Below are 72,089 nucleotides of genomic sequence, written 5' to 3'. Positions count from 1 at the left end.
TATGCTGTGTATGTTGTGGCTGCATGCTGTGTATGTTGTGGCTGCATGCTGTGTATGTTGTGGCTGTATGCTGTGTATGTTGTGGCTGTATGCTGTGTATGTTGTGGCTGTATGCTGTGTATGTTGTGGCTGTATGCTGTGTATGTTGTGGCTGTATGCGGTGGCAGTAGGGGCGTAGGTCTCAGTGGAACAGAGGAAGTGTGTGTCAAAGCCATGTGGGAACCGAAGTGCCGTGGAAACGCTTCCAGATCTTGATAGTGGTGAGAGAAGGTGGAGGGGTCGCCTGGTATCAGCCGAGGGGATCACCCTGCACAACAGTGGGAAGGGCTCTGAGTGTGCTCACTTAGAGGGCCATTGTGCTGCTCCGGCCCCAGGCCCCAGCCTCAGCCCTAGTGCCATGGCAACGGGCAACAATGATGTAGTGCAAAGCGAAGTTATGAAACGTTCAAAATGGCATGGAACACCATGAGTCAGCATATGTGAATGGGACATGCATGCTTTTCACCATAGGGTCAATGTGTCCATGAATACCTGGAGGCCTGACAGAGGCCTGGTTGGGGCATTGGGTTGGTGTCGTACAGTTCAGTGTCTATGGTGTGAAGAGTACAGTAGTAATACCATGGCCTAGTCTAGTCATTCTACAGGGGTGTTTGTGTGCTGCTGGCCTGGATTCCAGCAATGCTACGGTGTGCAGCTACTGTATCTATAGGTCGGTCAGCTGTGGAACTAATGCAGATAGAGATGTGAGAGGGCAGCTGTATCTAATAAATGATCATCTGGACCAAAGGGCATCTCATAGCCTCTCTGCTCCCCATGAGGCCAGGACATGAAAACATTGCTCTACCAAATTGAGAGGTTTGCGTAATAAAGCAATACGAATTTCTTCAAATCTCTTATGAAATCATATAAAAGATTTGCAGCGCTTAACTTGATCGTAAAGCACACATCACTGTGTATTGTACATGGTCATCACAGGAGGCAGGCGGGAGGAGTTATAGGAGGAGGGGCTCATTGTAATGGCTGGAATGGAGTAATTGGAACAGAGGCAAACGTGGTTTCCATATGTTTGATAGGTTTGATACCGTTCCATTTATTCCATTCCAGCCATTACAATGAGCCAGTCCTCCTATAGCTCCTCCCACCAGCCTCCTCTGATGGCCATGTACTGTAATAACCACCAGACAGTAAGGTATTCTGATAGCCTACACTACAGGGAGAAGGAGCAGTGTTCTCATGTACAGGGAGGGTCTGGTTCTGGTTGGGTGCCCATGGGGATGGCATTACCCGTCCCATTTGTCCCCCAGGGTCCTGGCTCAAAGGGCTTACCCTAAGATAGCGCCTGGCCGCCTCTCCACTACCCATTCACATGAACATGGGAGAATTTCACAGAATAAGAAGCCAGAAAAAACTTAATAGATAGGAAGTCAATCAAGATAGCTGGGTCTCTGATTTAGTTAATTTGGCTACATTTACTGTCATTCAGAGGCAGATTAAAAACATTTTTGAAAGATTCCCAGACGTGTTAAGGATCTGGATGGCTGGAGACACAGATTCCAATAAAAATATACTTTTTGATGAGGAGATTTTCTAAATATACTTTCTATTTTCTCATTTAGAAAAGGAGCTTACAGTGTGTGTGTGTGTGTGTGTGTTTATGTTTAAGCCAGTCTCTGTCTGCTTGCGTGTGTGTCTGTTTTTCAAAAAGCGAGAGAAAGAGAGAGTGTGTTATGGGAGAAAGCAAGTGTGTCTCCAGAGACAATGCTGTTGTTCGTGCAGGGAGCGCAGCAAGCCGTGGAGGGAGCTTCAGTGGGAATGTCACCTGATCCATGCCCCGGGGACGACCTCAGTGGGCTGCCGCTGCACCGTGTCCGAGGGGAGCGAATGCGAGTGACAGGCGTGGGCCCCTGTTACAAAAAGGCCTCTGTGATTTGGGTGGAGGGGCAGCTTAAGTCACTGACGAACGGCCCCGCTCCCTGGGAGTCTAAGGCTGGGGAGCCATGAGAATGGTCATGGGGAGAGGAGAGAGTTGGGGGAGAGGGCGTCCTGGAGGACAGCAAACACAGGCAGACTCTCTCACATGACCCCCCCCTCTCCTCCTCCTCCCAACCCATCGCACTTAACCCCTTGCCAGCTCCACACCTCTTCTCTCTCTACTCCCCCTCTTTTCTCACACTGTGCCTCCCTCTCATTCTGTTCTTCATGTTCTTCATTTCCTCCCTCTCTTCTCCTCCTCTCTTTTCTCTCTCATTCTCAAGACCTGTTCTACAGATGTCATTACATGGGAAGAGTGAGAATAGAGGACATTGAGTTTGTGGTACAATAGAAGAGGGAGACTAAAGAGGGGTAGCAAGAGAGACTATGCACAAGCCATGGTGGGAGCCAGGCTTCATTGAGGGGCCAAGGCAACACACTGTCTGGCGAGCAGTCAGAATAAACAAACAGGAGTCAGCATGCTGACTTAGTGGGCTCAAACACACTGGCTCAATATGTGTGCAAAGGGCGATTCCACTCCAGGAAGACCCCAATTTTTTTGGGGGGGGGGTATCTCAGATTTTTCTGCCAATTCTCACATAGAAACTTCATTGGGAGGAAGGATGTTTGATATGTTTTTTACATTTGTATTCACACCCCTTGACTTTTTCTGCATTTTGTTGTGTTACAGCCTGAATTTAAAATGGATTAAATGTACATTTTTCTTCTTCTACATTTTTCAAAATTATTAAAACATTTTAAAGCTGAAATGTATTGAGTCAATAAGTATTCAACCTCTTTGTGTTGGCACGCCTAAATACTGCAAGTTCAGGAGTCAAAATGTGCTGAACAAGTGGACTCAATCTGTGCACTAACTCAGTCAGTGTGAAATACTTTGTGTGCATGGGCTTACTCTGTGTGCAATAATAGTGTTGAACATGATTTTTGAATGACTACCTCATCTCTGTACCCCACACATACAATTATCTGTAAGGTCCCTCAGTCGTGCAGTGAATTTCAAACACAGATTGAACTACAAAGATCAAGGAGGTTTCCCAATGCCTCGCAAAGAAGAGCACCTATTGGTAGATGGGTAAAAAAGAGCAGACATTGAATATCCCTTTGAGCCTGGTGTTGTTATTATTTACACTTTGGATGGAGGCCAATGGTGACTTTAAAACACTTACAGAGTTTAATGGCTGTGATAGAAGAAAACTGAGGATGGATCAACAACATTGTAGTTACTCCACACTACTAACCTGATTGACAGAGTGAAAAGAAGGAAGCCTGTACAGAATAAAACATTTTCCAAAACATGCATCTTGTTTGCAACAAGGCACTAAAGTAATACTGCAAAGAATGTAGCAAAAGCAATTCACTTGTTGTCCTAAATACAGTGTTATGTTTGGGGGCAAATCCAATACAACACATTACTGAGTACCACTCTCCATATTTTCAAGCATAGTGGTCGCTGGATCATGTTATGGGTATGCTTAAAATCGTTAAGGACTGGGGAGTTTTTCAGGATAAAAAAATGAACGGAATGGAGGTAAGCACAGGCAAAAACCTGGTTCAGTCTGCATTCCACCAGACACTGGGAGATGAATTCACCTTTCAGCAGGACAATAACCTAAAACACAAGGCCAAATCTACACTGGAGTTGCTTACCAGGAAGACAATGAATGTTTCTGAGTGGCAGAGTTACAGTTTTGTCTTCAATCTACTTTAACATCTATGGCAAGACCTGAAAATGGTTGTCTAACAAGGATCAACAACCAATTTGACAGAGTTTTCATAATTTTGAAAAGAATAATGGGTAAATGTTGCACAGTCCAGGTGTGGAACACTCTTAGAGACTTACCCAGAAAGACTCACAGCTGTAATCGCACCAAAAGGTGCTTCTACAAAGTATTGAATACTTATGTCAATGAGATATTTCTGTATTTAATTTTCAATACATTTACAAAAACATGTTTTCACTATCATTATGGGGTATTGTGTGTAGATTGGTGAGATTTTTTTATTTATTCAGGCTGTAACAACAAAATGTGGATTAAGTCAAGGGGTATGAATACTCTCTGAAGGCACTGTATACACGTCTCCTGTAAAACCAGGTCTGGGCCCATTCAATTCTGCCCGTGGGAGGTTTGAGTAAAAAATATAAAACGTTGAAAAATAATTATTATTTTGGGTAAAAAAAATACTCCAGGCCAATCTTGAATGTCTAAAACTAGATAGAAAGTATTTTGAAATGACAAAGAACCTATTTATTGAAATAAATTATAATATTTTCAAATAACTGCCCTTTTTCTGGCCTGCAAATTGCTTTTAATTTTTTTACATTCAATTTCAGCCCCCCTTTTCTCCCCAATTGTTAGCAGTTACTATCTTGTCTCATCGCTACAACTCCCGTACGGGCTCGGGAGATACGAAGGTCGAAAGCCATGCGTCCTCCGATACCAAGCCACACTGCTTCCTTCTTAACACAGCGCGCATCCAACACCTGGCGACCTGGTTCGCGTGCACTGCGCCCGGCCCACCACAGGAGTCGCTAGTGCGCGATGAGACAAGGATATCTCTACCTACCCTCCCGACACTAGGCCAATTGTGCGTCGCCCCATGTCGAGTGCAAATTGCTTATGATGAACAAATAATTTCTAAAACAAATCAGTGCTGCCCACTGAATTTTGAAATCCTGATGTGGTCCTCGAGCCAAAATTATTGCCCACCCCTTTGTAAGACCCTATGATCCGTGAACCGTGATACAGGCAATATCTTGGTGTCATGATACTCCTTATTGTGTTCTCTCAAATTTGAAGTATGTCTAGATTCTGAAATACAATTTTTCACATTCATTTATTCAACATTAAAAATATTAATATGAATAGCTAACAACAATATACTCTACAAGTACATCACATTTCCAGAGTGGGTGCTCTGCTACTTTTGAAGTTATGATCTTTTAAATGAGCACCACCAACACAGTGAATGCGAAAATTGATTAAAAGGGAACTCTGCTGGTGATTTGCTGAATGTGATTGGTTAATGACCTATAATGTATATTTCTATGTATAAAATTAGTAATGTCTTCAAAAATGTAAGTATACTGAATTAAAGAGTATATTTTTCCAAACAATAAATCAAAAAGGGTACTTTGGATATATTCAAAATAATGTGGATATTTTCATTTCAGAATTTAAACATACTCCATAATTTAGAGCACACTATAATGATACCAATATGGTGTCTGTATCATGTGTGGTTCACGGATCATAGAGAGGTATGTATAGGTCTAAAAAGGGCCTAAAATGGTCACATTTCTTTCTTTCTTTCTTTTCTTTTTTTCTTTTTTGATACAAATGTAGAAAGCATATCAAGCATCCTTCCTCCCAATGAAGTTTCGATGTAAGAATTGTCAGAATAATCTGACATACCCAAAAATACTTTCAGGCCTTCCTGGCGTGGAATCACCCTCATATAAATATAGTGGATGCTACAAGTTATCATTTGTAGGAATATCCCCAAAGACACTGAGGATGTATTGTGGATTCACACTAATGTTCAGTGTGCACTGTGGGTTTGTGAGTAGTGTACATTGGTTGATATTTTGCCCAATTATTGGTCTTTTAACCAATCAGTTCAGATCTTTTGCCAATAATTGGGCAAAAGATCAGAATTGGGTTGCATTTGTAAACCCAGCCATTATGACCTGAAATGGTTTGATTTATGTTTGACAACCTGTCAACATACTGTATATTGGCAGGCTTACATTGTGAGGATTTAGCTGCACCTAATTTAGGTGCACCTATAATGTTGTCAAGCTGGCAGTAGACTAGTTGAAAGTGTGTGTGATCTAGGTATGAGTATTGTTTCTTGTGTGTGGTCTTGAGAAGGACCGGTCATATACAGTATCGGCACAAATTAGAGAAATAGCACTTGGCTTTTTCTCTACATTGTATTGACTTTGTCCATATTCTAACTGAATGATGTTTCATTATGTTTCATTGTGGCTTCAAGATAATGATGATGTTGGTTAAAGGTGGCAATGTTAGCTAAACAAGCCCAAGTAGAATCGGGAAGATCATTTATTCTCGTGGGGAAATGTTCGCGCCACTACGGCGTTGCAGTTTTACATTATAGCATCCCACCACTTTTCCTGTTGGTTTGTCAAATGAATAACTCTCTTTCATTGGGTAACGTACAATTATCCTCCTCTATCCCAACGAGCAAGGAAAGCAAGCCACAAAGATTTCTCAATGTTTTCATTGTCAGGGAAAGAGCTGCTGTAGTACTAGACGACTCGCACTACGCAGTACAGAGAGAGACTGGCGACCACACGGAGAGAGAAAATCACCATAACCTTTGGGGAACCTGGTTATCCTAACTGTAAAATGATGTATCTTATATACTGTAGAGTCAGGATTTTTCTGGTCAAACCCTGTGGTCAGGAAAAACTCATTTGGACCCATGTAATGCCTTATATAGTAAAACAGTGACATTTTTGTAAAACTTTTTTCTATTCCATGACCGATCACTTCTCAGCATGAAGGTGCGTGCCACCACTAATTAAGGGTCATAATGTTGGATATATTTTGACGGGTGGTGCCCAGATCAGACGTACAATGAATGATCTGAGTATGCCATGAGATCCATTTGTCCCCCACCCAAAAATCATAACTGCTTTCCAACATTATTTAATCTGGCAAACGTGCAGGGGAAAGGACCCAGCCCAGGCTTGATAACAGATAAGGTGAAAGAAGCAATGTGGCGGCCACTGATTAATCCACACTTTTACATTCCTGTACAGACTAGAATGGCCTTACAGCGCAGGCAGCTAGCAGACGGTTTGGCTTCCAACACGGCTGGATCCTTTGACATGTGAGGAAAAGGCCAGCTGGGTTGTTATGCTTCCTCACTGTCAGGGCCCCATTACTGCTGCAGAGCTGCTCTTTAGGAACACACTGAGCCTGATTTATGCTGCCTTTGTAATGCCAACTACCAAAGCAGTGAGGGAGAGGGTGTGTGTGTGTGTGTGTGTGTGTGTGTGTGTGTGTGTGTGTGTGTGTGTGTGTGTGTGTGTGTGTGTGTGTGTGTGTGTGTGTGTGTGTGTGTGTGTGTGTGTGCACGCACGCGGGTGTGTGTTTGAGTTTGTGCGCGCGTATGTGTATGTGTGTGTGGTCTTAAATGAGGACAGGTCATATATAGTATCAGCACAAATAATATCACTTGGCTTTGTCTCTTCAAGGATTGTTGCTTTGTCCTTTTCAAAATGGATTGCTGGTTCAAGATGTATAATTACACTAAGATGATGATGAACCTTAGCTCCTTCAGTATACAGAAAATATACCCCACATAACAAGAGTATGTCAATCTCGACAAACAGAAAATACAGCCTTCCCTACCTTGTAGGCTTACCAAATATTGAAGGCTTGGTTTGACAATCTCCAAATGTCATTCAACTTTTTGGTGTTTTGTAACAGATGTCTCTTTGCATTCATCAATTGACCGCTACACAATTTGGATTGGTTGATTTATTTTATTTGTCAGTAAAAAAAATACATACAGTACCAGTCAAAATGTTGGACACACCTACTCATTCAAGGGATTTTCTTTATTTTTTACTATTTTCTACATTCTAGAATAATAGTGAAGACATCAAAACTATGAAATAACACATGTGGAATCATGTATTAAGCAAAAAGGTTCTAAACAAAAGATTCTTCAAAGTAGCCAAAGTAGCCTTGATGACAACTTTGCACACTCTTGGCATTATCTCAACCAGCTTCATGAGGTAGTCACCTGGAATGCATTTCAATTAACAGGTGTGCCTTGTTAAAAGTAAATTTGTGGAACTTAATGCATTTGAGCCAATCAGTTGTGTTGTGACAAGGTAGTGGTGGTATCCAGAATATATTTAATTTACCTTTATTTAACTAGGCAAGTCAGTTAAGAACAAATAATTTTTTTCAATGACGGCCTAGGAACAGTGGGTTAACTGCCTTGTTCAGGGGCAGAACGACAGATTTGTACCTTGTCAGCTCGGGGATTTGATCCAACGTTCAACGCTCTAACCACTAGGCTACGCTGCCACCCACATAGCCCTATTTGGGAAAAGAACAAGTCCATATTATGTCAAGAACTGCTCAGCTATGCACAGAGAAACAACAGTCCATCATTACTTTAAGACATGAAGGTCAATCAATCTAGAGAATTTCAAGAACTTTGAAAGTTTCTTCAAGTGCAGTTGCAAAAACCAGATGAAACTGGCTCATGAGGACCGCAACAGGAAAGGAAGACCCATAGTTACCTCTGCTGCAGAGGATAAGTTCATTAGAGTTACCAGCCTCAGAAATTGCAGCCCAAATAAATGCTTCACGGAGTTCAAATAACAGACACATCTCAACATCAACTGTTCAGAGAAGATTGCGTGAATCAGGCCTTCACGGTCAAATTGCTCCAAAAAAACCACTATGAAAGGACACCAATAAGAAGAAGAGGCTTGCTTGAGCCAAGAAATACGAGCAATGGATTTTAGTGGAAATCTGCCCTTTGGTCTGATGAGTCCAATTGTGAGATTTTTGGTTCCAACCGCCTTGTCTTTCTGAGACAGAGTAGGTGAATGGATGATCTCTGCATGTGTAGTTCTCACCGTGAAGCATGGAGGAGGAGGTGTGATGTGTGGGGGTGCTTTGCTGGTGACACTATCAGTGATTTATTTAGAATTCAATGCACACTTAACCAGCATGGCTACCACCGCATTCTGCAGCGATACGCCATCCCATCTGGTTTGCGCTTAGTGGGACTATCATTTGTTTTTCATCAGGACAATGACCAATAACACACCTCCAGCCTGTGTAATAGCTATTTGACCAAAAAGGAGAGTGATGGAGTGCTGCATCAGATGACTGGCCTCCACAATCACCCGACCTCAACCCAGATGAAATTGTTTGGGATGATTTGGACCGCAGAGTGAAGGAAAAGCAGCCAACAAGTGCTCTGAATATGTGGGAACTCCTTCAAGACTGTTGGAAAAGCATTCCAGGTGAAGCTGGTTGAGAGAATGCTGAGTCTGTGCAAAGATGTCATCAGTGCAAAGGGTGGCTGCTTTGAATAATCTCAAATATTACATATTTAGATTTGTTTTACACGTTTTTGGTTACTACATGAATCCACATCTGTTATTTCATAGTTTTGATGTCTTCACTATTATTCTGCAATGTAGAATAATAATATTATTCTACAATTCGTTATTTACAAAATCAAACCCTTGAATGAGTAGGTGTGTCCAAACGTTTGACAGTGTGTGTGTATACAGTGCATTCAGAAAGCATTCAGACCCCTTTCCCTTTTCCACATTTTGTTACATTACAGCCTTATTCTAAAATGTATTAAATCATTTGTTTACAGAAACATCTTATTTACATAAGTATTCAGACCCTTTGCTATGATTGAAGTCCACCTGTGTTAAATGAAATTGATTGGACATGATTTGGGGAGGCACACACTTGTCAGTTTAAGGTCCCACAGTTGACAGTGCAGAAAATAGAATGTAGAAAATAGTAAAAATAAAGAAAAACCCTTGAATGAGTACGTGTGTCCAAACTTTTGACTGGTACTGTATATACACAAAGATTGATAGAAGTGGCCAGGATTGCACAATAATGTCGGGGACTTATTTCCATTGTGGTCCTTATTTTTACATACAGTTGAAGTCAGAAGTTTACATACACCTTAGCCATATACATTTGAACTCAGTTTTTCACAATTCCTGACATTTAATCCTAGTGAAAATGCCCTGTCTTAGGTCAGTTAGGATCACCACGTTGTTTAAGAATGTGAAATGTCAGAACAATGGTAGAGCAAATTATTTTTTTTCAGCTTTTATTTCTTTCATCACATTCCTAGTAGGTCAGAAGTTTACATATGCTCAATTTGAATTTGGTAGCATTGCCTTTAACTTGTTTAACTTGGGTCAAATGTTTCGGGTATCCTTCCACAAGCTTCCCACAATGAATTGGGTGAATTTTGTCCCATTCCTCCTGACAGAGCTGGTGTGACTGAATCAGGTTTGTAGGCCTCCTTGCTCGCACATGCTTTTTCTGTTCTGCCCACACATTTTCTATAAGATTGAGGTCAGGGCTTTGTGATGGCCACTCCAATACCGTGACTTTGGTGTCCTTAAGCCATTTTGCCACAACTTTGGAAGTATGCTTGGGGTCATTGTCCATTTGGAAGTCCCATTTGCGACCAAGATTTAACTTCATGACTGATGTCTTGAGATGTTGCTTCAATATATCCACATACTTTCCTCATGATGCCATCTATTTTGTGAAGTGCACCTGTACCTCCTGCAGCAAAGCATCCCCACAACATGATGCTGCCATCCCCGTGCTTCACGGTTGGGATGGTGTTCTTCGGCTTGCAAGCCTCCGCCTTTTTCCTCCAAACATAACGATGGTCATTATGGCAAAACAGTTATATTTTTGTTTCATCAAATTAGAGGAAATTTCTCCAAAAAGTACGATCTTTGTCCCCATGTGCAGTTGCAAACTGTAGTCTGGCTTTTTATGGCGGTTTTGGAACAGTGGCTTCTTCCTTGCTGAGCGACCTTCAGGTTATGTCGATATAGGATTCGTTTTACTGTGGATATAGATACTTTTGTACCCGTTTCCTCCAGCATCTTCACAAGGTCCGTTGGTGTTGTTCTGGGATTGATTTGCACTTTTCGCACCAAAGTACGTTCATCTCTAGGAGACAGAACACGTCTCCTTCCTGAGCGGTATGACGGCTGCGTGGTCCCATGGTGTTTAGACTTGTGCGTGCTATTGCTTGTACAGATGAAAGTGGTACCTTCAGGGGTTTGGAAATTGCTCCCAAGGATGAACCAGACTTGTGGAGGTCTTGGCTGATTTCTTTTTATTTTCCTATGATGTCAAGCAGAGAGGCACTGAGTTTGAAGGTGGGCTTTGAAATACATCCACAGGTACACCTCCAATTGACTCAAATTATGTCAAAAAATTGTAGACCTCCACAAGTCTGGTTCATCCTTGGGAGCAATTTCCAAATGCCTGAAGGTGGACTCTACGAGGTGTCGAAAGCATTCCACAGGGATGCTGGCCCATGTTGAGTCCAATGCTTGTGTCAAGTTGGCTGGGTGGTTGACCCTTATTGATACACAGGGGAAACTGTTGAGTGTGAAACTCAGCATAGTTGCAATTCTTGACACAATTTTGTGCCACTGGAACCTACTACCATACCCCACCATACCCCAACCACCCGAGTCACTGCCTGTTCACCCCGCTATCATCCAGAAGACAAGGTCCATACAGGTGCATCAAAGCTGGGACCGAGAGACTGAAAAACAGCTTCTATCTCAAGGCCATCAGACTGTTAAACAGCCATCACTAACATTGAGTGGCTGCTGCCAACATACTGACTCAAATCTCTAGCCACTTTAATAATTAAAAACTGGATGTAATAAACTTATTACTAGTCAATTTAAACAATGCCATATTATATCATGTTTAAATACCCTACATTACTCATCTCATGTATATACTGTACTCTATACCATCTACTGCATCTTGCCTATGCCGCACGGCCATCGCTAATCCATATATTTATATGTACATATTCTTATTCATTCCTTTACACTTGTGTATAAGGTAGTTGTTATGAAATTGTTAGATTACTTGTTAGATATTACTGCACGGCCGGAACTAGAAACACAAGCATTTCGCTACCCTCGCATTAATATCTGCTAACCATGTGTATGTGACCAATAAAATTTGATTTGATTTGATTTTTTATTGGTCAGTCGCAGATGTGGCTTTTTCTTTGCAACTCTGCCTAGAAGGCCAGCATCCCGGAGTCGCCTCTCCACTGTTGACGTTGAAACTGGTGTTTTGCGGGTACTATTTAATGAAGCTGCCAGTTGAGGACTTGTAAGGTGTCTGTTTCTCAAACTAGACACTCTAATGTACTTGTCCTCTTGCTCGTTTGCGCTGTTCTGTGAAGGGAGTAGTACACAGTGTTGTACAAGATCTTCAGTTTCTCTCATTTCTCCGGACAAGAAGAGACTGAAGTTTCAGAAGAAAGTGCTTTGTTTCTGGCCATTTTGAGCCTATAATTGATCCCACAAATGCTGATGCTCCAGATACTCAATTAATCTAAAGGCCAGTTTTATTTCTTCTTTAATCAGGACGTTCCAGTACTCTGCTGCCTGTGACTGGAACGAATTGCAAAAATCCCTGAAGTTGGAGACTTTTATCTCCCTCACCAACTTCAAACATGTGCTATCTGAGCAGCTAACCCGATCGCTGCAGCTGTACATAGTCTATTGGTAAATAGCCCACCCATTTTCACCTACCTCATCCCCACACTGTTTTTATTTATTTATTATTATTATTATTATTATTCTTTTGCACACCAGTATCTCTACCTGTACATGACCATCCGATCATTTATCACTCCAGTGCCAATCTGCAAAATTGTAATTATTCGCCTACCTCCTCATGCCTTTTGCACACAATGTATATAGACTCCCCTTTTTTGTACTGTGTTATTGACTTGTTAATTGTTTACTCCATGTGTAACTCTGTGTTGTCTGTTCACACTGCTAAGCTTTATCTTGGCCAGGTCGCAGTTGCAAATGAGAACTTGTTCTCAACTAGCCTACCTGGTTAAATAAAGGTGAAAAAAAAAAAAAAAAAAAGGACAACAGTTTTCAGCTGTGCCTAATAATTGCAAAAGATTTTTCTAATGATCAATTAGCCTTTTAAAATGATAAACTTGGATTAGCCAACACAACGTGCCATTGGAACACAGGAGTGACGGTTGCTGATAATGGGCCTCTGTTCGCCTATAAAAAAAATCTGCCCTTTCCAGTTACAATAGTCATTTACAACATTAACAAAGTCTACACTGCCTCCCAGGTGGCGCAGTGGTCTAGGGCACTGCATCGCAGTGCTAGCTGTGCCACCAGAGACTCTGGGTTTGCGCCCAGGCTCTTTCGCAGCCGGCCGCAACTGGGAGGTCCGTAGGGCGACGCACAATTGGCCTAGCGTCGTCCGGGTTAGGGAGGGTTTGGCCGGTAAGAATATCCTTGTCTCATCGCGCACCAGCGATGCCGACACAATGCATGGTACAGTGCGCGCTAACCAAGGTTGCCAGGTACACAGTGTTTCCTCCGACACATTGGTGCGGCTGGCTTCCGGGTTGGATGCGCTCTGTTAAGAAGCAGTGCGGCTTGGTTGGGTTGTGTTTCGGGGACGCATGACTTTCGACCTTCGTCTCTCTCGAGCCCGTATGGGAGTTGTAGCGATGAGACAAGATAGTAACTACTAATAAAAGGGGGAAAAACAAGAAAATAAAACAATGTCAACACTGTATGTCTGATCAATTTGATGTTATTTTAATGGACAAAAAACGTGCTTTTCTTTCAAAAACAAGGACATTTCTAAGTGACCCTCAACTTTTGAACGGTAAGTGTATATCACTACTGCCAGGGCTAAGATTTACAATTGTGTGTTAAAGTAGTACGCTTACATTAACTGTTCTGCTTACATTTGACCATCACTTTCACATGAATTGTGGTGCAAAAAAATCCAATATTGGTGCCAATGAATTTCTATTGTGGAAAAAAATGTCCAGAGGACTTGGCCACTGTCCACAGAACCATTGTACTGAACTCCCAGAACCCCAAAGACGAATGTCAAGATGGTAATTCAATTAAAGAGTAAACCTTGTCTCCCATACAGTGATCCAACATTGTCTGTGTGGATGAAAGTCACCAATAACCACAACTTCTCATGCTACTTATTTTTAGATGTGATGGGAATAGTGGAGATATGGCATTTATGAAGGCCTCCTTTCACAGTGAACACAGTTTCCCAGACTGTAGGACTGGGATTGGCGAAAAAGTAGCGTGTCCATCTTCCAACCTCGTCCATGACCATGTCCCAAACTCTTGAGGTCAGCTTTCAACTGAAGCGATGAAGACACTTGCGCTTTTGATTGAAATGACCTCATGCCATCAGAGCTAATTTTTTTTGACCTGCATGCTTTAGGTAGCATGCACGCACACACATACACACACATTTACGTCCTGCTCTCGCTTACTTTCTCCTGCGTCCACACTGGGAATTAGTCACGGAGCAGTGACAGCCACTTAAGCACTCCTCAGTGGGAAGAGAACAGAGCAGGTCTGAATGGCCGCAGGTGGCGTTGGCCCTCTCCACACAATGCCAGAATCAATTTGCTGGTGATGTTGAGCATGGTGCAAGAGGAGAGTGCTGCCAAACTGGCAGTGAAGGAGTGGGCAGTATAGGAAGTCAGCATGCAGACAGGGCCCAGTTCAAAGGAGACTTGCCCTGGAGGGAGACTCAGCTCTCTCTATTTTTCTTTTCTATTTGTCTGTCTCTATTTCTCTCACACACTCTCACTCTTTTCTCTCTCTCTCTCTCTCTCTCCCCCTCTTATCCCTCTCTCGCTGGTGCTTGTCTGATTTGCAGGTATACCCCTCAGCCACCTGGAGAGACGTCTCTTCCTCTGCCAAGCGTTGACATCCTCAAGTGTGCCCGGACACTGTTTGGCTGCCTGCTCTAAATACACTGCTGTGAAACTATCTCACACTCCACTCAGTCCTTTTCTCAATCTGAAAAAAAAAGAGCGTGTCTGGGACTAAAACTGACCTGGAAGTAAAAGTGCATCACAACAAAATAACTCTGGCTTTGGATAACAACCTGAAGTCCTAATTGAAATGTAAACATACAGTAGATCCAGTAGATTAATCATGAATAACCACCACGCTGCGTTTTGGTCCGCCTCTCCTTCAAGTAAAGAAAACCGTTACAGATCCATACTCAACCTTAATTTTGTTTAATTATTCTCAGACAATTAAATGACATTTGAAGGGGGGGGAATTTGGCTAAATAAATCCCTATTTCAAAATGCCATTGTACAATGTCAATGTGTAAGAAGGAGCAGCTGTCCAGTCTGTAGGGTTGATGTGAGGTCTGTGTTCAGTATGTCAGCGTTGCGCAGGGCCAGCAATACATTAGCACAGTGACTTAAACTGTGACTCCCAGGCCTCCTGAGTGATGGGATAAACATCAGGTTTAGAGTTTCATTTGAATGACCAGACAGCTCTTCCAGCAGATAACTGTGGATGAAAGTGATTAAGAGTTTATAAATAACCTGTTCTTTGTGGGGATAGTGATGTACTGTACAAATACTGCAAACAGTCTGACTAAATGTAGCTGGGGAGGTCAACTGATCAAATTAGACATGTATAACTTGGCAAATGTATAGAACTACAGGCTACATGATACATTTTAAACGGATAAATAGCCTCTAATACATTGCTTTATCTCTGTGATATTTGCAGTACTGTACTTGCAGCAATACAAGGTACTGTACAGCTGCATACTGTATTTGAGTGTAATATTTACATGCTAAAAAAAAGAATCCTGCTGATTGCACTGTGAAAACAAGGTCAGTGGTTATACCAGCATGTTGGCTGTCATCACTGGGTGGACATTTGTGTTTCCTAACTCTGCAAAGCAACACAGGGACACATTTATGTTAGAGTTCCTGGCTGCTGACTGAGACGGAGGTGGTGTGATCAACATGTAATTACCATCACTCCTATCGACCTCATCTGCTTCAGCGTGCCACCCTAATTGTGTTGTGCTGGAAATGGCGCCTTGTCCTATCCAACAACCTGCCACAACCATGTCACCAAGGAAACTGGCAGAAAACATGGGGCCCATCTCACGTTGGGCTTCCCATAGTTAAATATTCAACAGGTGGCTGAACAGATGCGTACCTGGATCCTATATAGGGCCAACATTAAGTTAGTTCCCCCGGAGGTTTGTGCTACATATTCTGTGATAGCCGACAGTCAACTCCTGATAACTGCACTTCAGATGAGTGCCAACTCTTCTGTATCAGTCATAGCAATGTAAGCAGGTTTAACTAAAGGATCATTAAAATGAATGCAATTGAATAATTCACTCTGGAGTCTGCACCACAACTATAAAATTGTTGTTTGTGTTTTTCATTTTCTTAAAACTAAGGACTTAGTGACTGACATTGAGTGTCTTAGACAGTCTCACTAAGTAATCAAATGGAATGATGTCTCCAAGATGGTAGTACAATATGATGTTGTAAAGTAAAACTTTAGTTTAAACTTCTCTTGATTTATTTTTTATTTTTTTTGTCAGTCGACAAGATCTCATTGGAAGCTCCGACCCAACTTCAATTACAAATTCATGAATACTATGCAAACGCTACCACTAATTCTGCCATTGTGAGCCAACGAAAGGAGAAACTAGAAATGAAACAAGGGGGAGAAGTTAATCAAGCCTTTTCAACCACTTCATAAGACCCATTTCAAAAGACCCTGCAGTAATGTCTCACTCTGCACGGTGGTCCCGTTTTGTGGGACCTGATTTTGAAACACGGCTCCGAGCTACAAAGGCTTTTCTATTTGCTCTGCAGCATAAATTAGAAAGAGCACAATCAGAGCAATTGCAGCCCAGAGTCTGAGCTGCGCTCTGGTCACGTTCTGAACTCTTGTCTTGGGGACTTTCCCAAAATCTTGACCCTGTATCAATGGAAACTGTATCAGTAATTCAGTAATTAAACATGGCAAAGAGGAGGGTGATGTCAGCTGATCCAGGGAGGGGCACAGCCATCAAGGTCTTTCCCACACCCCTGTCTCTTCTGGGGAATGTGCTGAAGCTCATATTCCGCACCCTGCGCCCCTCCGATGCCATCTCTGGAACGTGTGGGGTTAGGCGGCCACAATACGTGCTCTGACAAAGGTCGCACTAATAAAGGGGGGAGTCGTGTAAGTAGCTGGTTCACTTTGCATAACAGGAGCTGTGCTGACGAGCTCAGCCTATTGTGCCCATCCTCTCCTGATTCACTAAGTAGGCTGGTGTTTTGTACGTGCCTGAAAGACAGTGATGCAGTCACATGAACTGCGGTAATCAACCTTTTCTTCATTAAAACGTGACAGAATTACACACTTCTATCATTGACCATCACCGACCGTTGAAAGACGTAAACCATAAAGGTTTACATGGTAGATTTAAATATTTAGATGCAGAGAAGCGAGCCAAAAGCTTCATTCCAATGGTAATTTGTAATGAATAATTCTGATTTCATTATAATAACAAATCAGAGACAAGAGAAAACAGTCTTGCTTTGTGACTGTCTGCTGTATTGGCCCTAAGGTATAACCATATCCTGTATAACCACATAGTTGTTATACTCAAAGCAGTGTCTCACTGAATGAGAAAACATGACAGTAGCCCCCGTAGCCTTCATCAATGTTTCTATTGCCTTGCATATCTTCATATATTACATCTTTCAAATGATGGGCACCTTGTTGAACCAAGTGCAAACAAAACCATTCGAGCTCTTACTATTGCCCTATTGTGATGGAGAGTCAAAGCAAATGTTAGTGTTACCTTATTCCCAGTAGTGCCAAAGCTTGATTACAGGGTAATGTAGCATCTCTTGAGAAGTCTTTTGAAAGGTTGGTCACAGCTGTACCTTAGGGACCACAGTTGTTGTTTGTCTCTCACCACTCTCTCCCTTCTCGCTTTATAAATAGATCAGAACAATGACTCACAGAAGACGTTGTCTATTTTGTAGACCACAAAAAGGGTCACAAGCGAAAACCTCTTCACATTCAGCAACTTATGCCAAATCGACCGTAAAGTTGTTTTGAAGGCAAGGACAAAGAAAGAAACACAGACACAGACTTCAGAAATGCAGACTTCATTTCTACCTTTAAAATTAGATACAGTAAGAGATTTAGGCCACCAAACTTCTGTCAGACAGTGATGTAGAAAAAGACAGAAAGGGCATGAGAGTACAAGTCTAAAATCGGGATGGGTTCGGGGGCCTGTGGTGGGGCGGTATGCTGTTCATGGAGCAGCAGTCAGTTCAGGTGTGGACAGATGGGTAAATGCCAGCTCATAGAGTGGTGTGAACAATTGACCTTTCAGTTCGGGTGAGGAGGAACGCAGCTCGTTTTCAGTGCTGACCAGGTTTCCATTAGTACTGGCCCTGACACTGCCCCCCACACTATTAACAGCCGGTCCCCAAGGGCCCCAATCACATGTGACTGCAAGGGTGGCACGGCGGGGCCTTCAGAAGGCTGTCAGCCTGGAACGGAGGTACAAGGTGACTGATGAGGGATTGACCCAGGCATCTGACTGACCACCCTCAATGCTCCCGGCTCTACCCTTTCTCCCCTCTCTCAGTGTGGCAGGTAGCATGGCGGTTAGAGCATTGGGCCAGTAACCGACAGGGTGAAACATCTGTCGATGTGACCTTGAGCAAGGCACTTCACCCTAATTTGCTCCGGGGTCGCCGTACTACTATGGATGACCCTGTAAAACACAGGGGTCAAACTCGTTCCACGGAGGGTCAAGAGTCTGCAGGTTTTTGTCCTCCCTTGTACTTGATTGATTAATGAATGTCACTAATTAGTAAGGAACTCTCAACACCTGGTTGTCTAGAGCTTAATTGAAAGGAAAAAACAAAAACCTGCAGACACTAGGCCCTCCATGGAAATGAGTTTGACACCCCTGCTGTAAAACAACACAGTTGACTGCACCTATCCGGTGTGTGACAATAATTATGTATTCATTTATTTTACTCATACAAGCTTCACAGCTCAGCACATATTGAACACACAGGTTTACACCCATTACAATTAACCTTTGACCCCTGCCAATGCCCTCTTGAACACAGTTTGGGAAAATGTTATGTTTGAAATACACTGATATAGCAGAGATTTTTATGGCACCTGTGATGTTTTGGAAATATCCAAATCAGAGTTAAGTTCAATGCCATACATGGCAATGACAGTGTAATGGGATATATATATATATACGCACACGCACACACACACACGCTGGGACCTCTGTTGCTACTTGAAAGTCTCCTCTGACTCTGAGAAAGTGTGTCCCAGACTTTATTTAGCCCACAGAGGAATGTCTGCCTCTACCATTTGATACCACAGAGTTTCTCAGCACTCAGAATTCCCAAGGTGAGTCTAATGTTTTACGGGGTGTCTGAAAGGACGAAAGGGATTCTCTCCAACCACTGTCTCCTAAAACAGGAGCGGAATGACATTCACTGGAAGACAGCGGAGGCTTTTCCTTCAAGTGTTAGACAGTAGTTCAGAAAAACTCATAATGACATCAAAGGAAGTGCATGACTACTGGATAAATAATAGAAATGCTCATGAAATTACCAACATGGCCAGTTGTCCCCTTCTGGGATGCTTCTTTAGTTAAATCCTCCATTTCACAATATATATTATCTATTTAATATGGTAATAAACAAGTTTAAAAAATCATTATTTTGTGTAATAATTATTCCTGTAATAAGTAGTTTTGGCACAGTGTAGCCTTAACTTGTAGAGTTTTTGAGGACCAAGCTGTGAGGAGAATAATGTAGGCTCAGCTGTGGGCTACAAAATGCATAACTTCTGCAAGGAATAGGCGGCAGGCGTAGGCGGCAGGCCTGTTTCTTATAGTATCACCCTACAGAAAGACAGTTCACAGACAACCAAGGGAATGTGACAGAGGAAACCCGGATTCCTGGTGGGAAATGGCAGTATAGAAACCCAAATACCATGGCGTGTAGCAATCAATGGCATCCTTGTCAATGATCAATTAGCACGAGGTCGGCTGCGGTATCCCCGCAGGTTTCCCACTGCCCTGCTGCCGCCCACGCGCCCGCCTCTCTCCCCCCATCTGGTGTTCTCACAGGCTGCCAGCGGCTGGCCTGGGCACATCTCATTAAGGAGTTATGTGTAACACAAACAAACCAGCTCTCTGAGTGTTTATCTCATGGCACAGAGCACTGTGTGCCCGCACATCAAAGACTGTGGGAACAGACGACGCTCGGCGCAGCAGCTGCACTGGGATCCTGTCCACACCCTTCCTGTTTGCCGCGGTCTACCTCGGGGCTATTATTTTCCCAACGGCCCTGCGACGATAACCCCCTTACTGCCGTGGACACAGCTCCACTGCCACCACCACCTCCCCGCTCCATGCCTTTCCTCCCGACCGCACCACGTCTCTCCGGGGCTCAACGGCCCACTGTGATGTCTGAAGCTGGCTGGCATTGTTCTCAGGGCGCTGGGGTCATAGACAGAGGTTTGATCAAAAGTTAATGAGCAATGTCAATTGAAAATATTTGCCTCGACGCAGTGTAATGGTTATTAACTGAAAAGTACTTTGCAGAGGAAGATTTATAGAACAGATTTACAACTGTGTGTTTATACCTGTGTTCTCTGCTTGTCTGTCAGTTCGTTTTGTTCGTTCATACCTACCAGCGTTTTCCCCTTGCTCCTGTCTGTGCTTTAGTGCCTGTTTTCTAGTTTCCCGGTTTTGACCATTCCTGCCTGCCTGCCATCCTGTACCTTTGCCTCACTACTCTGGATTACCGACCTCTGCCTGACCTGACCCTGAGCCCACCTGCTGTTCCGGTGTCTTACACCCTCTCTGTATTATTGACCCCTGCATGCCTTGACCTGTCGTTTGCCTGCCCCTGTTTAAAGAATAAACTGTCGTTTCTTCAACACTGTCTGCATCTGGGTCATACCTTAAAATGTGATACCGCATATTGGTCCCATAAAAACAATAACCAAACTTGAATTTATGTTCTCTTACTTATTTCATTTTTACCCATCTCCAGTGTCTGACATCAACTGCAGGCTCCGTGGGTACCCTGAATGCAATTTGAAGAATGAGTCATAAAAAAAAGTTACAGAGCGCATAATATCCAGTATCCCACAAGTATTCCCAGTGACATAAAAATGTCACAGCTTAGAGGATGAGTTTATGTGTGTCCTGTGTTAGGTCTGTGTGACCCCTGCCCTGAACACCTCCTGGGGAGGCCATGTTTCCTGTGGGTGGCGGTGCGTGGCAGGTTGTCCCCAGTTACAGGCGGGAGGAGAGGCGTCAGAGTGTGCGGCACAGACCCAGGTGAGCCACTTCAAAGACCCGGGGTTGTGACCTCCACCCTAGAGCCCTACTACAACATCCGGGTCGCACTCACGCATGACCCCTCCTCTCCCCAGGAGCGTTGTCCTCTCTCTCAGACCTCCGCTGAGGGTCAGGAAATATTAGTCTTGGTCATGATTGGCACACACAATAAACACACACACACAACACACTACACCCACATCATGGTGACAATCCCAAAACTGAGTATAGTGTTACTGGAGAGTTATTTGACACTCAGGGATGTTAATTTGTTCATATTGGGTTTGCAGTTGAGTATTGAAAAGGTCAACTGAACACACATGTTAAATCTCATCTTTGTACAAATTCCCCAATGTTTCTTCTACAATTGTACTTTTTCACACAGTTTGTCTTCCAGTAGCTCAAACCAATCCGTTTGGTCTGTGTCTGACCCGTGTGACATGAACAAGTAGGACAGGAAATACACAGCAATTATCAAATGACCAACAAGTGTCTGTAACCTCATGTTCAGACATTTTTCTCCCACACTTCTCAACATTGCCAATGTAAAAGAGGGTCCTTTTGTCATTTTTTAGGGCCTGATCCAGTAAGTAGGTTCTCTTGCTTTGTGCACAGAAAATGAGAAACAGCAATAACACCAAAGTCCATTGGGAGAACAAATAAGTAGGCTGGGACATAAAAGTGGCATTTCAGATGAGAGGAGTGTTGTTTCATACATCAAACACTTATTTTCTAGTGTTACTTCAAATGGTACTTTTGGTCAAGGGCCCCTGATCTTAAAACATTAAAGCCATGCGCAGGCTGTGTGGGCGGTGTGTGTGTGGTGGCTACTGGCACCTGCTCTGCCAACACTACTGGCTCTCACGAAACCAGCCCTAATTTCCATCTCAAAGGGGCAAGTTGTGAGAGGAAAAACGTATTATCTGCTTTTTGGACCAGATCTTTGCTTGAAACCAAGAAGGGGCCCAGTTTTACCATTATCCCAACCATTTTGACTACAGCCTCCAAACAGAGACAAAACCAGAGCCACAACAGGAGGCTAGGTGAGAAAGAAGAAGTGTGAAGGAGAACTAGCTGAATGTGATGCAGGATATGAGGTCATGAATGTGTGGAAGCATCCACTCTGGGCCCAGTATAAACAGTCTTGTTCTGAGAAGTGCAGAAGCCATGAAACGTGTCAAGAGTCGACTTCCGTTCCCCTCCATTGTCATTCATCTCAAACTGCAGTGGGTAGATATGACAACCTTGACTAAGCCCCCCCATTCCACCCTACTGGACTCTCATCTCTGAGGGAAAGGGTTTAATTGAGGGTAAATAGCCACAAAAAAAAACTGAACACTACCCTTTTGTACTTGTGAGTACATTAGATCACATTATCATTATCGGTGCTAATATCTGTCTAAGTGAGAGCTGAGTGTTGATAGCCTCTAGTCTTTTCTCAGCCAGGTCAGTAGAGTGGTCCCATAGTGCCGGTGAAGAGAGGACCTTCTCTTAACCCTACACGGCCCATTCCCTACAGGCCTTGGCTTGAGCCTGGCCTGGACTCGGAGCACACTGAGGCCGCTCTGTGTGGTGTGCCAGCACTCTGTCACCGCCCGTTATTTACTCTGTCCCCTTGGCAGTCAGGCCCGGTCAGGTTACAGTCTGGGAGAGAGGAGGGGCAGTGGCTTCGTCTTCATCAGTGGACCTGAACCAAGACCGGCAACCAGATCCACGACAGGAAAACAAAGAGCGTGGTTACGAACAATGGCAGCGGCGGCCATTGGCTTGGCGCCGGAGGCACACAGGGCTGCAGCACACCTCTGGGTAGCCAGCTTGGGTCCCATGGACTTCTCTCTACCAGTTAACCCTCCACAGATGTTTAGTCAATAAGAAGAATAGAGTGTGCCATTATGCCTCATAGATTTGTCAGCTTATCCTGTTGCCCGGTCTAACAATGGGCAGCCACTTCCAGGTCCATTCACTGCCCAAGTTTCACTGAGATCATGTAAATAGATTATTCCATGGGGCCACTAATCTTCTGGTCCCATATCCTTTTATGAGGTAAGCATTGCTGGTCAATACATTCAACAGGAACAAATGAACAGATAAATCATTCATGCTATCTACAATCAAGCCATTATTGCGTGAGTGTTGCTCTGGGGTTAGGGTCTTTTAAATGATAAAACAGAACTAAGTCCTCTTTTAAAGCAACTTTAAAGACTTTTGAATAATCAAAAATGGCCTTGACGTCAAAGTAGTTAAACCTTAAATCATTGTTTTTCTTTCCTTTCATTTCCAGGTACTTTTCTCATACAGGGTGATACATCCTCCTAGTCCACGCACGTGATATCTATTTGCCAGCCCATTGGGAAAGAGCAGTGGCTATCTGGGAGACGTCATGGACACCTCTTCCTCTCCCTGCGTCTCTCTGCGGTGGTTAGTGTGAACAGCCTTAGATTCTTCTGGGTGATTCACAGGCCCGTTGATGACAGGTATTTTCCAAGCCTGGGCCTCTACAGCCACAGCTGGCCCTCCCAGTGTTTCCCGCGCTGAGTATGTGAAGAACTGCTGGACGTGTGGGTGATCGGGGCTTGCGAGCACCCGGCCACCCCCCAGCCGCCCCCACGCGCCCAGATAAGGGAGCTGACCCCTCTGTTGTCACATTCTCCCAGAGATTAGCCACAGTAGTTGGGTTAGATTGGACCGGGCTGCCAGGGAACAGAGAACCAGAGAGAAGGGGCAGGGGTCAAGCATGTATGGTAGTAATGTTCTTCAGCTCCTATCTCTGATAATAAGGATCCGCCCCTTTAAACAAAAATTATATACCCAAATCTAACTGCCTGTAGCTCAGGCCCTGAAGCAAGGATATGCATATTCTTGGTACCATTTGAAAGTAAACACTTTGAGGTTTGTGGAAATGTGAAAGGAATGTAGGAGAATATAACACAATAGATCTGGTAGAAGACAATACAAAGAGAAAACCAACCTTTCTTTTGTATTTTTTTGTACCATCATCTTTAAAATGCAAGAGAAAGGCCATAATGTATTATTCCAGCCCAGGTGCAATTTAGGTTTTGGCCACTAGATGGCAGCAGTGTATGTGCAAAGTTTTAGACTGCTCCAATGAACCATTGCATTTCTGTTCAAAAATGTTGTATCAGACTGCCCAAATGTGCCTAATTTGTTTATTAACAACTTTTCATGTTCAAAATTGTGCACTCTCCTCAAACAATAGCATGGTATTATTTCACTCTAATAGCTACTGTAAATTGGACAGTGCAGTTAGATTAACAAGAATTTAAGCTTTCTGACAATATCAGATATGTCTATGTCCTGGGAAATGTTCTTGTTCCTTACAACCTCATGCTAATTGCATTAGCCTACGTTAGCTCAACCGTCCCGTGGACAGAACACTGATCCCATAGAAGATAAGGTGTAGAGCTGTAGGGTCTTCCCAAAGTGATGGGGGACCGTGAAAAACTAATCTTGAGTTAGAATAGAGTTCATCTCAAATCAGGCCTGAAATAGATGGCCATTCCCATGATGCAGCTCGACTTCTAGATTTTTTGCTGTCATATGGAAACTGTTATTGCCTCTTATGATATTTACCATATTCTTGTTTTATGTTTCATAAAACATTTGTAAAAGACAACTGAAAGTATTCAGGTGTGTTTGCAGTCAATACAAAGTTTTATGTTTTTGGTTAGAATTTTCAGACCTCTTTGAGCGTTTGGCCAGTAACTGAAAGGTGAAAAATCTGTTGATGTGCCCTTGAGCAAGGCACTTAACCCTAATTTGCTCCAGGGTGCCGTACTACTATGGCTGAACCTGTAAAACATCATTTTTCACTGCACCTATCCGGTGAATTTGACAATAAAACTTTTTTTAAATTTTTGACACATCAATGCCCATCCTTATCACTAATCACAAACCCGCAGCACTCGCCAGTGTGTGAACACTAGCTTATTGTAATTTCACAGGCATCCTTCAAAGTGGAAGAAAAGACCGTGATAGAACATTGGGGACACAGCCCATAACAACAATATTTAGCATTGTTTATCAGGAGCCAGTGACCGGCTGTATCAGTGTTGTGGCTCTAGCAGGTATTGCCCTGATATCGTCTGGCTGAGAGCTCCTTCCTGGACAGCCTTGTGGCTCCTCAGGGCCAGGTCAAGAGGGCCCAGACCCACCCCAAGGAGAGATGGTCTGTCTAGGGCTGGGACTGGGCGCTGGAGGGGAGAAGTCAGGCGATTGTCTGGAGACCCTGAACACAGACAGTGTTTTCACTAGGATGCCTGTGTTATACCTCTTGCATAACAAAAGTTAGCTAATATATTCTGCACTAACAGTCGTGGTTATTTTTGACTTTCTGAAGATCAAACCAAGTGTAAGCAAAGTATGCACGTGTGTGTTTTTAGGGGGGGGGCAGTATCTGTTACTCTTACTGGTTTCTTGGTTTGTTTTCTTCTGTGAACCATAGTAGTAGACTAGAATACTATTGGGAAGGTAGTTTCATTGGCTGAAGCCACAGGTAAAAGTGTTTCTTTTGTGCCAGACAACTGCTGTATCCTGCCGCAATTTCACAGTGGTCAGGTCATTTTATGTGTGGCTGATGACTTCCTCACTCCCAGCTGATAATTGGTTTTACACATTTACCACGGGAGTCCCTCCAGTGTGTGTGTGTGTGTGTGTGTGTGTGTGTGTGTGTGTGTGTGTGTGTGTGTGTGTGTGTGTGTGTGTGTGTGTGTGTGTGTGTGTGTGTGTGTGTGTGGTGTGTGTGCGTGCGTGCGTGCGTGCGTGCGTGTGTGTGTGTGCGTGCGTGCATCCCCATTGGGCAACCTTTACCAGGATCATTGAACAGCATAGTGGGACTGGTCGTAGGTTATGTGATCAGAAATCATCAATTTGTTGTCCCTTCCCTTCTTTTAGTGGTAAAAACAACAGTCAGTTGTTTAACTGATTATTTTTTTAAGTTTGAAAGAACATCGTAAATGTTTAATTTTGGCAAGGGATGCCACTACAATTCAAAGGTGAAATGAACAATGGGGTCTGGAGACATAGTAGGGAGACCCAATACTTCCTAAAGCATGTATCCCGACAGGAAACTCAGGTCACTCGACAGGAAATAGAAACAGTGGAGTGGAGCAACCTGTCTGTAATATGTCTATAAATATGTTCTATACCACTTCTTCCACCAGGATGCCAAAGCTCTCTCACTGCTAAAAAACATTATAACACCAGATAAGTGAATGTACCCGTCCTCAAGCATTAGACTTCTCTGGGTATGAACATGCATGAAGGATGCATTCTGGACACACCTTATCTGGAGATGTCAATCTAGAATGGGGGATGATTTGTGGGCTGCTGGACAGAGTCTCTGAGCGTGTGCCTGCGAGGGGGAACTCCAGACGTGTTGCTTTTTAAAAGGCCTGACAGAAATACAGCAGCGTGACAGGGTGAATGGCAGGAAGGGACCTATTATTCTGTGCCGTTTTGTTCCAGCGTTGGCCTGTACGACGCCTGGACCCCGTCTGCCATGTTCTCGCTTCCCAGGATATCCGACTCACGGCCGCCGCTCCAGCTAAAAGCCAACTATTTCACTCCTGAGACGCACAGCGCTTCCTGATATAGGATGCACTTGCTTGTCTCTCTGTGACCTTAAACACTAATAATGGGCCTATAATATGACTCTGGAATCAAGAGGTTTGGAGTCCGCCCGCCCAGGGGATTGTCACAGTGACTGCTCGTTCCCACTCTTAGGGAAAATAAACAGAGGGCCGTTTGTCTCTGACAAATTAGACAACAATAAGGAAGAGTCTGTATTATTTGGATAGGACTGGATTGTTGTTTTAGCAAACCTGTTGTAATGATATACACTAATGTTTTGATTTGAAATGTGACCGATTCATTTATTGGTCTCAGATTGTTCTAAACACCCAGAATAAAATCCTTTAAATATTAGTAGACCATTTATGGAGCTGAATCTGTATGCCCAACCATGTTTGTACCCTGTTTTGCACTGCTGCCATGTTGTGTTGCAACTATGTTGTTGTCATGTTGTGTTGCTACCATGCTGTGTTGTGTTGCAGCCATGCAATATTGCTGTCTTAGGTCTCTCTTTATGTAGTGTTGTGTTACTCTCGTCGTGGTGTGTTTTTGTCTTATATTTATTTTTAATCCCAGCATCCAAGGCCTTTCGCCTTTTGGTAGGCCGTCATTGTAAATAAGAATTTGTTCTTAACTGACTTGCCTAGTTAAATAAAGTTTAAATACAAAAATATATAATAGTAAAGTAATGATACAGGCAAGTCAGTTCCCTTAATACGTAATGGATTTACTCAGTAGATCCAAGGTCTGTAGCCTATTGCACATTCTGTAAGAAATCCACTTGTTTTTCACTCATATTGGGAGTGGCGAGAGGGGCCGTCCTTGTCTAAGCCCAAGAAAAGAGAGCGCAGGAAGTGGAGGCCCCGGTAACGGCGTCTGTTACCATGAAGCAGTTAACTTTGTTTGAAGAAGGCAGTTCGCAGGTGACTAAGAGGCAGCCTTGTGTTAGGAGGAGGGCTTGATATTGTGGCTGTTGTTTTCATTGTGTGCTGGGGACTCTGGGAGGGTAAGAACAATAATGCATGTAATGCTGATTTTGGAACGACTCCACACAGCCTTTCCCAGGCTGGGCAGCCTTGGGAACCACTGATACCATAGCACACCGGGCCGGGACCGGGGCCCCATCGCATGGCACAGGGCAGGGGCTGGAGCATGGGGCAGGGTGGAGGATGGAGCAAGTATGTTTGGGACGACGCGAATTCTACTTCCTGCATGGGAATGGAGGACAAAAAAACACACACACACACACACACACACACACTATGCACACACTCTCTCTCACACACTGACACACACATGTACACACAGTCTCCACACACACACACACACACACACACACACACACACACACACACACACACACACACACACACACACACACACACACACACTCTCTCTCTCTTTCACACACAAACACATAGTCCCTCCCTCTCACAAACGCGCACTCACATGCACACACACAGTACATTACCAGACATACTGTTTCAAGACACCGTCAAGGAGACTCGACGATGGCAGACATATTTCAACTAATGTTTTTAAGTCATGTCCTGGGTTTTAATCAGTGGCTCTTGTTTTCTATCTCCCAAGGATGGAACGTGAAAACAAACAGATTAAGGTAGGGGAGATGGAAGTTTTATCCCCCTTTTGGCAAAGTAAATGTTCAACAATTTACCCTGTTTTGGAGGATGTGGAGGACACGTGAAATGAATTGTCTAATACTTTGCCACCTGTGTTGCAAAGTATAATATCGAAACTGCCTTTGAAATCATCTGCAAGGGTCTTTGTGACCTATTGTTATAGATTTCCTTAGATAAATGTGGTGGGTTTGATTACAACTAGTCATTAAACATGTTAAAGGAATACATTTCCAGTAACACACTGGTTTGAAATCCCTTGTACGGATAACTCTCATCATGGGAGGGATTGGTAGAGAAAGTCCCAGTAGGGACTACAGCACATGTTTTAATTACTCCTCTATTCCCTGGGTCACACCTGAGAGAGCTTGTGCAGGGCACTGGGCTATGAGAGGGTGCTGACAGGTCAATTGGCCTATCTTCAGCGGAAGGTGGGTGTGGATGAGTGAGCTGGGGGAGTAGAGACCAGCCTCTCAGACCCAGGAGGAAGAGAGAAGAGGTAAAGAGTGTGGACACCATGGTCACAGTGCAAATCCACTATAGCATTTGAATCACTGATGGCGATTGAAGGAGACAAAATACGAAGAAATAAGGGAGAAAAATGTTTTTAATAATTTTGAGTGCTATTTTACTAAGATACAGTACTTTCCCTCTAGTAGTGTGGTTTGACTTAAGTTGAAGTTATTTATTAATGTATTTCACAAACAGAAATAAAAACAACCTGTTCCCTAAAGATCCCACCAAAGAGACCACCTCTTTGTTGAAACAAAGTTGTGAAAAATAAATGAACGTGTGAAAGGTCAAAAGTTGCCCAGGTCCATTATGGAAGTGGTGCATTTATAAGCTTTTAGATCATGTGTGTTCAATTGGACAAACAACAAACACAAACAATGTGAAGAATAGGGTTAAGAGCGGCGGTGTCGGCAGTGTGGGGGGGGGGGGAAGCTTGGCAAGCGGTAACCTCCCTGTCACACCAGCCCAGCCTGTGTTCCTGGCTGCATCTCACACGACGATTGGGTTTCACTGCAGTGCGGTGAGTTGTGGGAACGAGTCATCACACTGGCAGGCTGCCTGGGAGTCTGTGCTACCCACCACCAGGGGTTAGGCACATGACGGGGAGGGGGAGGGGGGGGGGGGGTTGTGCACCAAACAATGCGCTGTCTTCACTGTTTTACCCAGGAAACTAACTACAGCTGGAGCATCCAACTGGCAGGGGACCCAATTCATTGTGTGTGTGTGTGTGTGTGTGTGTGTGTGTGTGTGTGTGTGTGTGTGTGTGTGTGTGTGTGTGTGTGTGTGTGTGTGTGTGTGTGTGTGTGTGTGTGTGTGTGTGTCCTCAATTATATTTACAATGTAATCATTTTGTTCATGTTGTGTTTTATTTGATCTTCATCCCAATCAATGTATTTTATTCAGTTCCAAACAGCACTCCCTATCTGTTGCATCTCTGCTTTGGGCCTTAGGCATAGACATAGATTTAGGCATAGATTTTTCTCACTAATTGGTCTTTTGACCAATCAGATCAACTCTGAAAAAGTTCTGATGTGAAAAGATCTGATGTGATTGGTCATAAGACCAATTAGTGGGGAAAAAAAGATCAGAATTGGGCTGCCTGTGTAAACGCAGCCATAGTGGCATATCTCTGAACAGATGATTCAGATGCGTGAAAATCTCTTTCCCCAAAGCTCACATGAGATGTTCTTGGCTCTTCCATGTCTCAATCGACTCTTTTTATAGTTCTTGATGTTGAGTAGACAATTTCAGTTCAAGACCAGGTGTAGACTCTTGACATTCTCCATGCAAGTCCATGATGTCATACACACTACAGACAGATAGACATTCCTTCCTTTCACTCCTTGGGGGCAGATTAGGATTGCTGGATGGTCTGATGTTCAGTTTCACCATTTAAATCTTTCCTATGATTATCTAACTTCTCTCAAACACACCACCCCTTTGTCAGCCATGTTCATAGACTAATGTGGTCAATTATGAAAATACATTTATTCTGGTTATTTTGGAAAACTATTCAACACATTATTCCAAAGTATATTACTATATCTTTCCATATAGGCCTCTAACTGGGGAATGACATGGTCATGGTGAATAGGTTTCAGGTGGGGAGAGGTGGGAGTAGTTTCTCAGAGGAAATCATTTCTCACTGATTATGAAGGATTTCACCAACATTAACATATTTATGAATATTATATTTTGTTTTTATTGTTATCTTTCTTTAGACGAATTACATTTTTCTCTCATTCACTATTTTTGCTTCGTTTTTTCAAGTTCATTTAACGGTTTTGCTACTGTAGCCTAATTGAATATTCCCTGCCGTACATATATGTTCTGTTATGGTTGACACCGTGCGCTATGTCCTGTGTATGTTTTGTCACAGTACGCGTTGCTGTAAACAGTTTCTCACGCTTTTCGCAGCCCGCGGGTGTTTTAAACAGTAGGCCGACTAAAATTGGGCAGAGCCAATTATCTAGGGAACTTGGTACAGCGCCGCGGCACAAACTTCTCCCTCGTCATTGCTCAGTGGCTCGGGGCGTGTTTTTCTACTGTGGGTGTTCCCAAGCAGGACGTAGGCGGCTACGCTGCCCAGCATCAGTGAATGAGGCTCCAACGGTTCGTAGGAAAGCTGTACAGAGGGAATTGTATAGGCACCAGTCATCAGTCTACCTGGCCGCGCACCGATCCACTGAGACGTTAGTAAAGACATACTCTCACCATCACCATGAAAAGGCCTTGTGATGATAGTACTTCTGACAGCGACATGGATGAAACTATTGATGTCGGCAGTGAGAATAATTATTCTGGGTAAGTTCATAAAAATGATTTGGGTTAGATTAGTCACATTTTCCGCGTGTGCGCCACATGGGAAACGTTGATGAAACTTTAAGTTGAGAAAAGTTTAGCAAAAGCGAAAACGTTTTATTCTGGTGTCAACCTTCAGGTGACAAGTGCAAATTCTCACCTTGATATGTGGTTCGTGAACACATCCAGGCAATTTTGGAGAATTCTCTCCAATGTATTTTGAATATATAGGAGACTCTTCCTTGATCAGTGCAGGCTACATGAGTGTTTTATGCATAAATTACACACAGTAAACTATGTGGTTTGGATAATTGCTCATTCGCAAAATAAAAATATTATTTTGAGTAAAACATATCGATTATGTTTGTCCCATACAGGCACAGCAATGGATCATTTATTAGATGTGGCTCCCCAACAACAACAACCCAAGTTATGGCAAGAAAAAAACGAAGAGGGGTAATTATTTATTGAGTAGTTTATTACCATCATTGTTATTATGTATTGCTTATTCTTCATTACTGTATTAATGTATTACTTATTATTTAAACATGTATTTCATTATTATCACGTTAATGTTAACATTATTTTTATTATTATTAGGCCTTGAATTGTTATATTTTCAAGTATGCAATAATATAATTGTCTATCCCAGATCATCGAGAAGAGACGGAGGGATCGAATCAATAATAGTTTATCAGAGTTACGTCGACTTGTTCCAACTGCATTTGAAAAACAAGTGAGTTTAAATTATATCCGCTCTGATTTCTAAATGGAACTTACACAAAAGTTTCATTTTCATCAAAACAATAACAGATAAGGTCATTTTGTCTGTCTTTTTCTCGTAAAAAGTTCTGAGATTTTTAAGCTTCATACATCCTGTTGCTCCTTGCAGGGATCTGCCAAATTAGAGAAAGCAGAAATATTGCAGATGACAGTGGATCACCTAAAGATGCTGCAGACCACTGGCGGTAAAGGTAAGGAGTTCATTGGCTGCTTCTAACTGCTCTCTGCCATACTGTGTAGTGAAATCCTTGCAAGCAGACCCCTTTGACAAGATTAAAGGAGTGGAAATCAATGCTAATGGCAGGGTTGAACTCGTGGGAAAGCGATGCTGGGACAAAAGGAGCACTTGACCCTACATTGTGTTTGCTTTCATAAATCCGTGGGAGGAGAGGAGGCTGCATTCACAGGCTGCCCTGTTGGTGGTTTGTTTGGAGTTTCCAGCGAGTGTAAAAACGGGTGCACTGGGGAGACAAAACAAACATACAATCATCCCAGCACAATCCCAGACTGTTAAGCTTATGCCTGGAGGCACAGCCGGAGCCCTAATGGTCAGCCTAGGGGACCAGTGTGTATCCATCCCACACCATTTAGTCTTCAATCCCATCAGCAGCTGCTGGCTACATTACAGCTCGTTAGAGGGACCAGCAGCATTTATAGTTGCTTGGCATTCATATTTTCACTGTCACTCCTCTGTCTGTTTGTCTCTCTAGGGTATTTTGATGCCCATTCCCTGGCTATGGACTTCATGAGCGTGGGCTTCAGGGAGTGTCTGACGGAGGTAGCCAGGTACCTGAGCTCTGTGGAGGGATTAGACAGCATTGACCCCCTGCGCGTGCGCCTGGTCTCCCACCTCAGCACCTGCGCGTCTCAGAGGGAGGCAGCTGCCATGACCTCATCCATGGCACACCACCAGCAGGTGCTCCCCCCTCACCACTGGGCCGCAGCCTTCCACCCCCTCCCCGCCGCCTTCCTCCAACAGAGTGGACTGCCCTCCTCAGACAGCGCCACCAGCAGACTGTCTGTGGAGGTGCCCCAGCGCGGCTCGGCCCTACTAACAGCCACCTTCGCCCACACTGACTCTTCTCACAGGGCGCCCTCTAATGGCAGCGTGGCACCCTGCGTCCCCCCACTCTCCACCTCCCTCCTGTCGCTCTCGGCAACCGTTCATGCGGCGGCCGCTGCTGCCGCGGCCCAGACTTTCCCCCTGTCCTTTCCCGGAGGATTCCCCATCTTCTCACCTCACAGTGTGAGCAGCACAGCGTCTATGGTAGCTTCAGCCGTGTGTCCCTCCATTTCCACCACATCCACTTCACAGCAGAGCAGAGACCGAGAGGGCAGCAGCAAACCATACAGACCTTGGGGAACAGAAGTGGGAGCCTTTTAAGTGTTCGACTTTTACAAGGTCTCAGTATGGCTGGAGGCCATCCACACCATACAGATAAAGGACCAATATTGTTTTATTAACTATGGCTTTTTTTTGTGTCCATGGACTTTTATTCCACCAGCTTATTTCATTTCTGGCTGTGTGCAAATTCAGAGCACATGCATGCAAGCTCTCTCATGGGAGAGAGAGAGAGAAGAGAGAGAGAGAGAGAGAGAGAGAGAGAGAGTGTGGATAATTAGATCCACTTAAAATGTACTAATGTTTTATTTTTATTAAAGAACAGCACTCAAATTAGACATCTCTAGACTCCATTTTCTCCCTCTTCAGTGTCAGTTTGTTTCCACAATTTTCTTTCACTGTCACTATTGCTTTAGAGCAAGTGTTTCCCCAACATTGGCTGTTTAATTCACGTTGTTATGAGCAATATTTTCAGAATTTGAGAAATGGAAACGAAATCCAGTAGAAGTTTTGTTTTGCTTCGATCTCCACTCTTGGTGGAAAATAGTGTGATTAACAATCACACAGCAGTGTCTTTAGTTTGGAGTTGCTCCAATCAATCAGATGAAGGACATTGGAGGAAGAACCACAGGTTTTGGATATAATAAGTCAACACATGAATCAATGTAGTGTGTATCTACTCAAATCCATGAACTAACAAGTTTGTAAATATGTATGAATATTAGATGAACTCGAAGCTATATTGAAGATGGAGGAAGACATATTTGGTATAATGCACTTCAATTTGCTGCTGGAAACACGACAGCAGCATTTTTTTTTTTTGAATGTACAAAAACAACACATCACATCCCAGTTCCAACTGGAGTTGAATGATACTAGTATAACTTGTATTTTTATATAACCGTTTCTTTGCAAACAGCCCTCTATGGATGTCACTGATTAAACATTTTTTTAAATATTTGGCCACTCACAAGTATATTCTTCTTTGTTTCACCACAGATCAATGGAACCAGTGTGTGTGCCACTGCCAATACTATAGTACCATATTAAAAGCTTTTTTTTTTTTTACAAGTCACAAATTGAAGACCACAAAGTATATGTTCAGTCTTTTGGTGAGGGAAAATATTCATCTTTCCTGTTATTTGTTTTTGAGACAAAACAAAACTCCCTAAGAGAGACACACATAAGTATAATTGCATAACTGGCACCGTCTGGCACTGTCTGGTAGCTTATACACAGAGTTGTAAATCAGTCACCAAAATGTATCTAGCCTTTCCCATCAAAAACTCACCCTCTTCTGTAATTATATCTACTACAGGGACATATAGACCTTGACATTTTAAAATATATCCATTTTATGTGTCTGTTGTGTCACTTTTAGACTGCACCTCTAGTTGATTGCATTGGTTAGCTTATGGCAATGCTTAATGGTATTCAAAGGGGGAAAAGGAGAATCTGTAAAGAGTCTGGTTCCATTTCTCCCTTGGAGAAAGAACTTGTCAACGCGAATACAGGGTATCAACAGCCCTGATAAACCGCTGGTTTGGAACAGAAGTATAAAGGCTAAACAACTTTGGTCACTCCTCCCAAGATGGATCTTTATGCTGGCCTAATCCACTCTCTTTATCCTGGGTCTGTTAGAAAGATTTACATTAGTAAATCACTGTCACACCATTCAATTCCTTAAAAGAAAAAGTATCAGCATTTCCAAGTGAATGGGGATTACGACAAACAGCGCCTGCTGCCCACCGACAATCATGGGAACAGCGTTCGGTCATAAATCCGCGGGTTATATGCTTTGCTCCGGACTGGTTCTCACGCCGGGGCGAGCGCTTTGAAGTCCTGTCATAAATCAAAGGCGCACATGAACCACAGAAACGTCAAATGGCGGATGCTGTGGGCTAGCCTGGGCTGGTCTGCACACCTTTTTAGTAGGCTTCATCATTATCGTTTAGAATGTATTACATCTAATGTTTATCGATTCAATATGATTATGGTTATTTTGCGAAATTGTTTTTATCAGTTTAATGTGTCCGACGCTACGCATCATCTCTCGGTTATCAATGTGCCCTTTTTTTGCCGCGTAGCCTAATAACAATATTTTTTACCAGTTTATGCGCCAAAAATAAAAATCACATCGATAACTCAACGGATTTCATGTTCTTACATAAATTTAAGACTGATTAAATCTCTTCAAATGAAGCCGAGGTAAGGAGGCCTAAATACCTAACTTTGTACTTCAAACCTGAATTGCCGAACACTCAACAAAATGATCTAAGTCATACAATTGTTATTATCATTTTAAACATTTGTGATCAAGTTGCAACAAGTGACTTTTCTTGAATGATTAAAATAGTCATTGTGATTATTTTCAGTGAGTATTATCACACCATATAAAGTTACCAAGCAAAAAACAATAAACCTAACCATTTGAAATGGTACACTACAGGTGACAAATAAGATTATTTAAATTACATAAAGTAGAAGATGGTTGATACGTTCAAGTGAGTGATTACAGACACCCACGGCAATGTCGCCACCTTGTGATGAAGTTAATTCAACCATTCGATATCCATTATCCAATCCATAGACATGAATTTGGACCATAGAGAACAAAGATAATAATAAAATATATGACTAGGTTCTATACAATTATTAAAGTTGTAGCCACTGTATGTGTTCAGCCGTTTGCTCATAATGGGGGGTATCGATTATGCTGAACCGTGAGGCACCAGGCAAAGACCCGTTATGTCATAGGGCGAAACACGATAGGGAGGAGCTCCCACTCAAATCGAACAGTAATCAATGCCGCTTGTTCATTTTGTCAACAAGGCAGCACGGTGCATCGTCAGCATGGTGCATCGTCCATAAACACAGTCTATATCTATCTTCCATAAAATACATGTTTGAATTGTCTAACTCGTTTTCATTGGGAAGGCAGATGAAGCTAAATAGCAATCCATTTTGCATGCGATAACAGAATCCTACTCATTACTCCACATGCTCTTACGTCACTTTGTTTTGTGCCGACTTCGCCAAGTGCTTTGAACGGGGCACCTGGCTCACGCTTGGGAGTCAGACCGGTTCCAAAATAAATACAATCAACTTTTACCCGGGAAAACATTCTTACAGGGCACCCGGGTGAGGTTAATCGAAGCCCCTTAAAAATCACACAAGGGCTGATTTGGGATCAGTAAATCAGTGCTCAAAGCCATTCGACCAATGAGGAGCTTGCAAAAAATCACTCACCAATCAGAAGGCTTGTGATCTTTGTTCTTCCGTGGTGATCTCGCAAACGAGGAAGTGTTGAGACCATACACTAGAGATTAATGTTTATTAACAATATATGTTTACGTTCCTGATTAATAAAGCTTTGTTACGGTGTAGCCTATTGTATTTCCATAAAACTATGCGCGCACACAACTATTTTGGGCAGGTTAAACATTACAACCAAGTGTTGCTCTGTTTGACGAGGCAGTGACATAGTACAACTCACCAAACAACTTGAGAGGTTATGAAGACATTCAAGTTCCCAGCTCGACACGGCTATGCAGTGGAGATATCACCGTTTATTCCAACACGGTTGGCGTGTGCGACATCCCAGTATTATGGGATTGCAGGTGAATAAACGGTGTAGACTATTTCATAAATTAATCTGTGTAGATTTCATAAATTAATCTCGCCACGACAAAATCGAAGAGCAGGGCTCAGGTGAATGTCACATTGTGATTGACGGGTTGAGAGTTTCGAGACTGCAAGTGTATATTTATTGTGGGTTACTATCGGCGATTACAATATGACATCCATTGTTTTTAGCTAGGTTCCATAGTGTTATCATGAAACCAAGAACTTGTTGCACTTTAATGCAATGCTTACTTGCATTCATTCTAATGAAGTGTGTGTGTGGGCGTGTGTTCTCAAGGATGTGGGACACTGCTTGTGCTGGAGCAGACCGAGACCGGGATCTGTCTTGTGAAAAGGTAATCAACTTTCCAACATTGAATTTCTCATACTGACACAGTTTGACAACAATGCATCACACATTCAACAGTCACTCAAACAGCTACGCTGATGCATCCTCTCCCCGTATTGCTACCTCTGTCTCATGCAGTTTTGACTGGAATGATGGTCTGTTTGACGTGACGTGGAGTGAGAGTAATGAGCATATCCTGTTGACCGGAGGAGGAGACGGGTCTCTGCAGGTCTGGGACACAGCCAACCCCCAGCCCGGGCCACTGCAGGTGCTCAAAGAGCACACACAAGAGGTGGGCTTGTTACCTTGCATGAGCTTATCATCATATTACCAATGTAACTATTATAAGCATACAATTTTAGGGTTCCATCTTACAATACGTCATTGTAATACTGTTGTAAGTACAGTATAATTACTGAAGGACAATGTTATCACTGTAGCCTACTGGTCCATGCATTATCATATGTGACACATTTTCTGCTAGTCTAGTTTTAGTTGATGGACTTCCTGTTCTCCCAGGTCTATTCTGTAGACTGGAGTCAGACCCGGGAGGAGAACCTGGTGGTGTCAGGCTCATGGGACCGCACAGCCAAAGTGGTGTGTTTCAAAATGGCGGTGGTAGTATTGGCATCACACACACACTGATCGTCAAACTGGATTGGATGAAAACAAATCGCATGGCTTTGTTTTATGAGTGGAGTTGTTGTTCCAACAGTGGGATCTCAGCCGTGGCGGCCAGTCGCTCTGCACCCTTCAGGGTCATGAAGGGGTCATCTACAGCACACTGTGGTCTCCTCACATCCCAGGGTGCTTTGCTTCAGCATCAGGTGAGTACAGTTACACTTGCCTTGGTCACTAATGCTTTGGATATTTCATTAGTTCAAGTAGAATTTAAATTCTTTAGGTCGATCAAGGTTTGTGACTTTTTCATTAACCTCGACTAACCTGTACCCCCCCGCACATTGACTCGGTACCGGTACCCCAAGTATATAGCCTCGTTATTTTATTGTTACTTTTTTATTATATTTTTATTATAGTTTATTTAGTAAATATTTAAATACACTATTTATTGAATTTCATTGTTGGTTAAAGGCTTGTAATAAGCATTTCACGGTAAGGTCTGCCTGTTGTATTCAGCGCATGTGACAAATAAAAATGGATTTGATTTGTAATCAGGTTTCTTTTACATCCAGAAATTGATAGTAATGCCTTACCTTAACCACATGGTGTCACTAAAGCTCTAGTTCTGATTCACTTGTCTATCGCGCTGCCTCTGAAGCAGTGTACAATTGCTGTTAATCAGTACAGCTGTAGCCTTTCATAGTAAGTATTTTCTTATTGTTCAATTCTGAATTATAGAGTAGAATATAGTAACTCATGCTTCTAAAAGGTTAAGGCCTACATTCATTATTATTGCTGTTTATGTTATGCTAGAGGGCCAATGAAGCACTGTCCACAGTTTCTGTGCTCCTGAAACATTCAAAGAAAATAGGTTTTGTATGTTACAACTTAACAAATTGACTTTAACAAAAGATCAATGGACTTAACCTGCATTTAGCATGAGTGCTTATCTCCATCAATTATCTGGATCATGCGACCTCCAGTGCTCTTGTGCTGCTCGTGAACATAACATTGTTTCTGTTAGAAAACAGATACATGTTGCCACACTGATCTCATCTAAACATGAGCCGTTTAGCTTCCAGCGTCCTCCCTCTCACAGTCAGTTTCCAGTCGCAGCACTCTAGGGCTGGTTGCTAACAGGGTTTGTCACCGCCGATAAGTCTTGGGCCCTGATGGGTATCAGAGCCTCTCTGTGGAGACCATATCAGAATTAACCAGGCTCTGTTTGCTCTGCCATAACTTTCGTTTATAAGGGGCTGTCTTGTCATAGCCTACAGTCTGTGTTCCAGTGTTCAGCCAGGGAAAAGTTCAGTAGTCGCAAGAGAAGATGTGAATCCATTGTACTATCCCAGCACGCAAAAAATTGTCATGGGACGTCACAAGGACATTGTTTTTGGGTGTAAGGAACATCTAAAAAAAATTAGTGGGTTCAGTGGGTTCACTTTTAGTGGGTTGAGTGGGTTCATTTTTCTGTGTGCGAAACTGAAATTGAACACACAAAACGTTAAACACCAGGGTGTTTATCGGTTTATGAATCTACTCTACTCTTTATAAATCTACTCTATTTTTACAGATGTATCAGAAAAATGTTGTTTTATAAGGGAATGCTGTACGCCTATTACTAGTCAAATACGTTTCAAAGATCCTAACAATGATTTGATAGAGGGTATATTTACCTTTGTAAGAGTTGGGGGAATTATACTGAACAAAAATATAAACGTAACATGTAATGTGTTGGTCCCATGTTTCATGAGTTGAAGTAAAAGATCCCAGGAATGTTCCATACACACAAAAAGCTTTTCATACGCACATCTCTTTTAGTGAGCATTTCTCCTTTGCCAAGATAACCTGTCAGGTATGGCATATCAAGAAGCTGATTAAACAGCATGATCATTACACAGGTGCACCTTGTGCTGGGGACAGAAGGCCACTCTAAAATGTACACTTTTGTCACACAACACAATGCAACTGATGTCTTGTGTTTTGAGGGTGCATGCAATTTGCATGCTGACTGCAGGAATGTCCACCAGAGCTGTTGCCAGACAATTGAATGTTAGTTTCTCTACCGTAAGTCACCTCCAGCATAATTTTAGTTATTTGGCAGTACGTTCCAACCGGCCTCACAACTGCAGACCATGTGTAACCATGCCAGCCCAGGACCTCCACATCCGTCTTCTTCACCTGCGGGATTGTCTGAGACCAACCATCTGGACAGCTGATGAAACTCTGGGTTTGCACAACCAAAGAATTTCTGCACAACCTGTCAGAAACTGTCTCAGGGAAGCTCTTCTGCGTGCTCGTTGTCCTCACCAAAGATCTTGACCTTTCTGCAGTTCAGCATCATAACCGACTTCAGTGGGCAAATGCACACCTTCGATGGCCACTGGCACGCTGGAGAAGTGTGCTCTTCACATATGAATCTCGGTTTCAACTGTACCAGGCAGATGGCAGACAATGTGTATGGTGTCATGTGGGCGAGGGGTTTGCTGATGTCAATGTTGTGAACACAGCCCCATGTCATAGCAATTTGTACACGATTCCTGGAAGCTGAAAATATCCCAGTTCTTCCATGTCCTGCATACTCACCAGACATGGCACCCACTGAGCATGTTTGGGATGCTCTGGATCAACGTGTACAACAGCATGTTCCAGTTCCTGCCGATATCCAGCAACTTGGCACAGCCATTGACGAGGAATGTGACAACATTTCACAGGCCACAATCAACTGTATGCAAAGCACATGTGTTGTGCTGCATGAGACAAGTAGTGGTCATACCAGATACTGACTGGTTTTCTGATCACACCCCTACCTTTTTTTAAGGTATCTATGACCAACAGATACATATCCGTATTCCCAATCATGTGCAATCCATAGATTAGGGCCTAATGAATTCATATCAATTGGTTGATTTCCTTCTACGAATTGCAACTCAGTAAACATGTTGAAATTGTTGCATGTTGCGTTTATATTTTTGTTCAGTGTATGTAAAGATTGACTGAAATCACATCATCATATCTGTTCTGGTGATCGCCGCTGGTTTGATATCAAAATATGATACATCTGGTGAAATGTACCAGATTTTTACCCCATGATGATGTTGCGTATTTCTTCCTTAATATACACTGCACATGATCCCCCAATGATCTGCCATGAAGGGGCACAGTAGAACAATATAATAATTGTGAAGACAATGGTTTTAGTGTGTGAGACATTTTTTTACCTAGCTTCAGGGGCTAGCCCCCTCACCCCACTACACACACACACACACACACACACACACACACACACACACACACACACACACACAGACCCTGGTAGGTTATCTTATCCTTCGCTCTCTGCATCTCGCTCAGTAAGGCAGCCTACCCCGAGAGCCATTAGCTATGATAACACAGCGAAGTGTTGATGGAAGGTCCCCGTTTTCCTTTTAAAGCCTTGACACTGAAGGTGTTACCAAGCAGGTAATGAGAAGTGGGTGAAAATCAATAGGAGGGCTGTGAGGCATGCACACAGATCCCACAGCACAGCTGTATTGGTCCATGGGATGCGAGAGGAGATGGGAGAGAGAGGTTTGCAGGATGCTGCCTCAGCAGGGGTACATAGTAATAGATGCGACGTGAGTGAGATCTGGTGGTAACCCTACACCCGCAGAAGCCAGAACCTGCAGTTAAGACACTTGATCCAGAACTGCGTATTGTCAAAGCTGCCTTACAGCTTTCCAAAAGCACAGTATTTAAATCCACACTCGGTTACGCAAACTCTGGATTGGCTAGGTTTTTTAGGGATATATCAGTGCCATATAAATGGATGATTGCATTTTCTATACTATATAAGCTGTGTTCCTTAAAAGCACCCACACGTGGGTAAGTGATGTGCAGTTCACGAACAATTCGTTATTTTTGAATGACTCTTTTTACTCACTCGATAGTCATGACTAGTTTTTCTGAGTGACTCGTTATTTTTTGGGTTGTTTGTTTCACCTGCTGGCTGTAATTAATTCTACAGCAGGATTAATACAGTACGCGCTCTTCCGGTGACTATGGACATGTGCTCTGACCAACAACTGTCTGTCATGTGCTCACAGGCAACATAGATCAGGCTGCAGGCAGCATATCAAGAAGACAAATACATGTTTATAACTGATAATTGATCGAATGGTGCAAGATTGAATGCAATGCCTTGATTATTGAATGTTAATATAAATACAGCTTTGTAGAACCAAAACGTACACAGCCTCTGCTCAACATCCCCGGGGAGGGGGGATGGGATGGGATGGGATGGGGGGAGGCACACAATGCTGACACTTGCTGATTAGTGCTTATCTGGAACTCCCATATTCTCTCTCTCTCGCTCCTCCAAGATGGGCCACGGCGACAAGCCCTGCCTGCTTGCAGCATCTTGGCAGGGATGAAGGAGAGCTTTACAGGCAAGTGGCTTTGTGAGGCTGCAATCTCCACCATGGATCCATTTCACTGTAATTAAAAATGTGAGTCGAGCCCTGAGCGAACCAAAAAAAAGCAAAGTTGCTATCAAACACCAGCATCTAGGTCATCCCAAACACTGAATATTGACCTAACTAATCGCTCAGAAACTCTTTAACAATTTTCATTCATCTCCTCCCTTTCGCCGTGATTCACTTTCGTAATTGGCAACGTTTTTTTTCCCCGCTGCGTCCTGAAAAGCCATCAAGGAATTCATTTCTGCAGTGGTTTCAGTCAATAGGAGTGACAGTGGGAGTTTGTCTGTGAGTTGCTGCCTCTCTTCGTTAATGGGAACGTAAAGTGGACAGATTCATTTGGAATTCAAGGCACACTTGGCTACTTCAGCATGGCGACCACAGTATTCCACAGCGATTTGCCATCCCATCTGGTTTGCGTTTAGTGGGGCTGTCATTTGTTTTTCAAGAAGACAATGACCCAACACACCTCCAGGCTGTGTAAGGGCTATTTGACCAATAAGGAGAGTGATGGAGTGCTGTGTCAGATAATCTGGCCTCCACAATCACCCAACCTCAACCCAATTGAGATGGTTTGGGATGAGTTGGACCACAGCGTGAATGAAAAAGCAGCCAACAAGTGCTCTGCATATGTGGGAACACATTCAAGACTGTTGGAAAAGCATTCCAGGTAAAGCTGGTTGAGAGAATGCCAAGAGTATGCAAAGCTGTCATCAAGGCAAAGGGTGGCTACTTTGAAGCCACCCTTTTAACACGTTTTTGGTTACTACATGATTCCATATGTGTTATTTCATAGTTTTGATGTCTTCACTATTATTCTACAATTTACAAAATCAAGAAAAACCCTTGAATGAGTAGGTGTGTCCAAACGTTTGACAGTGTGTGTGTGTATACAGTGCATTCAGAAAGCATTCACACCCCTTTCCTTTTTCCACATTTTGTTACGTTACAGCCTTATTCTAAAATGTATTCAATCATTTGCTTACAGAAATATCTTATTTACATAAGTATTCAAACCCTTTGCTATGATTGGAGTCCACCTGTGGTAAATTCAATTGATTGGACATGATTTGGGGAGGCACACACCTGTCTATTTAAGGTCTCACAGTTGACAGTGCATGTCAAAGCAAAAATTAAGCCAGAGACCGGAATATAGCTGTGCAGCGACACTCCCCATCCAACCTGAAAGAGCTTGAGAGGATCTGCAGAGAAAAATGGGAGAAACTCCCCACATCCATGTGTGCCAAGCTTGTAGCGTCATAGCAAGACTCGAGGCTGTAATCTCTGCTAAAAGGTGCTTCAACAAAGTACTGAGTAAAGGGTCTGAATACTTATGTAAATGTGATATTTCAGTTCTTTATGTTAAATACATTTGTAACAAAATGTGGAAAAAGTCAAGGGGTCTGATCATTTTCCAAATGCACTGTATGTAAGATCCCACAGTTGAAAGTGCATATCAGAGCAAAAACCAAGCCATGAGGTCGAAGGAATTGTCTGCAGAGCTTCGAGACAGGATTGTGTCGAGGCATAGATCTGGGGAAGGCTACCAAAAAAATGTGTGCAGCATTGAAGGTCCCCAAAAACACAGTGGCCTCCATGGATTTCACATGACTGGGCAGGGGCGCAGCCATGGTTGGGCCTGGGAGGGCATAGCCCGCCCACCCACTTCAGAGCCAGGTCCACCCACTGGGGAGCCAGGCCCAGCCTATCAGAATGGCTTATGGTAGTGTAATTAACATTAAATTCTCTGGCAAACGCTCTGGTGGACATTCCTGCAGTCAGCATGCAAATTGCATGCTCCCTCAACTTGAGACATCTGAGGCATTGTGTCAGGTGACAAAACTGCACATTTTAGAGTGGCATTTTATTGCCCCCAACACAAGGTGCACATATGTAATGATCATGCTGTTTGATCAGTTGTTGATATGCCACACCTGTCAGGTGGATGGATTATCTTGGCAAAGGAGAAATGCTCACTAACAGGGGTGTAAAAAACATGTGTGCAAAATTTGAGATAAATAAGCTTTTTGTGCATATGGAACATTTCTGGGATCTTTTATTTCAGCTCATGAAACATGGGACCAACACTTTACATGTTGCGTTCATATTTTTGTTCAGTTTAGTATATCTGTAGAATACGTAGGATGGAATGGTATATGTACAGCAATAGTTAAATAGGATAGGCCTCGACTAGAATACAGTATATACATATGAAGTGGGTTTGTAACCATTGAAGTGACCAGTGTTCCATGACATTGAGAGCGACATAATGTGGTTTAGCATAATGCTGTGATGCAGTGCAGACTATCACAGAGAGTAAAGCTCAGTATGCACGTATTTCACCTAGATTTGGATGACTTTTTCCAAATTTAGATGGACTTCACAGAATTAGATGGACTTCACAGAAGAGATGCCAAAGAAGTTAAGGCAATGCCTTGTGACCGGCTCCACACCGCTTTACAATGCAATGAGTTGCTCTTCCAAGTGGATGACCACAGATCAATGAGATTAATTAGTGGAAGTGTTTTGCTGCAAACAGACCAACTCTTTATTCCAGAATGACTGGACATATTTCAAACCACATTTACCCGACCTTATGTTGACTTGCAAGCTTGAGCTGGGCGATATGGACAAAAATCCATATAGCAATAAATCGCCTGAATTGATGACATAACTATAAATAGAACAATATATTTATAACATTAATATGCTCCACAGTTTTTATTTTATTATCCTTTAAACTACTACTACGAGTTTGATGGTTGTAGCCATCAAGTTATCCAGGCTTCATCACATCCAGCCGTGATTGGGAGTCCCATAGGGCGGCGCACAATTTGCCCAGCGTTGTCTGGGTTTGGCCGGGGTAGGCCGTCATTGTAAATAAGAATTTGTTCTCAACTGACTCGCCTAGTTTAAATAAAGGTTCAATTAAAAAAAATCAATTGTCACATTAACAATCACCCATATTAGCAAACGTATTTCATTTTAAACTTCACATTTCTCTAGTACGGGCTACTTATCGTACTGAACAATGTCAGCAAAATGTCTGCGATAAGTGATCGGTATGGTTGGTGTCGATAATTGAGGGTTTATTGTCCCAGCTTTACTGCAAGATATGTGTTCCATGGAAATGGCATGGGGCTGTAAAAGTGTTTTGCTTGAATAGACCACCTATTCATTATAGAATGTCTAGAGGGTTTCTTTCAAACCACATTAATCCAATGCTGATACAGTATGTAAACATATTTCCAATGGAAATGGCAGAGTTGAAAAATAAGTCTTAATTTCAAATATCACAAATGAATACACAGTAATAACATGTATTGAACACTTTATACTTTGGGGCGGCAGGGTAGCCTAGTGGTTAGAGAGTTCATATCCCCTAGCTGACAAGGTACAAATCTGTCGTTCTGCCCCTGAACAGGCAGTTAACCCACTGTTCCTAGGCCGTCATTGAAAATAAGAATTTGTTCTTAATTGACTTGCATAGTTAAATAAAGGTAAAATTTAAATTCAAATACCTGTATGTACAGGTATAAAATATTTAATCATAATATTTAAGCCTCTAGATTCATATTTAAGCTGTAGATTTAGGACTAGATGGGAAATGCAAAAAACATTGAAATGTAAACCTTGATTTTGCAGTATGCTGTGGTGTAGTATTATGCTGTAGTGTAGAATTGTATAGGGTGAAAGGGTGTGAAGTTGGCATTAGGCTTTTCAGCTGACGCAGCAGGTTTCCATTGATACTTGTAATAGACACTGAACACCCGGCCGAGGTCATTCACTGCAGACTGCAGAGGGAGTGGCCTAAAAACCCATTGTTACAATCTCACCAGGAAGCCCCTTCCAGCTTAGGTCTGAGTGTGTGTTAAAGAAAGAGGAGAGGGAGGGGGGTGGAGGGAGGGTGGATAGTGAGAGCATCTTGTCCAGACCATCTTAAAATGCTTCCATCTGGCTGTCGTTGTGCCGATGAGTGTCGCAGTCCCTTGGCAGGCAGGGCCACATTCCCATGTCCCTGGTCCTGTATCTGATCCAGGATGAGCCAGGGGGAATGGGGGCTGCTGCCTGCCTGCCTTCCTTCCTCTGTGAAGGGAGAGGTGGCCCTTGAAATGAGCGTCATGGTCCAAAACCCTGTGGTAGATTGTGGGAGGGAGGCTGAGTGTGGGTACAGTTGACTGTGGAAGTGTGAGTCATGACTAGAACAGCATGGCTGCCTGTGTCTGGGACTCTTTCAACCCTGAATCTAGTCTTGTCTTTTGTCACCAGGGGACGGGACGCTGAGAGTGTGGGATGTGAAGACAGGGAGGTGCAGGCTGGCCATCCCAGCCCACAAGGCAGAGATCCTCAGCTGTGACTGGTGCAAATACGATCAGGTACCGAGGTACTTTACTACAGTACAGCCCCCCCACTGTTAAAACCTCAACCCAAAACATTTAATTTGACGCTTGGAAGCAGGAGTTTATGAAGTGGACCTAAAGACATTTAGGTTTAAAATGCCAACGCTTCAACCATGAATAAAACCCATCCTGGAATTGAGAACAGAGATACTGTACAATCACCTCTGCCATATACTAGCCTCACTGTCGCTGTTATTAATGATATGTTGCATATTTATATGTGAGAAGACCCCTATAGGTTGTAAAAGGTCTTCAGCATTTCTTGCCATAAAGATTCATATGAATTTCCCCTAATTCTAATTACAGTTAATAACATGCCTGTGTTAGTACAGTATGTACGTTTGGGATACTTGTTTAACCCACTCTGTCTGGGCTGTCCTCAGAATGTGATAGTAACCGGAGCAGTGGACTGTAGCCTGTGTGTGTGGGACTTACGGAATGTCCGGCAGCCTCTGTCACGCCTACGAGGCCATTCCTACGCCATACGAAGAGTAAAGGTAATGAAGCATCCCTTCTCACCCATACACCATACTAGGGCTGGGTGGTAAACCGTATTTTACTATATACCGTTGTTGATGCATGGACCGGTTTAGATTTTTACTTGACCTTACATAACGGTATTTCAATATTTGGTTTGTTAGTTTCAAGTTTTAATGTCACATGCACAATGAAAAGCCTTTCTTTCAAACTCAATACCCAACAATGGGATAATCAATAACAATGTATTACTTGAAAAAAATAAATAAGAATAGGAAATATGAAATACACAAAATTATTAAGTAAGCAAGCATACTATATACAGGAAATGTTGAAAAAGTCAGATCCAATACCATATTACATGTGTAGGGATACTGGAGTGATGGAGGTAGATATGTATAGGGGTAAGGTGACCTGGCGACAAGATTTAATCCTAGTAAAAATGTCCTGTCCTAGGTCAGTTAGGATCACCACTTTATTTTAAGAATGTGAAATGTCAGAATAATAGTACAGAGAATGATTTATTTCAGCTTTTATTTCTTTCATCACATTCCCAGTGGGTCAGAAGTTTACATACACTCAATTCGTATTTGGTAGCATTGCCTTTAAATGATTTAACTTGGGTCAAACGTTTCGGCTTGCCTTCAACAAGCTTCCCACAATAAGTTAGGTGAATTTTGGCCCATTCCTCCTGACAGAGCTGGTGTGACTGAGTCAGGTTTGTAGGCCTCCTTGCTCACACACGCTTTTTCAGTTCTGCCCACACATCTTATAGGGTTGAGGTCAGGGCTTTGTGATGGCCACTCCAATACCTTTGTTGTCCTTAAGCCATTTTGCCACAACTTTGGACGTATGCTTGGGGTCATTGTCCATTTGGAAGACCCATTTGCAACCAAGCTTCAACTTCCTGACTGATCACTTGAGATGTTGCTTCAATATATCCACATAATTTTCCTACCTCATGAAGCCATCTATTTTATGAAGTGCACCAGTCCCTCCTGCAGCAAAGCACCCCCACAACATGATGCTGCCACCCCCGTGCTTCACGGTTGGAATGGGGTTCTTCGGCTTGCAGGCCTCCCCCTTTTTACTCTTAAGATAACGATGGTCATTATGGCCAAACAGTTCTATTTTTGTTTCATCAGACCAGAGAACAAAGAGTAGTCTGGCTTTTTAATGGTGGTTTTGGAGCAGTGGCTTCTTCCATGCTGAGCAACCTTTCAGGTTATGTCGATATAGGACTCGTTTTACTGTGGATATAGATACTTTTGTAACCATTTCCTCCAGCATCTTCACACGGTCCTTTGCTGCTGTTCTGGGATTGATTTGCACTTTTCACACCAAAGAACATTAATCTCTAGGAGACAGAACGCATCTCCTTCCTGAGTGGTATGACTGCTACGTGGTGCCATGGTGTTTATACTTGCGTACTATTGTTTGTACAGATGAACGTGGTACCTTCAGGCGTTTGGAAAATGCTCCCAAGGATGAACAAGACTTGTGGAGGTCTACAATTTTTTTCTGAGGTCTTGGCTGATTTATTTTGATTTTCCCATAATGTCAAGCAAAGAGGCACTGAGTTTGAAGGTAGGCCTTGGAATACATCCGCTGCTACACCTCCAATTTACTCAAATGATGTCAATTAGCCTATCAGAAGCTTCTAAAGCCATGACATGATTTTCTGAAATTTTCTGAGCTGTTTGAAGCCACAGTCAACTTAGTGTATGTAAACTTCTGACCCACTGGAATTGTGATACAGTGAATTGTAAGTGAAATAATGTGTCTGTAAACAATTGTTGGAAAAATGTATTGTGTCATTCACAAAGTAGATGGCTTAACCGACTTGCCAAAACTATAGTTTGCTAACAAGAAATTTGTGGAGTAGTTGAAAAACGAGTTTTAATGACTCCAACCTAAGTGTATGTGCATGTTATGTGTGAGTGAGTAAATGAGTGAGTGTGTCACGCCCTGGCCATAGAGGCTTTTATTCTCTATTTTGGTTAGGCTAGGGTGGGTATTCTATGATCAGTTTCTAGGTTTTGTATTTCTTTGTTGTTTGGCCCGGGTGTGGTTCTCAATCAGAGGCAGCTGTCTATCGTTGTATCTGATTAAGAACCAAACTTAGGTAGCTTTTCCCCACAGGGTTTTTGTGGGTAGGTGATTTCTGTTTAGTGTTTTTCACCTTTCGGGACTGTTTCGGTTATTCCCTTTGTTATTTTTGTATTTAGTGTTCAGTGTCAATAAACAAACATGAACTCGTACCACGCTGCGCTTTGGTCCTCACCTTCTGCCACCAACAGCCGTTACAGAGTGTGTGTGTTGGAGTGACTGTGTGGGTGTGTAGGGCCATGTGAGTGTGCATAGAGACAGTGCAAACATTGAAATCAGTTGTATTGCTTTGGGATAGAAGCTGTTCAAGAGTCTGTTGGTGTCAGACTTAGCACCGGTATCTCTTGCCGTGCGGCAGCAAAGAAAATAGTCTAAGGCTTTGACGATTTTCCTGGCCTCCTTTTCACACCTCCTGATATAGAGGTCCTGGGTGGCAGGGAGCTCGGCCCCAGTGATTCACTAGGTTGTCCTCGCAACCCTCTGTAGCGCCATGCGATCGTAGGCGGTGCTATTGCCATACCAAGCAGTGATGCAGCCAGTCAATATGCTCTCAATGGTACAGCTGTAGAACATTTTAAGGATTTGAGGGCCCATGCCAAACTTTTTCAACCTCCTGAGGGGGAAGGGGAACTGTCACACCTTCTTCACAAATGTCTGTGTATTTGTACATAATTTTTTTACCCCATTTTTGTGATATCCAATTGGTAGTTAGTCTTGTTCCATCGCTGCAACTCCCGTACGGACTTGGGAGAGGCTAAGGTCGAGAGCCGTGCATCCTCCGAGACACGTCCCTGCCAAGCCACACTGCTTCTTGACACACTCGCTTAATCCGGAAGCCAGCCGCACCAATTTGACGGAGGAAACACCGTACAACTGGCAACACGAGTCACCGGCCCGCCACAAGGAGTTGCTAGAGCGCGATGGGATAAGGACATCCCGGGCGGCCAAACACTCCTCTAACCCGGACAATGCTGGGCCAATTGTGTGCCGCCTCATGGGTCTCCCAGTCGTGGCCTGCTGCAACACAGCCCGGGATGGAACCCGGATGGATGCAGAGCCTTAGACCTCTGCGCCATTCGGGAGGCCATTGTTTGGCCCATTGTAAGTCTTTAGTTGATGCTGTTAAATTTATGAATGTAATAACAGTGATGAAACTCATAAAAAATGATAGTGGAGTGATGGATAGGCAATAGTCTGTTCTTACCGCCAGTAAGAGACCGCTAACAGACTGCTAGCCGAATGTGCGCACAATGCACTTTTATTTTGCCATGAATCTAGCTTGTGATGCAGTGCTGGTGCTGGTGTCAAAAGCACGGTAGAAATTGGCACAATGCTCCTGGTGATGAAGTAAGAAACTGCCATCGATTCCATTGAAAATACTTGGTCATAGATAGGTCGTTTGTTTAGCAACAAAACCGACAGGTTTGGCTTAGATTGTTGACAACGTGTAAACTTTATTTTGTTTCCAAATGTTTATTGAAAACAAATACATTTGCACAATTAACACTTGTTGTCTCTCAAATACGTTGTTACAGTTGTTGATTAGCTAGCTAGCAAAGTTGAGCCATATAAGCATTTACATTTACATTTACATTTAAGTCATTTAGCAGACGCTCTTATCCAGAGCGACTTACAAATTGGATTGCCATGACATCAGTCAAAACACCTCAAAACAAGACATGGTATCAATAACCAGATAAAACTAGCTGAAACGAGCCACTTACGATTCCCCACATGGCTGTTTCTTGTCATTGTTGCTAGCTTACGATTCAGAATCGTAAACAAAGCATGGCTTCCGTCCCCATCAAGGCATGCGCATCATTTTCGTGACATTGTCAGACAACTCGTGAGGACCATAATTATTATGATAAAGGAAAAGTGATTTTTTTTCCGCTAAATAGAGGCATAGAAAGAAGAAACAGATGTGGTACGGTGTGGAAACAATAACACACGAGTGAAGGAAATGCAGAAATAGATAAATGCCAAAAAAAGTATTTGTGGTTGAAGTTTGATTGAACATTGTTTTACATTCAGAAGAGAACCACTTGAAACCACTTAGAATGTATTTGTTGCCACCCCAGGGTCACTCACTACTTATGAAGTATATTTAGAACAGATAAAATACTGTCATACCGTCAAAAATGAGAAAAATATAACGATATATTTTGGCCATATCATCCAGCCCTACACCATCCTCTCAGTTCCAAGAAAAGGCTTTTCCACTGTGTTAAATTATGTTAGCTAATTGCCAGCTGTTGGAAGCAGGAAACAGCTCAGCAATACTCGACAGCACAGCTTCCCTCCCTTACCTGCCTGCCTAGCAACCTGTTCTGGAAAGATGGTTCTGGTGTGATCAAAGCACTTAGCTGAATGGAGTTAACAAGCACAGTACAGTACGGTCTGATGGGATCCTTGGCAGCTTTGCAGTACACTGGCCCTGCTCACAGGTCCTGCTGTGGTGACAGCTATAGATTTTTTTTTTTCTCTCCTCCAAGATCTTTTTAATGGATTTTGAGAGAGAGGTGGTGGGTTGGATGCTTGGATGGGTTGGTCGACGGGCCCTAGCTACCATGTCCAGTCTAGCAACCACCAATTAGTCAGATTAAACAGAATTGACTTCACCCAGCCCCCCGACAGACAGCCCAGCAGGTTTCTAGACCTCATTGGCCCCTCATCACATGATCCATGTGATTCTCACTCCTCTTAACAATGGGGAATCACGCTGCCACACACTTTAACATCACATAAGCAGCTAGAGCTAGCTACAACACCATCAGGAAGTCCAGTGTTTTCAGGACACCTTTTTAGCATGCATGGGTAATCAATAGATGCAAGGTGTTCGTAGTGGACCTCATCTTGAGATTTCCAGTGTATTTGCGAACCCTGCCATCAGGTATAGATTTTCTTAAGGCTGCAAGTCTATGTGATGTTACAAATACAGCATATCAGCAAGTCTGCGAGGACACTGAAAAGAGTGCTCAAAGTAAATGGAAAAGTGCTTGGCCAAATCCCTTGTGCTTTTCCATATTGGAAAGGTAATATACTGTAGATACGAGCAGAGATTTGATTGCTTTCATTTAACAACATCAAAGCCCAAACTTGAAAGATGTGTAAAGGTAAAAGTGTTTTGTCATGGTTGTGTGTGTGCCAGCCAATTTCCCCCTCACCAGGGTGACCACCTGTCCCGGGTTGTGTGGGACAGTTCCGCATTTTGGCCCTTTGACCCACAACCAAACAATCATGTGTTGCATTTTATCAACAAATTAAAACACTAATTTACAAAGAAAGGTCGATTTGACCCTTGTTTCAGTCAGACTCCCCATTAATTTGATGAGAATTTACTTTCCAACCTGTTTCTTTTGCAGTCATGTTGCGCTTATGACAAGATATACACTCAGTGGCCAGTTTATTAGGTATACCTATCTATTCCCGGGTCAGACCCCCCTTTGCCTCTAGAACAGCCTGAATTCTTTGGGGCATGGAAACATTGCTCAATTTGTATCAAGGGACCTAACGTGTGCCAGGAAAACATTCCCCACACCATTACACCACCACCACCAGCCTGTACCATTGACACCAGGCTGGATGGGTCCATGGATTCATGCAGCTTACGCCAAATCCTGACTCTGCCATCAGCATGACACAACAAGAACTGGGATTCGTCGTACCAGGCAGTGTCAGAGGAAGGCCCTAAAAGACTCCAGTCACCCTAGTCATAGACTGTTCCCTCTGCTACCGCACGGCAAGCGGAACCAGAGTGCCAAGTCTACATCCAAAAGACTTCTTAACAGCTTCTACTTCCAAGCCATAAGACTCCTGAACAGCTAATCAAATGTCTACCCAGACTATTTGCATTGCCCTCCTTTTTTACGCTGCTGCCACTCTCTGTTTATTATCTATGCATAGTCACTTTAACTCTACCTACATGTACATATTACCTCAATTACCTCGACTAACCGGCGCCCCCGCACATTGACTCTTTACCGGTACCACCTGTATATAGCCTCGCTACTGTTATTTTACTGCTGCTGTTCAGTTATTTGTTACTTGAATTTTTCATTTATCTATTTTTTGCGTAACACTTATTTTTCTTAACTGCATTGTTGGTTAAGGGCTTGTAAGTAAGCATTTCACTGTTAGGTCTACACCTATTGTATTCGGTGCATGTAACAAATACAATTTAGATTTTGATTTGATTTATTTTTCCACTCCTCAATTGTCCAGTGTTGGTGATCGGCTGCCCTCTGGAACCACTTATTTTTGTTTTTAGCTGATAGGAGTGGAACCCCGTGTGGTTGTCTGCTGCAAAGGAACGACGCGTTGTGCTTTCCGAGATGCGGTTCTGCATGCAACTGTTGTACTGCTGTTATTTTCCTGTTTGTGACCTGACTTAGCTTGCACAACTCTTGCCATTCTCTCCTTTGACCTCTCTCATCAACAAGCTGTTTTCGCCCACAGGACTGCCGCTGACTGGATGTTTTTTGTTTGTCGCACCATTCTCGGTAAACCTTAGACAGTCGTGCGTGAAAAGCCCAGGAGGCCGGACGTTTCTGAGATACTGGAAACAGCGCGCCTGGCACCGACGATCATTCCACGCTCAGGTCACTCGTTGGGCCATTTCTAATGTTCATTGGAACAGTAACTGAATGCTGCGATGCCCGTCTGCCTGCTTTGTGTAGCAAGCCACAGTCACGTTACTCACTGTCTGTAGGAACAAACCATTTTCATGAACAGTGTGATGTACCTAATAAACTTTATCATAAGGATGTGGTACTGGTGACGTAAAATACTTCTCCAATCGTTGTTGAGATCTGATATTCTGCACAGAGCAAGTAGAGACGTAGGCCAATGTCATATCGTCAGCCAATCACATTTGTCAAATCCTTTCGGGCTAAATTTCAGCTGAACTTGGAGAGGACAGTTACCTACTTACAAAAAGCATGCTTGTAACGAAGAGCTACAAAGGTTAGTAAATAGCTGTTTTAGACTGAAAAATATAAGGTCGTTCAGCTAAACTTGAGGCTCTCCCTGCTCCTTAGTTGCTCATTCAACACTTAATGTTGTTTTTAAACGTCTCCTTTCCTCACTGTTGTACATTCCCAGAGACCAACCAGAAATGTTTCCTTTGCCAAATATTCCCATATTTTCATAAAATCTTTTGTTTCTACATAACCAAATTTTGCGCAAGGCAGTAGAGTAGGCTAATTGTCATTAGATCAGCTTGCTCAGTGCAGCGGGAGAGGGATTTTTGTTTGTATTTTTATTAATGTAGGCTACACTGTCCGGCGAATGTACTGCAAAATCATTCCATTGTCCCGCATTTGGGTATTTTAAATGTGGTCACCCTATCCCTCAGCTGTTAATAAAGTTTAACAGTTTAAAGTTTATATTGTATTCTTGTGGCTTTTCCCACAGTTCTCTCCATTCAACCAGACCGTGTTGGCCTCCTGTTCCTATGACTTCACAGTCAGGTAAGACATTCTAATCATGACTCTGTCATTCTTGTTCAGCTTGTAATGCAAACTGAGCAATAATATCCCACTGTGCATGAACAATGTTTAAAGACAAACGCCACAAACAAGATTTCATTTGTGAAACCTTTACTAAAACCCATTGGAGTCAGTGAAGCGTGATCACTAGATGATACTGTTTCCTGGAAGAAGGGCAATCTCCTTGAATTATTTAAAAGAATTGACCTCCAGGAACACTCGTGTTTGAGAGGTCTGTATAAAGATGTGTAAAATATACATGCAAGCAATGGAAATACCAACCACAATCGTACTATGTTGAGTAGGGTCATAAAATCTGTAATTTCAAGGTAGACAGGTTTATTTTTATTTGGCAATGCGTATTCTCCATCTCAGAGTTTGAATATGTGAGCCTAATTCCCAAACAATGCCGTCAGTCAAGGGTGTGTTGTTTAGTGTCATGCATCCACCAACAGAACCCCCCCCTCACATAATCAGAGCAGCAACAACATGACCCATAAATCACTTTTGTGTACGCTGTCGTCTTTTAGAATCATTCCTTGAGACAGTATTAAAATCGTCCTATGCTATCCTGTACTGAGATCCTATTCTATTCCTCCAGTTTTTTCCTTAGATCTATTTGAATAATGTTAATGATGCCTGTTGAGGTTGATGCAGGAAGTTGGGTTTTAAGGTAATGTGTCTGTATCGGCCCTTTAAGATCTAGGTGTCGCCGGTCCTCCAAAGAGAGGGAAGGTTGTCTTGTAGTGATGGGGGAAAATAATTGATACAGTTACATATCAGGACATTTATTTTTGATGCTACATTGTATTGTTTTGCACTAGTTGGCTGTACCTGCACCAAAACCAGTATATTTCCTTCATAGCTTGTTCTCCATCTTTCTTTCTTTAAAAAAAAATATGGAGCCAATTTGTTTTCAGCACTTTTATTTCCATGACTGATCAAATCTTGTTTTCTCATGGTTCTCTCTCATCTCTCTGCAGCAGACATATGGTGAGCAATATGTTTGGAACATCAAATGGCAACAAAATCACAGTATCGGATCACAATACGTATAGAATCGTGAGAATCACAATACATATCGTATCAGCACCTAAGTATCGTGAGGTCCCTGGCAATTCCCAGCGCTATTGTCTTGTATCTCTACTAGTTCTATTGTCACATACACTGCATAGATGCAGTGAAATGTGTTGTTTTACAGGGTCACCAATCATAGTGTGACACCCCGGAGCAAAGTAGGGTTAAGTGCCTTCCTCAAGGACATTTCGACAGACCATGTCGGCTCAGGTTTTCAAACCAGCAACCTTTCGGTTACTGGCCCAACGCTCTAACTGCTTGGCTACCTGGCGCTGTTTACAGTGTAGTGTGCAATGCAGTGCAGTGTTCAGTGAGCTGGTTGGCTGCTGAGGTTTGGACCAGTGCCAACTTGACTTTTATTGATCTGGCCTGGGGCAAGACTGCCTTGGTTAATTCAGGCAGATTACTGTGGTGGTGTATTTCATTAGAAACTATCGCTGACTACACAGAGACATTTTATGCGACACCAGGCTTCTTCATGCCGCTCCAAGGCCAGCCTTATCTTGTTGTTTGAAGTCTGAAATTGAGTCAATTGCTTTCATGTGAAAAAAATAAACACAATTTTTTAAAATTTGATTCTTGGTGTTGGATAAACACAGTTTTTCTCTGACTCTGTGGGTAACCTGGTCTCTTTGTTGACGACTTGGCTGCATCTGTCTGGCAGAAAGTTATGCCATGTTACGTAAGTACCCTTAGGTAAAACATAAGTAACACACTTGCCACTGATCGGAATGAGTCATTTTTGGGAGGTTTTCTTCGGCATTGCCTTCACTGGATTACTGTCATACTGTTTGCTGAAGGCCTACCTGAACTATCTCTGTTCTAGCTGCTGTTCACTCTTCACTTCCCTTGACTTGGCTTTTTGTTTCCGATGTCACGTGAAAGTCAGTGGCTATGGGAAAGCCCCTCTCTGTATATTTTACAAGCCCTTGTCCCACACTGGTGCCTCTGTGCTCTTATAGGCCTAGACACACAGAGCAGGATCATGAGTCTCACAGAATTTCAGCCTCAAGACTTTTGAGAAGTGTAACTTGGTCAAAAAAAAGGTTGATTTTTACATTCTCCCATCTCAAGAGGTTATTAAAAAAAGTGCCTATTAAGTGCCAAATAAAGTAATAGTAACAGAGTTGACGATTTCTTCTGAAATCAGTCACGAATCCCCTTTTGACAGGGGGAATGGAAGCTTATTGTGTGCAAAGGGAAGTGGCAATTGAATGCAAGCTTCACAAAACAAATGTTTTAAGTTCCCTTAAATTTAATTTAACTTGGCAAGTCAGTTAAGAACATATTCTTATTTACAATGACGGCCTAGGAACAGTGGGTTAACTCCCTTGTTCAGGGGCAGAACGACATCATTTGACCTTGTCAGCTCGGGGATTCCATCCAGCAACCTTTCGGTTACTGGCCCAACGCTCTAACCACAAGGCTACCTGCCTCCCAATTGAGGGACGTAAATGAATCACTAATCACATAAAATAAATAATAATATTCAGAAATTACTTTGTCAAAGCAACAAAAAAACTAAGGCTTTACAATGATGAAACTTGGGGGAGACATTTTTGGATTTAAAATATTCCTAGAAGTAACACATGGTTGGGGGGAATGTCAAAATGCAGAATTTTGGCACTTTTCCAATATTTATTTATATTTATGATTTATATAATTTTCCATATGGTCTATATTAAAAGGCACTTCATTTAATATAACAGTCTTTTAAAATTCAATATTGGCGCACAATTTTTAGTTAAAATATCATAGGCACTGTTTTCATGTAACAACCCAATTATGTTGTGCTGGCCTGTACACGTTTGGGAGAAATTAGCAGTTATCATTCAGATTTATATATGATATTGGTTAGTGAACGGATATTTAACCAGAATTGTCAGTGCAACTCAAGCCCACGTTAGCCTGCAGAGCTAATAGCCTAACTCTATGTACATATGACTGGGTAAACTCATAGGTCAATACTGTTTTTGATGTGGAGCGTGTTTAGCCATGGGGTTGTGTCATATTCCGTGAAGAAACCAGGTAATTATTTCTAGCACTGCACTGCATCGATCACCTATGCTTTAAAGGTAATCAACGGAAATGATTTTCCTTAGATCGTCACGGCACTGCTGAACAAAAGGTTTGTTTTCCTATGTAATGTCCATTCATTACAGGCATGGGACTGGGTAGAGGCGATTGCACCTGTTGTAACATAGACCTCATCCCAGGCCTCTGTTTACTCACTCCAAGTTACGTTTGGGTGTCTTTAGAATTCTACCAGGTCCTGGTGTTTACATGAGATTAGGTGTCCTGTTTGATTCACAGCGCTAGTTGAGGTTGGGTTGCCATGGTGGGCTCTGTTCATTCAGGAGTGTAAACGATGCGCTGACCGCTGCCACCTGTTATTGTAGGGCTAATTAGAGCAGGATATTGCCTCACCTCAATTAGCCGGAACGCTGGCTGGGTATTGTGGGAGGAACGAGAAGGAGAGCCATCTACAGTACCTGAGCTAGAGCGCGTCGCCACTGGGCCTGGATCTGACTGTTTGTTCCCACAGAAACGTACTGAGTGTGAGTTATGGAGATGGATCGTGTTGTCTTTTGAGTCCTACTGACACTACTCTTGAAGTGAATGGGGTGGTACACCTGCTCATCAAACATTTCATTCCAAAATCATGGGCATTAATATGGAGTTGGCCCCCTACCTGCTGCTATAACAGCCTCCACTCTACTGGGAAGGCTTTCCATTAGATGTTGGAACACTGCTGCAGGGACTTGCTTCACTTTAGCCACGAGCATTAGTGAAGTCGGGCACTGATGTTGGGCGATTAGGCCTGGCTCGCAGTCGGCATTCCAATTCATCCCAAAAGTTTTTGATGGGGTTAAGGTAAGGGTTCTGTGCAGGCCAATGAAGTTACTCCACACTGATCTTGACAAACCATTTCTGTATGGATCTCGCTTTGTGCACAGGGACATTGTCATGCTGAAACAGGAAAGTGCCTTCCGCAAACTGTTGCCACAAAGTTGGAAACATAGAATCGTCTAGAATGTCTGGTATACTGTAGTGTTAAGATTTCTCTTCATTGGAATTAAGGGACCTAGCCAAACCCATGAAAAACAGCCCAGGCCATTATTCCTTCTCCACCAAACTTTACAGTTGGCACTGTGCATTCAGGCAGGTAGCTTTCTACTGGCATCCGCCAAACCCAGATTAGTCCGTCTGACTGCCAGATAGTGAAGCAGGATTCATCACTCAAGAGTCCAATGGTGGCAAGCTTTATTCCAATCCAGCCGACGCATGGTATTGTGCATAGTGATCTTAGGCTTGTGTGTGGCTGCTTGGCCATGGAAACCCATTTCATGAACAGTTCATGTGCTGACGTTGCTTCCAGAGGCAGTTTGGAATTCGGTAGTAAGTGTTGCAACTGACAGACGATTTTTACACACTACGCTCTTCAGCACTCGGCGGTCCCGTTCTTTGAGCTTGTGTGGCCTACCACTTTGTCTGAGCCGTTGTTGCTCCTAGACGTTTCCACTTTACAATAATAGCACTTACAGTTGACCGGTGCAGCTCGAGCAGGGCAGAAATTGTACAAACTGACTTGTTGGAATAGTAACATCCTATGACAGTGCCATGTTGAAAGTCACTAAGCTCTTTAGTAATGTTTTCTATGGAGATTGCATGGCTGTGCTCAATTTTATACACCTGTCAGCAACGGGTGTGGCTGAAATAGCTAAATCCACTAATTTGAAGGCATGTCCACATACTTTTGAAAATATAGTGTACATACTGTAGACACTAACAGCCTTGTTCTCTTTGTGGATTTGTTTTATTCTTCTGTTGGACACCAATGTATCATTTAGACTAGAGAACAATCAACACATATTCTATTTTTTGAGGCTAATTTCCGAGTTTTTCATCATCCGCATTGCTTTCGCAAACCTCTTATTTCCTTTTGACTCTAATGGTCTCAGTGGATTTTTTTCTTGAATCCAATCCTACCTGTTAACATCCAATGGGCTCCAGACCCACAATGCAGTTGCAGTATGGGAGAGGCCTATTGCTGATTGGCACTAACAGCTCTCTTTCTATAATAACTCTAAATGACTGACTCCCCTGGCACACATAAATAGGCCCGGAATATTTTCAAAAGAAATCATTTAATTACATTTGCTAAGTGGTTCAGTCTGGCACGCGCTGCGTCAGGGCTTTGAGCCATCGCCGGGCGTCAGAAGGGGAGAAACGGCGTTTCAATTAGTGGGATTGCCTCATGTTCGGCTGCGTCTGCTTCCACAGGCTCTGGGACTACTCCAGGACCGAGCAGCCGCTGCTGGAGACCCTGGAGCACCACTCAGAGTTCGTCTGTGGCCTGGACTTCAATCTGCAAATCCCCAACCAGGTCTGTCTCACTATTGTCTAACTATCATCGCACTGGCCCATGTATTTATCTCAGCCACAGGGCTCAGCCATTGGACCCAACTTCTGTGGGGGAAAAAACGCTTCTAGGGGTTCCGACACAGCGACATAACACAACAGTGGACACTTACCCCTGCAGGCCCAGCACGTTCACTCCATTGCATAGAGTAAATGTATCCTTAGAACAGCACTGTAGTGGACTTTATATCTATCTATCCATCTGCATTACAGTAGCCAGCATCACATTCTCCCTCACAGAGTGTTTGATATCAGTCCAGCTATCAATCTAGCTGAGGAGCCATATAATTGAAAACGTCACTCTCAGTTCTTCTTATTCCTAACCCGTACCTAGCCTCTACTGTTGGGTCTCTCATGGCTGTTTACATTGTTCAGCCTGAGAGAACTGGAAAATTGACTGATAGGATGTAATAAGCTCTATTGTAAAGGCTAGTCATTACTGGGGTTGTCATTTTTCATATGACGCTGATAGCCTTCCTGTATTATTCTCTGGAAAAAAAAAACGTCACGCACAATTTGGCATAAACACGACTGTGGGTATACAGTGTCCATGGAGCCTGTGGATCTACACACACATATACACATCGAACAAACACACCCACATTCCTGGAAACTTTCAAAGTTGACCAGTAAACTACCAGAATGTTGGTATCTTTCAAGGATTTGATGTAATCTATCACACGACATCTAGTGGCCCTTTAGGGTACTTCAGATGATCACAGGTGTCGAATAATATCTAGTCCTCTGTGTGGCTTTATCACCTATTAAATAAGAAAACATTTAAATAATGAGTGACAAAGCTGTAAAACATTATATATATATATATATATATATCACACACACGCTTCCGTTCAAAAGTTTGGGGTCATTTATACATTTCATTGTTTTTGAAAGAAAAGCACACAAAAAATGTCCATTAAAATAACATCAAATTGGATCAGTGTAGACATTGTTAATGTTGTAAATGACTATTGTAGCTGGAAACGGCAGATTTGTTATGGAATATCTACATAGGCGTACAGAGGCCCATTATCAGCGACCATCACTCCTGTGTTCCAATGGCACGTTGTATTAGCTAATCCAATTTTATAATTTTAAAAGGCGAATTGATCATTAGAAAACGTGTTTGCAATTATGTTAGCACAGCTGAGAACTGTTGTCCTGATTAAAGAAGCAATAAAACTGGCCATTAGACTAGTTGAGTATCTGGAGCATTTTGATTACAGGCTCAAAATGGCAAGAAAAATAGCACTTTTTTTTCTGAAACTTGTCAGTCTATTCTTGTCCGGAGAAATGAAGGCTATTCCATGCAAGAAATGGCTTTAGAAGCTTCTGATAGGCTAAGTGACAACATTTGAGTCAATTGGAGGTGTAATTGTGGATGTATTTCAAGGCTTACCTTCAACCTTAGTGCCTCTTTTGCTTGACATCATAGGAGAATCAAAATAAATAAGCCAAGAAATAAGCCAGAAAAAAATTGTAGACCTCCACAAGTCTGGTCCATACTTAGGAGCAATTTCCAAACACCTGAAGGTACCACGTTCATCTGTACAAACAATAGTATGCAAGTATAAACACCATGGGACCATGCAGCCGTCATACCTCTCAAAAAAGAGATGCGTTCTGTCTCCTAGAGATGAACATACTTTGTTGCGAAAAGTGCAAATCAATCCCTAAACAACAGCAAAGGACCTTGTGAAGATGCTGGAGGAAACGGGTACAAAAGTATCTATATCCACAGTAAAATGAGTCCTATCTCGGCATAGCCTGAAAGGCCGATCAGCAAGGAAGAAGCCACTGCTCCAAAACCGCCATAAAAAAGCCACACTACGGTCTGCAATTGCACATGTGGACAAAGATCGTACTTTTTGGAGAATGTCCTCTGGTCTGATGAATCAAAAATAGAACTGTTTGGCCATAATGACCATCGTTATGTTTGGAGGGAAAAGGGGGAGGCTTGCAAGCCGAAGAACACCATCCCAACCGTGAAGCACGGGGGTGGCAGCATCATGTTGTGGGGGTGCTTTGCTGCAGGAGGGACTGGTGCACTTCACAAAATAGATGGCATCATGAGTAGGGAAAATTGTGGATATATTGAAGCAACATCTCAAGACATCAGTCAGGAAGTTAAAGCTTGGTCGCAAATGGGTCTTCCAAATGAACAATGACCCGAAGCATTTTTACACATTTTGTTACGTTACAGCCTTATTCTAAAATGTATTACATTGTTATTTTTCCTCATCAATCTACACACCATAATGACAAAGCAAGTACAGGTGTTTAGAAATGTTTGCAAAAAAACAAAATTGTTAAATTTAAAGTATTCAGACCCTTTACTCAGTACTTTGTTGAAGTACCTTTGGCAGCGATTACAGCATTGAGTCTTCTTGGGTATGACGCTACAAGCTTGGCACACTTGTATTTGGGGAGTTTCTCCCATTCTTCTCTGCAGATCCTCTCAAGCTCTGTCAGGTTGGATGGGGAGTATTGCTGCACAGGTCTGTCCAGAGATGTTTGATCGGACTCTGGCTGGGCCACTCAAGATCATTCAGAGACTTGTCTCGAAGCCACTCCTGCGTTGTCTTGGCTGTGTGCTTAGGGTCGTTGTCCTGTTGGAAGGTGAACCTTCGCACCAGTCTGAGGTCCTGAACGCTCTGGAGCAGGTTTTCATAAAGGATCTCTTTGTACTTTGCTCTGTTCATCTTTCCCTCGATCCTGACTAGTCTCCCAGTCCCTGCCACTGAAAAACATCCCCATAGCATTAGGCTGCCACCACCGTGCTTCACTGTAGGGATGGTGCCAGACGTGACGCTTGGCATTCAGGCCAAGGAGTTCAATTTTGGTTTCATCAGACCAGAGAGTCTTGTTTTTCATGTGTCTTTTACTGAGGAGTGGCTTCCATCTGGCCACTCTACCATAAAGGCCTGATTGTTGGAGTGCTGCAGAGATTGTCGCCCTTCTCCCCTGTAGGTGGGCCTATGCCCTCTAAAGCCCACCCATGGCTGCGCACCTGCCCAGTTATGTGAAATCCACAGATTAGGGCCTAATGAATTTATTTAAATTGACTGATTTCCTTATATGAACTATAACTCTGTAAAATCTTTGAAATTGTTGCATCTTGAGTTTATATTTTTGTCCCGTATATTATTGTAAAAATAAATAAATAATTAACAATCAATTTAGTGAACACCATTGGTGTTCATGAGGCTTTCAGCATGAAATAACCGTAATATTTTGACCATAGTTACGATAGATTACGATAAAAAATGTATACATTTTCTGTTAATTACCAAATTTCCTGAAGATTCCGGTAACTTTAGTAAATGACCATTCAGCTTTGCAACCCTACACACACACACAGGGGGCTGCCTGTGGTGCAGTCTGCGGGGTCTGGACGGTAGTTTCCACAGTCAGGCCTGACGTCAGCACATAGTGATGGATGAAAGACAGCAGGTCAGAACTGTCAGTGAGACATCACAGCCAGGCTGTGACTCAGATAACAGCAATCAACTACTGCACAGTTCACTTCTCCACCTACATCACACACTAATACAGGATACCTCAACTGTGCATATATTAGTAAAGGAATTAGACTAAGACATCCTATATTTGTTCAATGTTTGTGTCAGCATATCCTTTTTGGATTACCTTGAGGATGATCTTGAAGTATTTTTTTTCCCCTTCTTCTGGCAGAAGTACATTTCGTAGAAAAGTAGATGGCATTTAACATTCTCTTTTTAAGCAGTGGGTATGGCATCTCAGTCATCCATTTAGGTCCTGTACTTTACATAATTTCAGTTACCCCCGTAAAGTTGTGTAAATGTAAACATTTTTTAAGGATATGCCTTAACTTGGAACAGCAATCAAAATTACTCAGATACCCCGCTTCTAATTATTATGAATGATGACGTCCCCTGAGCCAAACTCGTCTGGGGGCTGAAAATCTCTTTCTGGCAGATGTTTGCCAGTTGCACAACTACTGCTACCAATGGAAGTCGTGCCTACCCAGCACAGCTACACAAAAGCTTGCTTGGCACTCCAACCAATTTGTTGGGATAAGTGTATTTTTTCAAACATCAATTTTTCCTAATTTATTCTTTCAGGCACAGGTTTGTCTGTTGCCAACCTGCGGGGGTGCAGGAGGGTACGGTTACCTGTGCCAGGAAGCGGGAGCATGCAGTATCGGAGCGGGGGAAAACTCCTACAGCAGTGTTTCTCTCCCGCCCCCCCACCAGTGGAGAGAATAAACCGTAGACTAATGCACACAACCTCCATCTCAACATGCCAAGAAGATACAGCCTTTACACAGCCCACTACCCTCTCCAGTCTCCACATGACTGGAGGTCTCCTACAGTACAGCCCCCAACTGTCTCCCTCTACCAACACACAGCACATCACTGCACACACCCCCATCCCCTTACCCTCACCCCAACTAATGTGCAGAGTGGTCCCCCACCCTCCCACAGACTAATGCTGCATGCAGTCACACGTGTCTGATTGATCCCCTCTCTCCAGGTTGTGCTAGCCTCTGACCAGCTCTATTGTCGTTGTGCTGTGAAGCGCACCACACCACACAGCACAGCAGCCTCCCCTGCATAGACCCTCCAAACTGCAGCAATTACATGTTAACAGCTCCTTACAGAGGAGCGGGAGTTAAGCTGCTTGGATGCCAGGCAGGGGTAATACATCACAGAGGGGAGAATATGACAGATATTCTAACATCCAGATGAAATTCAGGGAGAGACTCAAAGTTTTCCTCCCCTAGAATAGTTTGAAGAAATCCGGTTTTGGAGAAAGTTGAAGTATAGGATTGGACCTCTCCGTTCTCTGCCACCCAGCAGGGACTGGGGACAGGGACACCCCTCAGAGGTCATTCCTCCTCCTCTTCCTCTTTTACCCTCCAGACTGCTGCAGCGCTGGCCTATCTGTGGCTTTCACTTTGTTTTGCAGTAAAGTAATTAATGGAGGCCATTTTTTTTCCTTCAATGGCTGAGTCACGGGCTGGTCTGCTTGGCAGTGAGGCAGATTCTCCTCTGTAGTACTCAAGAATAATGAATTCCCCCCACCCACCAAGGTACGGAGAGGAGAGGAAAGAGCTAAATGAAGTATGGCGCTCTGTTGGAGACATATTTCTTCAGAGCTAAATCATACTGGCAGAATTCTATAGCACCGTGTTTGTTATTTTATGACCCTCCATACTTTATTGTTCATAAAAGCTAAATAAACGTAGCCTTTTATTTAAATATATGTGGACAGATAGGCCAGTATATAATTTGTCGTGTGTGAAGACGTTTGACTGCCGTGCCACGGAGCTTTCCGTCTTTGGAGCTAAAAAGCCCTGAACAATTTGCCATGCAAATAGCATTTTTTTGTCTTTATAAAGACTAAATGAAAGTGGACCGTGTGTAATTGAGTTGATAACCATGACATTCTGTACTTCTGATAGAGTTCAAACTAATAACGAACCCCACTAAGGCTCAAAAACATGTCTCCACATTGTTGAAAAAGCACTTTAACACCTTTTGAGGCGTCAATGCAATGACTGCTTGAAAAGCCAATCTCCACTCAGACACTGTACTCGCAGTATACAGAGTAATATTGAAAATGTCTAAACAGTATGTGCAATTCTGTCTGAACAACAAAAAATGGTGTCCTCACACCTAGACACCATAAAATGTTCACTGCTATTATAGGAACAGCAGACAATTGTGGACCAAAACTACCCTCGACACTCTCCATCCAACTCTGAAATCCCGCCCATTGTATGAATGTGACTGACCATACAACAAGTCACATGCATGTCCTCTGTCTGACTCTAGTCTGAAACCCAACAGACACATTTTCTTATCATGTGAAATCACATGAGGACGTCATCTCCATCACTCGGATCACGTGAAATCTAATTTTGATTCGTGCAATCTGTCTTTGTGTCCACAGGTGGTGGACTGCTCCTGGGATGAGACAGTGAAAATCTACACACCTCTATGCCTGGCTGCCCCTCCGCCTAGCGCACGGTAGAGAGCTCATAATTGCCCTGCCGCAAGGAACAGGAGAGAGGACTTTTAGGATGGCAGTGGGTTTCAATCATGGCCGTGGCGTTTGCCAAAGCTTCACTGCGGCTTTCATAATGATTCTACTAAAAGGGGGGCTGTGGGAACGCGTCATCCTAGCCCGCACACACAACAGAGTCTGAATACAGATAGGGAAGTGGGGATTCCTCCCCGTCTGAGAGAGAGAGAGAGAGTTTTATATGAAGGTTGCTCAACTCAAACACGTGCCAACAAAATGCCTGATGATCTGCTGTTTGTCCTTATTGTTGATAGAATGTATTGTCATATTGGTGTATTTAGTGATAGTGTACTGATTTAGTGAGGGGTTGAAATGCAGTTGATTATTTACTTAATTTCTCTGGGTCCTCGACCAAGGAGGAACAAACCTGGCCATATAACTCGACACACAGGCTTGAACTCTATCCATGATCTTGTCAGATTTTCCATTGCATTAAAATGTTCATTCTACGAATATGAAAGTAAATGTCATGAATCTGACAGAATGTTCTCTGTGCCCTGGTGGGAGAGGTGAGGGGAGAGAGCCCTAATTTAGCCCTCAGCAATCCCAGCTTTATGCTGCTTTATGCATATGAGTTGGGCTGCCAATTGGTGCAGCGTTCTAAGGCACTGCATCTCAGTGCTAGAGGTGTCACTACGGACCCTGGTTCGATTCCAGGCTGTATCACAGCTGGCCGTGATTGGGAGACCAATTGGGTGGCGCACAGCATCCTTGGAGTTTGGCCTTCATTGTAAATAAGAATTTGTTCTTAACTGACTTACCTAGTTAAATAAAAAATAAACGCTGTTGAGGCCTGAACCAAATGTTCTCTGGAGACCATTTTGTGTGTGTGTGTGTGTGTGTGTGTGTGTGTGTGTGTGTGTGTGAGTACATTTTATAATAAAAGTGACTGCACACAGGCGAGCTGACTTGCACCAATCTGAAATAGGCTCCAACCCTCTTGGAATTAGTATTTTACAATCTTCTTTGCTATTGCTTATTTTTTTGCATATAGACTGAATTCATTGTCTTTCACTGGTTTATTATTTTGCCTATAGGCCTACGTTTATTTTAGTGTTTGTTTGTTTTGGTTTCTTTATGCTTGTCTTATTGAGATTTGCTTAGCGCTATGGACTAAATGGCAAACACACTGGATGCATTCTTATCACACATAATTCCTACTGGTCGACATGGGAAAACTTACAAGGGAAATAAATAAACAGAGTGTGCCTTTCTGGGATTTAATCATGAAACATACTAACTTTATGCCTATTTTATTTTAATGATCCTCCATCATTTGGATTTTTCACACTGGAAGCTGAATTGTCGTGGTCAAAATCAATCTACAGAGATTGATACATCAGAGACAGTAATGCATGGTTGAGATAACACTATAGAGAAGGGTTCCCTTCAACTTTATGTCCCTTGAAGAAAATTAACTGGGTCCATGTGCCCTGGTCCCCGTTCATCGTGGCACTACAATTTAGTCTAATTTACGCCGATTTCATGCGTTCGCAGAGCGTTGTAATTGGTCCGAGGACTGCAATATGTAAATAAAACAGACTGGTAAAGTCCTTCGAAGTAAGTAGGCTGGTTCCTACGTCCGTTATTGTGGGTAAAAGGCAACCAACCACAGTTGCGGCAAATGTGTTATTCAACGTGGCAACTTAAACGCTCAAGTGTTGCGCTCATGCAGCTATGTTCTAGAGGTAATATACTGTCGGGTTTACCCAGATGCACTGTAGTTTAGTTCTTTCACAACAGCTCACCTCGCAGTCTCTGTGCTGTATCCAACAGCACCTGACACCAAAGTAAGTAAGCAGGAACCTCACGAACAGAAACGTTGATTTAATTGATGAAAAACGCATATTCAAACATTTGCGTCAACATTCCCAAGCTTTTTTATCTTCAACGTTTTGGGACCAGCCTCTATTTGTTTTACGGACCCCGTTGTATTGAAAGGTCCTGCTTGCAATTGATTTTTTTCTTGACATTAATAACTTGGACATTTACAGCTGTGCTCTCAAGGAGAAAGGCTGTACAGTATACACTTTATTCAAAGGGACTGAGTGCACAATAAGGACTCACCGTTATTTTCCTTGCTCTTGCGTAAAGGGAAATTCAAGGCAACCATGGAAGTTTGTAAAGGTCGTTTTCTTGGTATCTCTGTCGCTGTTGCTCATGGATTTTTCTCGGGATCGTTGAACATTTTGCTAAAATTTCTCATCACGACTTATAACTTCAACTACCTCACTCTCATCCAGTGCCTCACCAGCACATTAGCGGCGGTTACACTTGAGATACTAAGGAGACTGGGAAAAGTAGACATACCCCCGTTCAGCCTTCAACTAGCCAAAGTCTTCGGAAGTGTTTGTATTCTGTCCACATTACAGTCCACTCTGACACTATGGTCTCTCAGAGGACTGAGTCTACCCATGTATGTGGTTTTCAAACGTTGTCTACCGTTGGCCACCCTTGGTATCGGCGTGTGCATTCTGAAGAATGGAACCCCATCAGTGGGGGTCATAACGGCGGTGCTCATCACTACTGGAGGAGCAGCTTTAGCTGGTAAAATTACACGTATTATTATATTATACTTATACATCAAGTTAAGTAGGAACGAAACATTATGATTTATTCTAAATTGCCTATCCATATGGTGCATATTACGCAGTTGAAAGTGGTGAGTGTATGGGCTTCAAATTACTGCATACAAGCGATAATTCATCCTCGAGACAATATTACAAATACGCCAACCGGCCCACTGGGCATAGACGTCATTTCAAGGTTTTGTTGTGATTTAAGTCTGGTTGAGTTCTCAACTAACTTGAGTTCAAGTAAAACACAAGTCACTATGTCATTGGATTTAGATATATATATTTTTTAAATCAAAATTCAATTTCAGTTGATTACTTTTTGCAAATCCAATCCGTTTTCTACGTTGATACAATGTCATCACATATGTATATCGTTTTTTTTTAAATGACGTGGAAACTTGATTCAACCAGTTTTTGCCTACTGGGGATTACAAAAAAAAAAAAAGTGTTAGAAAAGTGATTCGTGTTTTCTTAAAAAGGTGCCATTGTAAAGTATACAGATGCAGAAGTTCTGCATGTTGCTGATACTGTGAGGAAAATGCGCCACCTTGCTCTGTCCCCATTGCGCCATCATATGGATAGGATGTGTTAAAGATGTCTCCACACTACTTTATAATAACTTTCAGAAGAGCCATTACATCCGCACCGCAAATTGGCCAGTGTTACCTAGTGTTGGTTTTTCAGTGTAAAATTTCTAGACTTGATTCAAGAGTTAAATTAAATCTGTGGAGTTGGACTTATCACACCCGTTACTGAGATGGTTATTCCAGTTTAGATGGTTTAGGTAGTCTCTTTGAGCAATCTTCCTTACCTTGGCAGTCATTCTGAATGCAGATTGCAGGTGATTAGAAGTTCAAATTGTTGGATATCCTCAGCCACTGTGGATAGATTCCAATAGGAATTACATATCACTTTGCAAGCGAGCACAAACTTGCCTGATTTGGCCTCCAAACAAAGAGTTTCAGACCACTGCCTTAGGGTAAAACTAGGCTGTCAAAGTAAGGTCTTATGATATATGTAATGTGTTGCCATAAAGAGTTTAATTTCAATGATAACATATTCACACGGGCACTGACTTGATGAAGGCTACAGGACTGAATGCCATGGAATGCAATAACCATGTTTCTGTCACTATCAAACACAGTCATGGATGGTACTGGTAACTCCACAATTCATGGAAAGGCACACTGGGAAATATGCAAATAAGGCTTTATACCCTACAGTGTTAAAGCAACACCCAAAAATGAGTTACTACAACACTACAGGGGTTAATTCTCTAACACTGAGAGTAATAGCATTAGTTCTAAGCATAGTGTTAGTAAAGTGTGGACTCATATAGACTGAAAAGGTGTTATATTTAACACTCAGAGAGCTGATTAAACACTGGATAATTTTTTACAATAAGAAAGTTTTGAGAAAAATAAGTAATCGCATATTTTTTTTTTTGCTGTTCTCTCACCACTGCGGTTCTTATTGTGACACGTGTCTGTGTTAACTCAGGGTCTGGTGACGTGACGGGTGACCCGTTTGGCTACGTGACGGGCGTCCTGGCTGTGATCATCCACGCCTCCTACCTGGTCCTGATCCAGAAGACCAGCATAGACAGTGAATATGGCCCCCTCACTGCCCAGTACTCCATCGCCATCATGGCCTCCCCAGTTCTCTTAATCTGCTCCATCGTCAGCATGGACTCCATCAACATGTGGAGCTACACGGGCTGGAGTAACCCCTTCATCTCTGGCATCTTCTCCATCTGCATCTTCATCGGCTGTGCCATGAACTTTACCACGCTGCAGTGCACCTACATCAACTCGGCTGTCACCACCAGCTTCGTGGGCGTGGTAAAGAGCATCGCCACCATCACAGTGGGCATGGTGGCCTTCAGCGACGTGGAGCCCACCAGGCTGTTTGTGGCCGGCGTGGTGGTCAACACGGTGGGTTCGATCACCTACTGTATCGTCAAGTACTTCGAGACCAGGAGGAAGACCCTTTACCAGGACCTGGAGGAGCAAAGCAAGGACGAAACTCTGCCTGGACAGCCTTACATCGAGAAGAAGCCACCCAACGGAGACCTGGAGCCCCTGCCCAATGGTCACAGAGGGTCTGACGGAGGATCGATCGAAGGATCTATCCCCACACAGGAGCACCTACTCAATGATCAGCGCCTCAGTGACTACCCACCTCAAGACACCAGCAACAGTATGGAGTTTGTAGAACTCCAGAGAGAGGCCTTCCATAGCGAGAACCGGGCCAGCCCGTCTGTGAGTGACAGTTACGTGGGGGTGTGGAGGTCCATCCGTAACCTGAAGTTCTTGAAGAAAGACACCTTAATAGATAATATGGAGGTGCAGAGCCCTTGATGGGGAATCTCTATTTTCAAAGGATGCATGTTTTGTCAGTCCTTTATGTTTCTATTTGTTTGTAAGACTGCTTTGACATTGCACACTGATGAATGTTTTTGAGATGCATTTTTTTTTTTTGCCAAACATGCTCTTATGGAAGCAAAAAATATTTTTAAGAAGATGGAATGTTCATATGAACTGGATAAAAATACTGACTATTCTTAAAAAAAACATTTGTTTAAATGTTTTATATTGATTTTATCAGTCATATTAATAACAGGTGAATAATTGATAGTACATCCGTGTAAGGTTGAAATTGATATGTTATGACATGTTATAAAAAAAATATGAATAATTTATTTGCACGTAATGTTACTGCCTGTCCTGATTCTGTATGGTCCATGAATTGTGATGTTTGGCAAGTGAAGAGCAATAGCAACTGCCATTTGCATGAACAATGCAAAGTCAATTTAAACCATTTTTATGAAACTGTTCCACTGGGAAGTTGGCTTCTTCTTTATGATAAAACCATTAGAGTGAAATGCATGGTAATTGTTTTAGCCATATTGCCTTTCCATTGAGGAATCTTTTTGAATTACCAACAATAGATAGCTGTTGTGATAAGGTTCACTTATTATCAACGCTATATAGGCGTACTGAAAGCGCCTCCCAGGGGCAGATTGTGAGGACATCATTATGGGTAGACCACATCGATCCTTAATGTCAATATTAGATTGGAAAGAGAATTACTTCTGTCTCTACAGAACACATGGCTCATTAGTCAAAGTAAACCACAACAATTCCCGTAGAGAAGATCTGAGCTGTTGAAGAAAACACAGCTATTTCACATCACCCCCAAGGAGGATTCCTGTGTCGTGATTCAAAGTAATACTGTATACATATCTGAAAGATAATGCATTTT

General features: G+C 42.9%; 3 protein-coding genes across 4 annotated transcripts; all 3 read left to right on the top strand.

The window, feature by feature from the left end:
- Positions 1-28,067: 28,067 nt before the first annotated feature.
- Positions 28,068-34,108, top strand: LOC135557554 (hairy/enhancer-of-split related with YRPW motif protein 2-like). Of its 2 annotated transcripts, none has more exons than XM_064990925.1 (5): positions 28,068-28,197; positions 31,408-31,486; positions 31,683-31,766; positions 31,923-32,004; positions 32,524-34,108. In XM_064990925.1, the coding sequence occupies exons 1-5, from the start codon at positions 28,091-28,093 to the stop codon at positions 33,195-33,197; spliced, it is 1,026 nt and encodes a 341-aa protein (XP_064846997.1). In that variant the 5' UTR covers positions 28,068-28,090; the 3' UTR covers positions 33,198-34,108. The 2 variants fall into 2 exon arrangements, with proteins under 2 accessions (XP_064846997.1, XP_064846998.1); XM_064990926.1 differs by lacking the exon at positions 28,068-28,197 and adding an exon at positions 30,821-31,033.
- Positions 34,109-36,416: 2,308 nt separating this feature from the next.
- Positions 36,417-67,457, top strand: pex7 (peroxisomal biogenesis factor 7). The gene is made up of 10 exons (XM_064990924.1): positions 36,417-36,775; positions 37,078-37,135; positions 37,267-37,420; positions 37,648-37,725; positions 37,844-37,955; positions 46,476-46,582; positions 46,990-47,103; positions 54,608-54,663; positions 60,043-60,145; positions 66,118-67,457. The coding sequence occupies exons 1-10, from the start codon at positions 36,670-36,672 to the stop codon at positions 66,196-66,198; spliced, it is 969 nt and encodes a 322-aa protein (XP_064846996.1). The 5' UTR covers positions 36,417-36,669; the 3' UTR covers positions 66,199-67,457.
- Positions 67,458-68,026: 569 nt separating this feature from the next.
- slc35d3 (solute carrier family 35 member D3) lies at positions 68,027-71,443 on the top strand. Its single transcript, XM_064990388.1, has 2 exons — positions 68,027-68,796; positions 70,326-71,443. The coding sequence occupies exons 1-2, from the start codon at positions 68,361-68,363 to the stop codon at positions 71,183-71,185; spliced, it is 1,296 nt and encodes a 431-aa protein (XP_064846460.1). The 5' UTR covers positions 68,027-68,360; the 3' UTR covers positions 71,186-71,443.
- Positions 71,444-72,089: the final 646 nt, after the last annotated feature.

The sequence above is a fragment of the Oncorhynchus masou genome, chromosome 16 (genome assembly GCF_036934945.1).
Source record: "Oncorhynchus masou masou isolate Uvic2021 chromosome 16, UVic_Omas_1.1, whole genome shotgun sequence".
Lineage (NCBI taxonomy): Eukaryota > Metazoa > Chordata > Actinopteri > Salmoniformes > Salmonidae > Oncorhynchus > Oncorhynchus masou.
The sequence above is the reverse complement of the archived record's forward strand: the minus strand, read 5'-3'. Positions and strand labels throughout refer to the sequence as shown.

What these genes read in the sequence shown, in the direction of transcription:
- LOC135557554 (XM_064990925.1), top strand. Translation starts at nt 28,091, where the DNA reads ATGGCAGACATATTTCAACTAATGTTTTTAAGTCATGTCCTGGGTTTT. An exon ending in CAAGAAAAAAACGAAGAGGG is followed by an intron (nt 31,487 to 31,682) that starts GTAATTATTTAT and finishes TGTCTATCCCAG; the next exon opens with ATCATCGAGAAGAGACGGAG. An exon ending in CAACTGCATTTGAAAAACAA is followed by an intron (nt 31,767 to 31,922) that starts GTGAGTTTAAAT and finishes TGCTCCTTGCAG; the next exon opens with GGATCTGCCAAATTAGAGAA.
- pex7 (XM_064990924.1), top strand. Translation starts at nt 36,670, where the DNA reads ATGAAGACATTCAAGTTCCCAGCTCGACACGGCTATGCAGTGGAGATA. An exon ending in CCAGTATTATGGGATTGCAG is followed by an intron (nt 36,776 to 37,077) that starts GTGAATAAACGG and finishes TGTGTTCTCAAG; the next exon opens with GATGTGGGACACTGCTTGTG. An exon ending in ACTGGTGCAAATACGATCAG is followed by an intron (nt 46,583 to 46,989) that starts GTACCGAGGTAC and finishes GGCTGTCCTCAG; the next exon opens with AATGTGATAGTAACCGGAGC.
- slc35d3 (XM_064990388.1), top strand. Translation starts at nt 68,361, where the DNA reads ATGGAAGTTTGTAAAGGTCGTTTTCTTGGTATCTCTGTCGCTGTTGCT. An exon ending in TGGAGGAGCAGCTTTAGCTG is followed by an intron (nt 68,797 to 70,325) that starts GTAAAATTACAC and finishes GTGTTAACTCAG; the next exon opens with GGTCTGGTGACGTGACGGGT.